Source organism: Myotis myotis, unplaced genomic scaffold (genome assembly GCF_014108235.1).
Source record: "Myotis myotis isolate mMyoMyo1 unplaced genomic scaffold, mMyoMyo1.p scaffold_m19_p_18, whole genome shotgun sequence".
Classification (NCBI taxonomy): domain Eukaryota; kingdom Metazoa; phylum Chordata; class Mammalia; order Chiroptera; family Vespertilionidae; genus Myotis; species Myotis myotis.
In genome coordinates this window covers 1461814-1532374 of record NW_023416322.1, presented here as the reverse complement: position 1 = coordinate 1532374, position 70561 = coordinate 1461814, and the positions used below count along the sequence as shown (strand labels likewise).

The following is a 70561-nucleotide window of genomic DNA, read 5'->3' as shown; positions in this document are numbered from 1 at the left end:
TGCATTCCTCGTGTTCTAAGTTTACTGATTCAACGATGCAGTTGCCCGTAGGCTGGAAGCTTTCCAAATGCTTTGTGAGCTTCGACCTCTTGTTCTCACTCTGTTGGAAGAAGAAGCCACAGTCTGCTCATACCTATACCCTTGAAAACTGACCAATTATGATGAATTAAATGTGCTTATTTTCTATTATCTAAAGATTGCATAATTTCTTTTCCTTTAACCTTAACCCCCTACCTCACACCATACACAAAAATTAATTTTAGATGGATCATATAAAACTCTAAGAAGAAAACATAAGTAAATGTATTTGCAACCTAGAACCAGACAAAGATTTCTTAGACAGGACATAAAAATCAAAAGCCACAACAACATGCCCTAACTGGTTTGGCTCAGTGGATAGAGCATCAGCCTGCGGACTCAAGGGTCCCAGGTTCGATTACGGTCAAAGGCATGTACCTTGGTTGTGGGCACATCCCCAGTAGGGAGGGTGCAGGAGGCAGCTGATCAATGTTTCTCTCTTATTGATGTTTCTAACTCTCTATCCCTCTCCCTTCCTCTCTGTAAAAAATCAATAAAATATATATATTTTTAAAGCCACAACAACAAAAAAACACATAAATTGGAATTTACCAAAATTAAAAAATTCTGTTCATCAAAGGACATAATTAAGAAAATGAATAAGCCAGCCACAGACTGGGAAAAATAAGTTCAATAGATGTATGTGGCAATGGGCACATATCTAAAATATATAAAAATTCCTACAACTCAACAATAAAAAGACAAACAAGACAGACAACCTATTAAAGATTAGGAAAAAATCTTGAACATGAATGTAATGAAAGAAGACAGAGGTATGGCCAATAAACACCGTGAGTGGGTCCTCAACATCATCCTATCTAATAAAGAGGGAATATGCAAATTGACCATCACTCCATCACAAAGATGGTGGTGTCCAGTCCCCTCAGCCCTGCCGGAGTCCCCCAGTCCTTTCAGCCCAGCCAAGGTGGGAGGGTGGGCAGCAGGCATGCAGTGTGGCCAGACCCACCCTCAGCCCCCCAGCCATCCAGGGCTGCCCAAGGCACAGGCAAGCCTCAGATGGTGACTGCCCAGCTGCCCAGGGCCACCCAAGGCTCAGGTATCCAGGGCTAGCCGAGGCTTGTGCTGCAGGCAGTGGCAGCAGCAGAGGTGTGATGGGGGCATCACTTTCCCCTGATTGCCAGGTTGCTTCCTGACCCTGAGGATTCCCGGACTGTGAGATGGGGCAGGCCAGGCTAAGGGACCCCCACTTCAAGTGCATGAATTTTCATGCACTGGGCCTGTAGTTATTCATAAAGAAAATGCAAATTAAAACTTTAATGGGGTATAATTTCACATTCATTATAATGACAAAAATTGGAAAGATTGACAAATCCAAATGTTGGCAAGGAGGCAGAACAACTGAAACCTCACATACTGTTGATGGAATTTTTGAATAGCTTTCCCTTTGGAAATTCTTTGGCATTTTCTTATACAGTTGAACATACCTTTAGTCTAAGACACATAAGCTTTATTGCCTAAAGGAATATATGTACACAAAGAGGCTTAAGCACAAACGTTCATATCAGATTTATCCATTGTAGTAAAAAGTGAAGCAACATATGTATCCACCAACTGCTGGCTGTTGAACGAATCTTGGTGTCTTTCTACAATGGAATGTTACCCGGCGGTTAAGACTTGAACTTTGGAAAAACACAATGGCATGAATGAGTGGCAAACTCACCCCGGGAAGTGATGAAGCCAGGCACCGAAGGACACACTTCTTGCTTTCATTTGCGCTAAGTCATGGCATAGGCGAAAGCAGGCTGGGAGAGGGAAATCAGGGCAGTGACGGCAGTGGACTCCCAGGGTGATGACGGTGGCCTTCGTTTTATTGGGGAGGTAATTACAATTGAGAATAAATCTAGGGCCACCCATCACCATCCATAGCTACAAAATCATTTTCTTATGATGAGAACTTTTAAAATTTACTCTCTTTGCAACTTGCGAATATGCAAATATGCTTATTTTCTAGTCTGCTGATATAATTTTCCATGTAATCCTTGGTTTCCCTGTTTTTTATTTAGAAACTTATTTCTGAAGAGAGTAAGAGGTTATATTCGCCCTCTCGATGGCAGGGACTGGCCGTGTTTATCCCGACAATGACCCACGGAGCGGTCCTCAGTGTGGGGGGTGCGGTGTGAGTGCACGTATGGAGAAATGAATGTTTTTAAAGGTCAGTCCTGTGTTACTGAAAACAACACTGCCACAGTCTGCCCTCAGGGCTAAGGTGGTAGTGTCTCTATTTTACAGGGGAGTTTCTCTGTGACCCCCTAGAGAATCACCATGAGGTTTGTGAACAGGGCCTCTACCAGGAGGAGGTGGGGTAACTCAGAATTACCCTCAGCCTTAGCTTGGTGGGGCAAATGCATTTACGTTCCTGTCTGGAGCGTGATGAGGTTAAAAATACATGTTGGCAAAGCACTGAAATATGCTAGAGAATTGGTCATCGCTGCTGTGGAATTGGGGGCAAAAGGTCATGCAAAAGGCGGCCTTTTTAACTGAAAGGCATTTAGAGAAAAGCTATTAAGCGTGCCTTCCAGTTTATATTTGGGGCTCACGTGCCTCCATCTCTTCACTATTTCTGTTTCCTTGTTTTATTTTTCCCTCCAGAAAGCCAGGGACATGAGTGAGGCAGTCCGGCGCAGTTCTGTGCGCGAGCCTTGCTTCCCATGCGTGGAGACTGCCGTCACTGTGGACTGTGCTTGACGAGAACAAGGCCTCGCGATCCAGGGCACAGACGGCACGGGGAGGCACTTCCTGCCGCATCTTGATGATTTCATTATTGACTCAATTAAGCTCTCTCTGGGCTAAGAACCAAACTCCCCACAGCTCTGCAAAGCTGCCTCGCTGGATCTATTTGCTATTAAGTTTAAATCCTCATTTCTCCCCATGACACGCTTATTGGCGGGGGATGGCTTCCCCCTGGTCCTACAGAGACACCAGCAGAAGCTGGATTAAGTGTCTAACCCTCCACCCGCTCCACCCCCAAGTACACTTTGCCGAACGTCTTCACTCACATATTCTTGCCTTTCTCTCTTCCCGGGTCTCCCTCTTTTCTGCGACGTCGTCACTTTCCCCTGGGGCCTGAAGGCCATTATTAGTTCTGAAACACAACCAAATGCTTCTTGCAAGGTGAGTCCGGCCATCAGAAGTAAAGTAATGAGGTGATGATTAAAACTACACCTTGATACTGGAGTATCCATCACGCTGCCTTAGAAATCTCATCTCTGAGCCAGTCTCATCAATCTGACCTTCCGATGCCTCTCGCACCTCACCACTCCGGACACGTCTCTGCTTGGTCCCCACACTTGCTGCCATCAGATCTCTCTTGTGGAGATCGTGCCAACTTGTTAGGTCCAAACCTGGCCACGCTTACTTGGGCCTGTGCCTGACACAGACTCGCTGCTGTAGTGTAGTCTCCAGGGTCGGGGCTAACACAGTGCGCCCATGTGCTACCCAGTGGCCACAGAGGCATCCTGGCTGCCAGGGGCCCTTCTCCCCATGAGCTTCCGGGACTCAGGTGCCCTGTCTGCCAGCCCAGGGCCTGGGAGGCTCTGAGAGCTCAATCAAAACTGAAAGACGTCGGTTCTTGCAAATAGAAAGTGACTGAGAGAGACGGCTAACTACGTTTCTGAAGAGGAATTAGGACAAGGATTCGGTGAAGTGGCTGGTGCTTGCTTTCAGGAGACACAGAACTCAATAGTTTTAACTTGTTCATCTCTTCCTCTAAATCGCATATGCCCTTGCATTGGTGACAGGTGGATACTTAGATGATTTTTAAATGATCTGTTATATAGACAAATCATAGTTTTTTAGAAAATGCTAGTTTTTCGTAGTTATTTGTGCCTAAAAAATGTACCATTGACACAGGTTCTAGCAATACATACAGTTGGTTTAAAAAGAACCTCCTACCAAAAGAATAAAAATACAAAAGAAACAGCCCCCCATTGTAGTTTGCAAATCTAAGCTATGAAGTTACAGAAAATGTCCTTATTAAGTTCATTTTCTGTGTCCCGTCATTTCATGGGAATTTTTGTATTTCATCAAATTCCATCATGTTATCATTCCAGAGCCCTCACCAAGGACGGTGTTTCTTACATGTTGTCCATCACTGGCTGATGGAGAGGAGCTCCCTGCAAGTCAGCATGGAGGCGCCTGGCCCAGAGGCCGACCCCTGTGCAGGCTGTCCTCTGTCCTCAGGATCGAGCCCCGGGTCAGAGGGAGGCAAGGCAGGCAGCGTTTGCGAGGTGCCATCAACGGGGCCGCCCGAGGCATTGTGGGCATGGCTGCGAATTACCGCGAAGATGGTGGGCATTGAAAAATAAACTATTTGAATGTCAGGCTCAGTAATTTATTTAAATGTTATTGCCACTCTGCGACTCCCAGTGCAGTTTCCCTCTCCCTTTTTTAATATCAAATAACTTTGAACAGCCCATATATGAATTTCATAAGTGAAATAGCTCGTTTCCCAGAGCAGCCTGAGTCTCCAGTGGCTCCCCACAGCCGTGGCTTCAGGACAGGAGCCTCAGTCCTCACCCAGCAGGTTGCTCGCTTGGTGCCGGTGGGTGGGTTCAAGGTTGGCCCTCAGAGTCCCGCTATCCTCAATGTCAGGCCAAGAACAAGAGGGGCGGGGCCTCTCGGTGACGTCATCCGCGCCCAGGGAGACCGGAAACGCCTGGTGGGCCAGGGCTCCCCGAGTTGCCCCACACGTGATGAAACAGCGCCATGCACATATGGACCGAGGAAGAGCGGCGGGTGCCCGTCCATTCGTTAGCCAGTGTTTTGTTCCGAGGGCTCCTCTCCTGTTAAGGAATTCCTGCCTCCGGCCACCCTGTGGCCAGCCTCTGGCAGCACTGGCTGTGGGCAGTGAGGGTGCTTTTGTTAAACCCGTGGCCTCCTGTTCCAAGTTGCGGAGCCCTTGAAGGTGCTGATGGAAGCCGCCTCCTCTCGTCCCCAGGCTGCTGTGCGGAGTCCCGGCCCAGCGTCCACGAAGCCCCATGCACAGGCCGGCGAGGCGGAGAACTGACCGCATCCTCCCAGCCGGCGTGGCCTCGCAGACGTGATCATTTCCCACGCGCTTCACTTCACGGGGTGAGGAACCCCGGCCTCGGCCTTCGTGGCCGCGCACTTCCCGGCTCGGTCCAGGGCGAAGGAGGCTGCCCTGGCAGGACGGGGGCTGGAGGTGCGGAGCCTGTTTGCCAAGTGTCTTCCCGGCACCCCCAACCGAGCTGGGCAACATACATCCTGCGTGCAGGCGGTCCCTGCAAACTCTAGGGCTCATATATGATTATTTCTTTTAACCTAGAAAATCCATGTTCTAGAGGTTTCTCTATTGTTGCTCAAATTCACCAACTGGCCGAGGAAAGAGAGTGTGTTCAAACCCAACTTTGCCAAATCCTCCCAGCCGTGCCCAGACCGTGGACAGCGGCGTTGAGAGTTTCTTGGACGGCAAGGTCCCTCCGCGGCTTCTCCATCTGACCTCACCTGGGGGTGGCGGGCTCCGTCCTCTTCAGCGGCCCAAAGGCCCAAACACCAAGGCCATCTGGTCACAAGGGACAGAAGTGGAAAGAGAATCTAGATTTCAATATTTCATATTAAAAAAAACACCAATTATTATAAAATGGACTTTCTAAGCCACAAAAAATTAAAGCTGATTTTTCACACACAAAATATTCTAAAATTACTTATCAGTATTTATTTTAAAAGATTCAATTTTTAAAAACCTGTATTTGTAAACCCAGGAATATATTTCATAGCAGGAGTACCGCGTTTGCCTTTCTGCCTGGGGAAGGGTGTGCCGTGTCCCTGCACGTGGCGCAGGTGACTCGCAGACAGAGCCCGCCCGAGGGGAGCCTGTTAGAGCAGCGGGAGCCGGAGCAGGGCCTCCCGTCGGGGAAGCCGGCCTCCAACCTGCCTTTGGCCGAGCAGAGGCAGCTCAGAGGTAAATCAGGCTGAAATCTAAACTGACAAAGCGAACACACCAGGAAAATGCAGGTGTCTCAGGCAAAGCCAGACCAGACTGCGCGCCTTTCAGCCTCCTAGGAGCCCCTGAGGCAGCCACACTGGCCAGTGTCCGTCAGGGACCGCGAGCTCCCTCCGGAGAGACCGAGGCTCAGCCACCATGATTGCTCAGGTGCTGGCATTCACCGCTGGAGTCACGGACGAGGGACAGTCACCTCGGAGACGGCTTTGCTCGCGACATCTCTGGGGAAACACCCTGTTCCTCTTTGTTCCAGAAAAGTCATGGGGAACAGACCACAGGTGGCCTGGCGGTCTTCTCTGAGATTGAAAACCATCTTCATTTTTTCCCCATATGCCAGTCTGTGCACACACATGCACACGCACACACGCACACGCACACACACGCACATTCACGCACACATACACACACGTGCGCGCACACACTGACAGTCACGAAGAGCAGACCTCCGCACATCCCTGACTATTTCAGGGTGGCTGCTGCGAAGCTCTGACTTGGCAGGAGATGAGTGAGGTCGCACAATCCCTCCCTGTCCTCCCCAGGGGGAGGCGGTGCGGCCGCAGTGGGGGCTCTATGACAATGGCCCTGTAATCCCTCGTTAATTTATTTTATCAAATTAAAGCAAATGTTGCTCTTTGACCCAAGGGACCTCCCATCCTTTCCCTGGGTCCCCACCGTGAGCTCAAATCTGTTTAGTAGAAGAGTTTGCCAAGAATATAAATTAATAAAACAGGATTAAAGGCGGACAGGGTTATAACCGATTCCTTAATCCCAGAAAATAATTAACTATAGCGATTCATGATTCTGTTTAATTCTTTTTATTTGTGAATAATAACTTGCTGCAAAGTCATCTTTCCATGGAAACAGCTGGGGTCCAGGCCGGCTCCTGATCTCTCCTCGCTGGAGGCCCGTCCCTGAGGCAGACCCCGGGGCTTCCTCACTCCACCTGCTTTTTAATTCAGATTTCAGGGGAAGGTTAATGCCACTCCCCACGAACATCTTCCACATTTAATTTCTAAAAATATATTTAAAGCGTTTGCTTTATCGTAAGGCAGTCTGCCCAATAGACGTAGGTTGTAGGCCTACAAAAGCAACTGCCGATAGCAACATAACAGCGACTGACCGACCAACCGACCGACCGGGAAGCAGGGTTCCAGGGTGGCGCCCTCCTACGTCCACTCTGGACAGGGAGTGTTCGCCATGCCTGCTGTGCTCCCGTAGCCAGGGGAGCACTGTGTGCACACCCACTGGGGGCCCTTCTCTGAGAGGGTTCCACGGGGGCCACGTGGGGCTGTTTGTTTGTCTGGAGGTCTTTCTCCAACACAATGCACCGTGGGACTTGTGCTTAAAATGGTGCAGGTGGACGCAGTGACATGGAAGTTTTCCCTGGCAGCTGTGCCATTCTGTCCATTACTGACTAAACGCCGTGGTACCCAGCGCCTGGGCGGGTCCCGGTGAGTGAGCACAAGCTGGGCCCCGTCCTCCGTCCGTCCGTCTGCTTGGTCCCGAATGTCCCCTTGCTGTGAGGCCTGAATTTGCTTTTGCTCATCCCCTAGGATATTCGCTGTGCATGACACCAAAGGGATGGAAAGCAGTTTGGCTGAGGCTGGCTGATTCTTGAGCACCCCATTCTCCCATTGCACCCCAAACTACCCTAGTGCCTTCAATCTTCCTATCCTACACCCTAGTTCTACAGAGAGCAGTGTATTTAATGCCCTATTCTATGGTTCTCAAAACCCTGGTTTTATCCCAAAGTAAAGTTCATTAATGAAGAACCTACGAACAAACACAATTTGATTTTTTAATTATATTGTTGACAGTATTACAGACGTCTCCCATCCCCCCTTACCTCCCGCCCCCATCCACCCTCTCCGGGTCTTCACCACCCTCTTGCTCGTGCCCGTGGGCTATGCATATAAGTAAGTAAGGTTTTGGCTTATTTTTCCTTGCCTACCCTCCTCCACATGGAGGTATATCAGCCTGTTCTTTGCTTCCATGATTCAGGTCTTATTTTGTTGTTCAATTCATTCTGGTCATTAGATTCCACAAATAAATGAGATCATGTGATACTTGTCTTTCTCTGACAGGCTTATTTCACTTGGCAGAATAGTCTCCAGGTCCCTCCGTGCTGTCTCAAAGGGTGCGAGAGCCCTCCTTTTTTACGACTGCATAGTATTTCATTGTATAAATGCCCCACAGCTTTTTTATCCATTCATCCACTGATGGGCACTTGGGCTGTTTCCAAATCTTAGCTATTGTAAATGACGCTGCTATGAACATAGGGGGGCATACATTCTTTCTGATTGGTGTTTTGGGGTTTTTAGGATATATTCCCAGGAGTGGGCTCACTGGGTCACATGGCAGTTCCATATTTAATTTTTTAGGAAACTCCATACTGTTTTCCACAGTGGCTGCACCAGTCTGCATTCCCACCAGCAGTGCACTCGGGTTCCCTTTTCTCCACATCCTCACCAGCATTTTTTTGTTTGTTGATTTATTGATAGTGCCAATTCTGATAGCTGTGAGGTGACACCTCATTGTCCTTTTAATTTGCATCTCTCTGATGACCAGTGACTTTGAGCATTTTTTCATGTCTCTTGGCCATCTGTATGTCCTCTTTGGAGAAATATCTATTCAGATCCTCTGCCCATTTTTTAATCGGATTGTTTGTCTTCATTTTGTTGAGTTGTATGACTATTTTATATATTTCGGAGATTAACCCCTTAACAGATATATCATTGGGGAATATATTCTCCCATACAGTGGATTCCCTTTTCATTTTGATGATGGTTTCTTTTGCTGTGCAGAAGCTTTTTAATTTGATGTAGTCCCATTTGTTTATTGTTTCCTTTGTTTCTCTTGCCCTAGGACAGTGGTCAGCAAACTCATTAGTCAACAGAGCCAAATATCAGCAGTACTTCTTCAAAATAGACTCGCCCAGGCCGAAAACCGACTCCTGTGCATGGGCCACGAAGTTTCAATTGCACTGTATGCGCGCCTGCATGTGGTATTTTGTGGAAGAGCCACTCTCGAGGGGCCAAAGAGCCGCATGTGGCTCGCGAGCCGCAGTTTGCCGACCACGGCCCTAGGAGATGTATCGGCAAAAATTCTGCTACATGAGATGTCTGAGATTTTACTGCCTGTGGTTTCTTCTAGGATTTGTATGGTTTCATGGCTTACATTTAAGTCATTTATCCATTTTGAGTTTAATCTTTGTATGGTGTAAGTTGGTGGTCTAGTTTTATGTTTTCAACATGTCTATCCAGTTTTCCCAACACCATTTGTTGAAGAAACTGTCTTTACTCCAATGTATGTTCTTGCCTCCTTTGTCAAATATTAATTAACCATAATGGTGTGGGCCAATTCCTGGGGTCTCTGTTCTGTTCCATTGGTCTATATGCCTGTTCTTGTGCCAGTCCCAGCCTGTTTTGATTATAGTGACTTTGTAGCATAGTTTGATATTTGTTATCCCTTCAGCTTTGTTTTTCTTTCTCAGGATTGCTGCAACTCTTCGAGGTCTTTTATGGTTCCATACAAATTTGCGGAGTATTTGTTCTAGTTCTGTGAAGTATGAATTGGTATTTTAATAGGGATTGCATTGAATCTATAGATTGCATTGGGTAGCATGGACATTTTAATGATGCTAATTCTTCCAATCCATGAACATGATATACTCTTCCATTGTTTGTATCTTCTATTTCTTTTTTCAGTGTCCTACAGTTTTCCAAGCACAGGTCTTTTACCTCCTTGGTTAAGTTTATTCCTAGGTATTTTGTTGTTGTTGTTGCAATAATAAATGGGATTTTTTTTTTTTAGTTTCTCTTTCTGAGAGTTCATTATTGGTGTATAAAAATGCCATCAATTTCTGGATGTTGATTTTGTATCCTGCTCCTTGCCAAATTCAGTCTAGTAGTTTCCAGGTGGAGTCTTTGTGTTTTCTATGTACAGTATCATGTCATCTGTGAATAATGACAATTGTACTTCCTCCTTTCTGATTTGGATGCCTTCTGTCTCCTCTTCTTGTCTGATTGCTGTGGCTGGGACTGCCAGTGCTATGTTGAATAAGGGTGGTGAAAGCAGATATCCCTGTCTTGTTCCTGTTCTTAGGGAAACTCTTTCAGTTCTTGCCCATTGAGTATGATGTTGGCTGTAGGTTTGTCATATATGGCCTTTATTATGTTGAAGTACGACCCCTCTATTCCCACTTTGCTGAGAGTTTTTATCAAAAAATTGTGTTGGATTTTGTTGAATGCTTTTTCTGCATCTATTGATATGATCATGTGATTTTTATCTTTCATTTTGTTTATGTGATGTGTCACGTTTATTGATTTGTGAATACTGTACCAGCCTTGCATCCCAGAATAAATCCCACTTGATCATGGTGTATGATTTTTTTAAATACATTGCTGGTTGTGATTTGCTAATATTTTGTTGAGGATTTTAGTCTCTGTGTTCATCAGGGATATTGGCCTGTAATTTTCTTTCTTTGTGGTGTCTTCATCTGGTTTTCAAATTAAGATAATGCTGGCTTCCTAAAAAGAGCTTGTAAGTGCTCCTTCATCTTAAATTTTTTGGAATAGGTTGAGGAGGATAGGTGTCAGTTTTTCTTTAAATGTTTGGTAAAATTCTTCTATAAATCCATCCAGTCCAGGACTTTTGTTTGCTGGGAGTTTTTGAATTACTGCTTTAATTTTATCAGTTGTTATTGTCCTATTCAGGTTTTCTGATTCTTCCTGATTGAGTTTTGGAAGATGGTATGTTTCTAGGAATTTATCCATTTCGCCCATGTTGTCTAGTTTGCTGGCCTATGGTTGTTCATAGTATTTGCTTAAAATCTTTTGTATTTCTGTGGTGTCTGTTGTTATATCACCTCTTTCATGTCTGATTTTAATTATTTGGGTCCTCTCTGTTTCTTGATGAGTCTGGCTAAGGGCTCATCAATCTTGTTTATCTTTTCAAAGAACCAGATCTTGGATTCATTGATCTTTATACTGGGTTGTTGTTGTTTTTTAAATCTCTATGTCATTTATTTCCACTCTGATCTTTATTATTTCCTTCCTTCTACTTCCTCTGGGTTTCCCTAGCTGTTCCCTTTCTAATTCATTTCGTTATAGGGTTAGTTAGTTTATTAATGCTTTTTCCTGTTTCTTGAGTTAGGCCTGTTGTGCTATGAACTTCCCACTCAGGATCTTCTGCTGTTCCCATAGGTTTTGGGTGGTTGTGTTCCGTTTCCATTTGTTTCCATTTAAGGCCTCTGTTTCCTTGTTAATTTTTTGTCTGTAATATCTATCCAGTGATGTCAGTGGTGTGTTGAAGTCCCCTACTATGACTATATTGCTGTCAATCTCTCCCTTAAAGTCCATGAAGAGGTTTATTTTATGTACTTGGGTGCTCCTATCGTGGTTGCATATATGTTTACAGGGTTATATTTTCTTGTTGAATCATTCCCTTTAGTATTGTGAAGTCGCCTTCTTTGTCTCTTGTTATGGCCTTTGTTTTTAAATCTATGTTGTCTGATATGAGTATTGCTGCCCCAGCTTATTTTTCTTTTCATTTGCATGGAATATATTTTTCCATCCCTTCACTCTCAGTCCTGTAGTCAGCATATATATGAGTCATGTTTTCTTATTCCTTCAGTCACTTTATGTCTTTTGACTGGAGCATTTAATCCATTTACATTTAAGGTTATTATTGATAGGTATTTATTTATTGCCCTTTTAATTTTCTTTATGCCTGTGATCCTCTCTCTCTCTCTTTTTCTTCTTCTTAAAGCAGCCCCTTGAACATTTCTTGCATTGCTGGTTCCATAGTAATATACTCCTTTAACCTTTTTTTGTATGGAAAGCTTTTAATTTCACCTTCAATTTTAAATGATAGCCTTGTTGGATAAGTAGTCTTGGATTCAAGCCTTTGCTTTTCATTACTTTGAAAGTTCATAAATAAAGAACCTACTGACAAATATGATTTGATTTTTTAAAATAATAGTTAAGGCATCAGATGTCTCTCCTGGGGGAGATTTACTGGGAACGTGGCAGCTACAGACCCACTGGGAACGTGTGCGTCGTGCTGGACACTAGACACCACAGCCGCTTTTCCTGTGATTATGCAATTTTCCAGAATGGTTACCAGGTTACATAAAATTTCCAACCACATGAACTAAATGCTTTCTTCAACTGACAGGGAAGTTGCAATCTTGGAAAAGTCAGTGTATGCTAAAATCATGTAAAAACATGTAATACTGCCTGGCTGGTGTGGCTCAGTGGTTGAGCATTGACCTATGAACCAGGAGGTCATGATTCAATTCCTGGTCAAGGGCACATGACAGGGTTGCAGGCTCAATCCCCCCATATGGGGCCTACAGGAGGCAGCCGATCAATAATGCTCTCATCACTGATGTTTCTATCCCTCTCTCCCTCTCCTGCCTTTCTGAAAGCAATAAAATATATTTTTTAAAAAAAAATTTTAAATTTAACACTTATGTGGCACGTGGATTTAGGTTTAAAACTTGTATCATTGAAAGAATTTTTGGTTGCAGGATTATCTTCTTTCTTGTACTAGATTGTGTCGCGGATGGCAGGCCTCTGCCCCCTGGATGCCCACCGTTCTCCACACCCACTGTGCCACCCAGAAGCTCCCACACATCTGGAAACGCCCTTGAGGAAGTGGTGTCGCCCCTGCTGAAGCCCACTGCTGGGCAATTTGCAGCTCATCTACTGGAAATTTTTAAAAAACCACAACAAAATTTTCTTTGAAAAATTTGACCAGAGATTTAAAGTTTGCAATTGGAGAATCAAATATGATATCTGCTATCAAAGACGATGTTATTTCCAAGTTCTGGCCCAATGCCGTGGCCAGAGGTGGGGTGAGATGGGTAGGAAGCAGGTGTGCGGCCAGTTCCGGTTAGTTGCCACCTTAGCCCGTTTTCTGAATGCCGTGCATCTGGGTTGCAGAACGGGAGCACTGCTCCCTCTGCGACTTTCGGGGCAGGAACCCCCCATGAATTCATTCGCCAACTTCGCATGATTCCTGCTGCGTGTGTGATGCTGAGGGATGAGAGGAGCCTCACGAGCTTAGGGGACCATAAACCACGCACACACGTTACAAACTCTCGTGCCTACAAACAGTCCACACATCTTAACAGAAATGCAAGTCAAGCAGCAGCGGCTCGCACAGTTCGCCAGCTGACCAGGTGGGTGAGCAGGAATTTTGTATCTAAATCTCCACATCGGCCACTTTTCCTTCTCACAGACACGATTTATAGGAAGCTCAGGATCGCGTCCAGGACGGGGAGGGGGGTAGGGGGGGTGGCGGGGAGGGGGTAGGCACATGTTTGTGAGCCTCATCTATGTAATTTTATTTAAAAATGTCTCACAACGGGAATACTGGGTGCTCTAGGCTTAAAGGAAGTGTATGCGCTTGTGTGAGGTATAGTGATTTATTAACGAGGTTAAGGAGAATGAGTAGAGAAGAGGTCCTTAGAGTGTTGTCCAGGCACCATGTCTTCCTGTTCACATCGGGAGTCCTTGCCTTGTGTTCTTTGTTGTCTAATGTGCCCTCCCGACTGTTCTCATATCTCCCGCAGGAAGGAGCGGAGAGAGAGGAACCTGTGAAGCCTGTTGTTATGGAAATAACACGTGTCTTCTCAGCGGTGCGTTTCCCAGCCACCGTGGTTCCACAGCGGTCCCTCCCGCCCAGGGCGCACAGTGGCTGCGCACGGCCCCTCACAGGCAGGACACACATGCAGATCGTAGGACACGGAGGAGGATGAGCACGATCATTTCATCTGCCCTCAGAATTTCACACACGACAGCCGATCTGGCGGCCGCGCGGTCTCTCGAAGGCTGTGGGCGGGCTCACGGCATTCTCAGGACGCGTCTCTCCCAGGTCGTTGGGCCTCTGTGTCCCACCACCACCGGCGGGGAGGGTGGGCTGGGGACAGACCGTGTCACACATGCTCACAGGCGGCCGGCCCTGTCGGGGGAGCAGGCTGAGCGAGGGCCTGCGGAGACCAGCATTGGACCCTGGACCCTGTGAGTGTGAATTCGCCTTCAGTGGCAAGTGAAACTGCCGGTGGGACTGAGCTTTGGATCTTGAGATGAGGATGGTCCCTAACCCTCAGGTGGGCCCTGACGCATCAGATGAAGGAGGAGAGGGAGGCCTGACTGGTGGTGTGGTGAGGAGAAGGCCCTGCGGAGGCAGAGGCGGTGACGCAGTCACAGGCCCAGGGAGGATCAAGGGACAGACCCTCCCCTAGAGTTTCCGTCAGCAGCTGGGCCGCTGACACCTGGACGCAGGCCAGTGAACCCGATGTTGGACGTCTGGCCTCCGGAATGATGAGAGCATATATTTCTGTTGTTTCTTGCCACCGAGTCCGTGGTCACTTGTCACAGCAGCCTCGGCCGCTCCGTCCAGCATTGCTGAAGACTGACCCAGGAGCGGGATGGTAGCGCGTCGGTTTGAGCCGAGGGAGGGTACTGATTGGAGGGAACCTGGTCATTCTGCAGCCGCTGCTTTGACGCCATCAGGGACAGTGGGGACCACCTCCGAGTGTCGCCTGGCGCAGCAGATATGCTGTGGCCTTGGTGCCTCTGGGTCTGGAGACCAGGGTCAGTATCTGCCCGAGAACTCAGGGCCAGGACTGGTGCTAATGCCCAGGGGTCGGCAGTAAGCCCAGGGGTCAGAGGTGAACAATTGTAGCTCAGATCCTTGAACTCGTGTTCCCACGTGAGTGCCCGAGGTGGGGGTGCAGCCCTGTCCTGGCAGCAGATCTGGGAGAGAGACGCCTGTCTGCCAGGAGAGCAGCCTACCTGCCCGCACCCTCCAGGATCCCGTCCCAGATGGGGACATGGCACAAACCCACAGACCTGACCCCGGGCTCCTTGGGACACCTGGGCGACTCCACAGGGACCACAGTCAGAGGGCGCCCCAAATTAGAGAAGGAGGCCAGGGCGCACTGAGGTTCTAGTCTGGGCTCGGGCTGCCTTGTAGGATGCTTCTCACTTGCCCAAGGCCCTGGAAGGGACTTAGAGACGTTCAAGGAGCGCACCCAGAGCTCCGAGGCTGGGCTAGTGCCCTGCGCCGGGAGCGCTGCCGTCGGGGTCGGGCACTGGGAGGGCTCGTCAGCACCCTCAGAAGAAACGCTGCTGTTGGGGGCAGGGGAGCACTCCCAACTTCTGGTGGGATTTTCGGCTTTCGGCTTGGATGATGGGAGACCAGTGTGGCCACAGCAGGCTCCTTCAGAATCGCCCAGTTGAGATTGGGGCGTCGTCTGTGGACAGTTAGTGACCTCGGGATGGACGGATGGAGTAGAGCGCTTCTAGAAGGTTTACGCATTGCGGCAGGAAGCTAACTGCAAGGCCTAGTTACCTACTCAGTGTCAGCTGAGCCTGCGTGCGCCTCCAGCGGGTGCTGATCCCTGGGATTGGAACCAGGAAAATGCTGAACCCAAACTTGGCTTTCAAGGAGCTTACCATCAAAGTGGAAACCGTGGGAGGGCACAGACTAACGAAGTAATTGGGAGTCCAGCCTTGACTGCCAGAAAGATTGTTTAGACAATTAATTCCCATGTGTGAACAGTTTACCGCTCCAGTCGGTCCGTCAAAAGGTGAGGTGAGAAGCCATGTCCTAGCAGGGCTTGTCCATGAGCTCACGTTTGCTTTGAATCAGCTGGAGCTCGGGCTGGCCTTGGGGTGAAATAGAGGTGTATTTAATCAACAGTTCCATCAATTAGAAAAGCAAAAAGTGGCACTTAAGCCCACTTAGCCATCGTGCCCGGAAGAGCTGTGTTAGCCGTGAAAACTCGCTGCTGCCACCCCCGCCCCACCCCCCCACCGTCCCAGAAACATCTTGTTTATCTTAAAACTACCAAACACAGGGAGCAGCCACGCAGTGGGGTTATTTTATAGCCTCCAAACAAAATGGACGCAGGCACCTTCCCTCATCTGGAGACGACGCGCTGGTGGCGGGCCTTCCATGGGAGGGAGCCAGGTAGTAATGGCTGTCCCAGGCCCTGCAAGGGTTTCCTCTGGGCCAGGAGCTCTTTGCAGGGCTCTGTTCCTATCGCTTTGCCAACCGTCTCCTTTCTGAAGTGGCCGTTAGTGCAAAGGCGGCTGGCAGAGGGGCACACCCACCCAGAGCCAGTCCCTGAGCTCTGTCTGCATCTCCGTCTCCATCTGGGGGGGTGACTCGCCTGGGCTCACGGGCAGGAGGGAGGGGAACAGGTCTGGCGCGGAGCTGCAGGGGGTCGACCCACTCAGTCATTCATGGAGCCCCACTCGGTCCTGGGGCTGGGAGCCTGCCACCCGGCTGGTCCACATGCCGGGACACTGCCCTTCAGTGGGAGAACCTGCAATAAGCAAACAAAACAAACAGTATACACCAGGGAGTGACTGAGTGCCCCGGGGAAGGCGACCTGAGGCGGGTGACTTGGGGGCTAAACAGACTCCGGGGGACTCGGCGCTGGAAGGAAGATGGCGTGTGGCTTTCTCTCAGGAGTCTGCAGGAGTGGTCCAGGGCCACTATGCCTCAGGGGCCTCCCTGTGTCCCCTCGTGATTCCCTGGGCCACGGTGCTGTCGGTGTGGCTATGACCGATGGCGCTGAGCATGAGGCAGCAGGGAGAGGAGCAAGCGAGATGCGGGCGTGGAGGAGCTGAGGCAGGGATCTCACTCCATGGGAAGCAGGGATCTCACTCCATGGGAAGGACTTGGTGAGCTGGAGGCCACTCACAGCAGGGCAGCCAGTGGCCCAGCGCAGATGCTGGGAGGAAGGACGGGCTTGCACAGCAGGCCTCACCCAGAGCGAAGGGGAGGCCGCTGGTGAGACAGGCTGCCTGGGAGTCAGCCGTGAGCGCCTGCCTTTCTCCTTAATCTTTCCAGTGCTTCCACTTAATGAGACGGTGCTTCAGTCCTCCTGTGAGATGACTTTTACTGTGAGGTCCAAATGCACCGAAGAGGGAGCCACCAGGATGTTTGAGGGCGGAGGGTCCCGGGCGGGGCGAGCCCATCCAGGAGAGGCTGGGAGAACATGGCTTGCCTGAGGGAGGAGCTGCCGGGAGTTAGAAACAGAACCAGGAGGAGGGAGTCCTGTGACCAGGGCCTGCGGGCCTTGCGGGTGATGGCAAGGCTTTGGAGTCAGGGAAGAGGAGGAAGGCCTGGAAGCACGTTGGCCGAGGGTGAGGGTGGAGTGTGGAGCCACCTTCCCCGGGGGCAGACCAGGGGCCTGCGGGCACCGATGGGAAGACAGCCCGGCCTAAGACCCTGCCTTCCCACTGCGCTGCACGCGGTGCCGAGAAAAGAGGTCTGACTTGGGTGGATTGCGTCATTCATTCGACATGAGCTTTCAACTGCCACCATCGTTCAGGAGCAAGATTACGGGAAGTGCTTTAGCCTGCAGTATTTACAGCCATTCCTCACCCTACTTAGCGCTTATTTATACTAATGAAAAAGCACTTAAATTCATTTGTATAGGCTGCTCTGCCTAAGAGATTGAGAATTACGAATGTGTGCTATAAATATATGAAAATGACTCATTTCATTATTCTTCTAATCGCTGCTCAGGCACTAGGGGCTGCGAATGCAGGCTGCAGTTATGCTTGAATGTACCCCAAAGTCAGCTCACAGCGATTCCCGCGAATGAATGCCTGTGCCCATGATCTGTGAAGCAGTTTGCAAGTGATGAAAAAGCAGAGTCTTGGTGTTTCTCTTCATTATCAGCCATAACATTAGATAAGGGCCGTCCCCACTTCTACTCTAACGCACCCTCAAAGCCAGTGCTTTGGGAATAACGGCTCCTGCTGCATGTCCTCGCATGCACCTTGGTGAGACCCAGCTCTAACCTAGAGCTGCTGGTTGAGGCTGCGCCCATGACACGGAGCGCTACCGAAACAAAGCAACCGCAACACCGTGAGCCGTGCTTGCAGCCCGACCGCCACGCTGAGTAGCGCCTTCATCGCGGTCCTCGCTGGGCAGGCTGCTTCTGCCTCCCTCACTCTCAGCTGCTCGGCCTCCCCCCCCCCCCCCCATGCCCTACTCTCCACAGAGACCTGCCTTCTCCCCGCATACGGGACCCTGTATTTCCTGACACCAAATGTACTGATCTACACCCCCCACCCCAGCCTTTTATTCTCTTCTCCACCTGGGAGGAGGAAGAGGCGCCCCTTTGGCAAAAGACAAAGACCTGAGGCCTGGGTCCTCTCTGGCCGCCCTGGGAAGGTGTTCACTGATCAGCCTTGCTCTCAACCCCGCGCTCTCTGGCTCGCTCTTATTCTAGTTCATACCAGGGCCTGTCAGGGGTCCCCATCAGGGTCTCCGTCAGGGTCTCTGTCAGGGGTCTCTGTCAGGGGTCTCCGTCAGGGGTCTCCGTCAGGGTCTCTGTCAGGGTCTCCGTCAGGGGTCTCCGTCAGGGGTCTCCGTCAGGGTCTCTGTCAGGGTCTCCGTCAGGGGTCTCCGTCAGGGTCTCCGTCAGGGTCTCTGTCAGGGTCTCCGTCAGGGGTCCCGGTCAGGGGTCCCCGTCAGGGTCTCTGTCAGGGGTCCTGGTCAGGGGTCTCCGTCAGGGTCTCTGTCAGGGGGTCCTGGTCAGGGGTCCCCATCAGGGGTCTCTGTCAGGGTCTCCATCAGGGGTCTCCGTCAGGGGTCTCCGTCAGGGTCTCCGTCAGGGGTCCCGGTCAGGGGTCCCCGTCAGGGTCTCCGTCAGGGTCTCTGTCAGGGGTCTCCGTCAGGGTCTCTGTCAGGGGGTCCTGGTCAGGGGTCCCCATCAGGGGTCTCTGTCAGGGTCTCCGTCAGGGGTCTCCGTCAGGGGTCTCCGTCAGGGGTCTCCGTCAGGGTCTCTGTCAAGGTCTCCGTCAGGGTCTCCGTCAGGGGTCTCCGTCAGGGTCTCTGTCAAGGTCTCCGTCAGGGTCTCCGTCAGGGTCTCCGTCAGGGTCTCTGTCAGGGGCCTCCGTCAGGGTCTGCATCCTCCCCGCAGTCCTTTCGGTCCATGAGGGCACCGAGTCCGTGTCTCTGTGTCTCCCAGCTCCACCCCGGGAGGAGGCACCTTCCTCACCACCAGGGGCACGATGGGGAGCAGCAAGGGGTGCAGATGTCCCCTGCCCTGGAGGAAGATGAGTGAGAAGCGAGGACTGTGTTTCAGGGAACCAGTAAGCTCCTGGTGCTGGAGGGCAGCATTGCCCGGAAAGCCTGACCTCAGGTGACAAAGGGCACTCACCCGGATGAGTTGGGCACGTGGTAGGGTCCCTGACCCCTCCCGGGGCTCTGTGGGGAGCAGGCACTGGGAGGGGGACAGTGTTGGAAGGTTTCAGAAGAGACTGGGTACTGTAGTGAAAAGGGAAAGAGATGAGGAGGGGCGTTCAGGGAGCTCAGGGACAGGGAAAGCCCTTTGTGCCTCTCTCTGCGAGGCCTCAGAGAACTGGGAGTACACTTTACTGTGCTGATTTGAAGATGAACCAGCACCACCACCGAGGGGGGCACAGCTGTCACCACCAGCAGGAGGCCAGCAGAGAACTTCAGAGAAGGCCTCACTCCCTCGCTCCTTCGCTCACTCACTCCTGCTGTCTTCTCCAGCCGGAGGCTCTGAGCTGGGGAGGCTGGAGTCTGAGGCTCTGAGCTGGGGAGGCTGGAGTCTGAGGCTCTGAGCTGGGGAGGCTGGAGTCTGAGGCTCTGAGCTGGGGAGGCTGGAGTCTGAGGCTCTGAGATGGGGAGGCCGGAGGCTGAGGCTGAGGCTGAGGCTGGAGGCTGGGGGCTGGGGAGGCTGGAGGCTGAGGCTGGAGGCTGGGGACTAGGGACCAAGACTCTAACTTCCCCTTACTCAGAGCAGTAAAGACAGAGTCCTGTCAGCAGCCACATCATTCGCTGTTCATTTGGCTCCTTTTCTAGACAAAGAAAACCCCAATAGTAAAATGGACTGTTCTTATTTTTGTCTTTCTTTATCTTCATCCTATTAATTCCCTATTTTAATTGGTAAATAACACTTCATCATATTATCATGGGTTCTCATATTAGGCTTTCCAGATATTACATGAACACACTTATACTAAAAATATTTAGCATGTTGTTCATCTGAAATTCAAGTGTAAATGTATATCCTATGCTCTCTCATATCCATGTTCTCACTTGAGGTCCAGAACAATTTTGAGCTAGTTCTGAATTAGCATCATTTTCAAATGAATAGATGATGCCTTGGTTGTCACTCTCACCTAAGTCAGGCCCAGTCTCAACATGTTTCTTGGGGATTGTCAGCCCTGGCTACTGCCGTGCCACAGGTTTCTTGTTGCTGCATTATCAGTTCTCCGTCTCAGAGCGGTGACAGCACTCGCCGCTGGGGAACCGGGAAAGGTCGCTTAAAAGGCTGGAACCTCAGTTTATTCATTTGGAAATGATGATGATTCAGAACTACGTCAACACATGGTTCTGGACTCACAGAGCTGCAGCGATGCCGGAGCCGTTCATTTTTCCTTTCTGATTCCAAAGAGTCCTTGTTCCTTTTAGTGAGAGTGGTGTTTTAAGACCATAGTCTGTGCCTCAGGAATGCTCATTTACTTTTGATCATAGGGAGCTGATCTGCTTTTATGCATTCACAAATCATTTATTCATTTGACAACTTTGGGGAATTTCTTATAAGCAAGATATTTTGAAGGGTCTATGAGAATTCAAAGATGGCACCACATAGATCTCTACCTCAAGGAACTGACGGTACAGTGAACGGACAACTAACATGCCTGGTCGGTAATAACAGTGATTTTTGTTGTTGTTCTCAAGCTTCGGGTGTCACATCTAAGCATCCTTTGCCAAAACTAAGGTCATGGAGATTTACTCTTGTGTTTTCTTCTAAGAATTCTATAGATTTAGCTCTTACACTGGGGCCCTTGATCCATTCTGGATACATTTTTGTACATGCTGTAAGAACCCGCATCATTTGTGGACAGGAGGCTCTTTCCATTGGATGGCCTAGGACACCTGTCGAAACTCTGTGGACCACAGACGCAGGCTGTATTTCTGGGCTCTCAGTGCCATGTTGTGGACACGCCTGTCTGTCCTCTGTCAATACTGCACTGTCTGGATTTTATTTGCTTTGCAGTGAGTTTTGAACTGGAGACATGTAGGTTCTCCTGCTTTATTTTTGTCTTTCGATATTGTCTTTGGCTCTTCGGGATCCCTTCCGATGCCACACAAATTTTAAGATCAGCTTGATTTCTATGAAGAAGTCAGCTGGAATTCTGATAGGTATTGTATTCAATTTGTGGTGCAGTTTGGGGAGTAGTGCCACGATAATAATGTTGTCTTCCAACACAAACATGGGATGTTTCCAATTATTTAGATCTTTATAATTTCGTTCAACAATGTTTTGTAGTTTTCAGGAGTATAAGTTTTACACTTCTTTTATTCAATTTACTCTTAAGTAATATTGTAAATTCCATTTTTCTTTATTTTCTTTTCAGATTATACACTGCAAGTACATAGAAAATAAATTGATTTTGTATATTGATCTTGTATCCTGCAACCTTGCTGAACTCATTTATTAGTTCTAAGATTTTTTTAGTGTATTACCTAGAATTTTTATGTACTATCATATCATCAGGGACTAGAAATAGTTTTACTTCTTCCTTTCCAAACTGGATGCCTTTTATTTGTTTTCCTTGCCTCTTGCCCTGGCTAGAACATCCAGTACTATGCTGAATCGCAGGAATGAGAACAGACATCCGGTTTTGTTCCTGATATTGGGGAAAGCATCTAGCATTTCACCATCAGGTATGCTCACAAAAATCAGTATTAATTCTTCAGTGTTACATACTTGGAGTGTTGCCCCATAGATGATAGTCATACCTGAGAGGCACACACACCTTTCTCTTTCTCTGTCGTGTTTCCTTCTGTCCTGCCGTGGTTTTGGAAATGGGACTAAGTGGTCCTAGAAGTGATGATCCATCACAGTGATGGGCTGTGTTACCTGGGAGAAGGTGAGTGACAGTCAGAGGAGTGGGTCTGGAAGTCCCGCCCTCCGGGAGGGTGGAGTACCTGGGCAGGTATGTTTCTCCGGGCCCTCATTAGCTTTACCCACTGCTCCCACTGAAGGAGGCAGACCCGCTCTCCGGAAATACGGAAATAGGATGCTCTCTCTGCCTGAGGGGCTCCTGAAAGGAGAAATTGACTGAAGTCCTCTCTGATGTGATGTGTGATGGGTGGCTCCGACACATACTGCTAATCCAGTCAGTCCCCATCCCCCAGCCTCCAATGTTCTGGTCCAACTGATTAAAGCCAAATTAAAGGGGCCACCACCACAAATACAGCTTTAATTCTTTATTAACTTTAATCATACTCGACCTTTCCAATGGCTCCATGAATGCGCTCACAGAAAGGGGAGGATACGGTGGTGATGACATTTCTCGGACCTTTTTTTTCTTGTGGCTTAGCATCAACTTGTTCAAACACAAACGAGTGGAGACTGATTAAATGTCAGGGCTGGACTGTAATGAAAGGAAAGTCCACCGCAAATACGTGGTGATTGTTTTAATCAGATGCGTGGGAGGCAGAACGCCAGGCGGTAGCGGGCAGCTGCCCTCCGGATCGGACCCCTGGGGCTGCTGCGGGGCTGCCCCCGTGGGCCCGAGAGAAGCTGGGCTTCGCCCGGTTGCTGCTGGGGACGTTGTCTGGGCCCGGGAAGGGCCGGGGCCTCTCAGGCCTCTGTAAGCGCAGGGGCCGTTTGCAATGGGCTGAGAGGAAAACCTCTGCGTACTCAGTGGCGCCAGAGTTTCAGTCCCAGGACAGTGAGGTCAAGGGCCAGCGCTTCATGTGGGGGTTCCCACCTCCAGTTCACCGGGACGAGCCAGACACCTGGAACGGCACCTCACTATGCCCACACACACCAGCCTGCGTTTGTATCTGACTTCGTGCTACAGACCTGGCAGGGGTGCGGCGCAGGGACACGCCAGGCAGGTGCGCCCGTGGGGCCCGCCCGGGCCTTTGGCTCGGGCTTCGCCGTGTCTGTCCCCTTCCCCGGCACCTCTCTGCCCAGCCTTTCTTCTCTGCCGACTTCTGTGTTTGAGGGATCCCGACAGGAAATCCTCTTCCCAAACTTCCCTTTGCAGAACAGCAGGGGTCAAACTCAAGGTCATAATGAAAATTCGCGATCATTTCTCTCATTATCCCAGCCAGCTTCCCACTTGATTTTTCTCATGTTGGCTCTCCAGTTGTGAGCGCTGCTCAAGCCAGCTGTTTAACAAACTCTCTCCTTGGAGATTTGATGACTTCAATCTGTTTGACTCCTCAGCTCCACTGGGGTTTGGGCGCGAGCAGCAGCCAGCACAGGAGAGCCAGCAAAGGCTGCGGGCCCTGCATTATGCAGCCGCTGCCTGGCCGGCTCCGGCCGCGTGTGCCGTCTTCCCGGGGCAGCATTTACTTTGAGCTGCTGCTGTTTGAACACCCCGCCTCCAGGCCCTGAGGCTCTAACTCACGCGGCCACCGTGTACAGCTGCTCACGCTCTGGACTCGAGGGAAAGTCAAGGAGACACAGTTCCTGGGTTTGATCTTTAAATGACCAATGGTCTCCACCCTCTTGTCAGGCAGAGCAGCCTTCCCTCCGTCCCCATCCTCCACCACAGCAGCTCTCCACAGGAGAACGGGCCGTGTGGGAGGCCGCAGCCTGGACCGGACGGGGGTACAGGGAGTGAGTGGAGGCGGAGGGCAGGTCTGGGGCTGCCTCCGCAGCTGCGCGGTCCTGGGTCTGCCATTTCCCTGTCTATTCCCAGCTTCCCCCGTGGTCAGATGAGACACTGGTACCAGCGATTCAAAAGGCCTGTCCTGTCTCTAAAATCCTGTAAAATGATGACAGCAGAGCCGTCTCATTGCACACGCACTGTCCTTTGTGTTCTACAACACAGCTTTGGGTCTAGGTTTTTACTTAATGGATTGACTTTTTTACGGTTGTTGTTAAGCCTCACCCAAAGATGTTTTTTTCCTCATTGTTTGTTAGAGGGAGTGCAAGGGAGGGAGGGAGGGGAGAGGAGAGAGAGAGAGAGAGAGAGAGAGAAACATCAATGTCAGAGAGACACATTGATTGCTTGCTTCCCACACTCACCCCAACTGGGACCAGGGAGGAACCTGCAACCCAGGTGCATGCCCTTGACCAGGAATTGAACCTGAGACCCTCTGGTGCACGGGCCGATGCTCTAACCACTGAGCTACCAGCTAGGACTTAATGTATTGACTTGTAATTACGTCTCCTAAACAGAGCCTAGATGTAAAGAAATACTTTTTCAGGTAAAAATTTAATACTTTGGGGTAATACAAATTCAAAATCCGGTTTCAGCTATTTGCTTTGAAACATTTGGTTCAAATTAGATATGACTGTTATTAATGTGTGCGCCTTTGGACTTTCTAGAGAAATCAGGAAGTCTCTCTGATAAGATGGAGAAGTCCCTGGAGATTCCAGTTCATGGGGCCATTGGAGGCCCTGACTCGGTCTGTGTTGGGATGCCGGTGGACGGCACACTCGGGATAATCAGGTTTAGCCTAACATCCTCCCACTGTTCCCTACAAACGGTAAATACACAGCGCGTGCAACTGCCGCCATAAGATAAAACAGACCAGCATAATGAACTGCTTTCTTCGTACACACCTCTCTCCTCCTGTGACCGCCTGTGTGGAGGCTCAGGGGATGCTCTGCAGAGCAGAACTGTTTTTCACAAATAACCTGAGAAATGTTGTTAGACATAGAGACCAGCTTCCGTTCATTGAACTGTGGGCGCATCACTCGCTGCGGAAGCAGACAGCCGCCGAGCTTCTCCCTGACTGTCAGCGGCCGAGCAAGCACCTCAGCTCCGTGCTGTCCTCCGTGACCTGTCCACACCGACATTCCAGTCGCTTTTCCTAAATTACAGTAACTTCCAGCCCAATGCCACCACGTCATTTATTCAACACATCGTTCACTTCCCCACTGATGCTCCCGCCCATTCCCTGCTCACCACAATCTTCAGTGTGAGCCACAGGCGACTTCCTTCTCCACGCTACCGCAGACCCTCCCAGGAGGACAAATCCCTCCTCCCCACCCCTTCCCTGTGTCCTCGCATTTCCTGGGAACCTCGTCTATGGCATTGAACACACCTGACCTGTAGAATGGCTGATGTCAGTGGCTGATGAAGACAATTGTCACCTGCTGAGAGGGAAGCAGCAAGTGGGAAACCAGGGCTTACAACACAGACACCCCAGGAAATGATTACTCCCTTGGCAGGAAGAGTCTTGGTTTCACAAATTAATTTAAAATCTTGAAATCACAAATACTTTTAATTCATTGACTAGCATTTCTCATATCACAGTTACATTTAATGCATCTCTGTATAGGGGATATACCTATTGCATAAATTGAGACCATAAAAAATAAATGAAATTTATTTTAGTTCATAAAAGCCTAAAACTAGGAACAGAACAGTAGTGTTGATGAGGAAAATAAGACTTTTTTTTTTGAGGGGAGGGGGGTTGCAGCCTGACTCTGTACCTAGTTAATCAGTATCCCTAATGCACATTCTTGTTAGCCTATAATCAAATCACTACCCCTTCCTTAATTATCTGGTCTTGCAAGACCTGTTTACCTAAATGCTCCCATTTTACAGAGGCCATAAACCATGAACCATACCAACCCCCGGAGGGGTTATCAGCCCTGGCGCCAGGCCAGGCCTTTGGGTGTGATCTCACGTCCCCCATTCCAACACACAGGGCTTTTTGCAGAGCCCACGAAAGGTCCAGAAGTCTGATCCATATTTGGGGAACAAAGAAACCAAGAGAGAGAGAGAGCTTCCTCCATGTTGGCTTGCTCAGGATTTGGAAACAGGCTCCCCTGAGTCACGGTACTAGTGCATCTGGAAATAAGTGGGTTTTTCCTGTATCTCCGGGGACACCTGTGTATTTTTCAGTCTCCTGGTAAATTCCGCAACAGGGTGGCCACCGGGCCCGCATTTTAAATGGGCCACGAGTTTGGAGACTCCATTACTCCGGAGCCCAGAGCCTCTACATGGAGGAGCCCCCGGCCCTGCCCATGGCTTGGCTCCTTCCAGAGGCTCGAGCGGGACCCTGGAGACGCGAGTCGTCTGCGGGCACTGCCAGCTGCTGTGCTCAGGCAGGGGCGCTGGGAGTACTGAGAATGTGGCGGAATTGCCCTCTGCAGAGCTGCTTCTTCTCCATTTCTCTGGGCCCAGCCAGCATCTCCGGGATCTGGGCCTGGCCCCGCGGTGGGTGGGTGAGCTCTGCGCAGCGAGGCTGCTTCTGGAAGCGTGCTGTGGTCTGTCCACCATCTGTTTGTGTAAATAAAGTTTTATTGGTTCCCATCTGGTTCAGGGCCCAGTGTCAGGAGCAGAGGAGGGAGATGGGGCAGAACCCAGGGCAGGACCAGAGCAGAGGCTCCCAGAAGACCAGGGTCAGCTGTTTAAGGTGGGACGCTTTCCCATCTTCCCAGGACTGGGACTGGGACTGTTTTCTGTTTTGTTGAGATGTGATTGACATGTAGCATTGCATTGGTTTAAAGTGTGCGCCATGATGCTCGGTATCTGTGTATATTGTGAAATGATCACCACAGTAAGTTTAGTTCTGTCCTTACCTCACACAGTCACAGTTTGTTTTTTGATGAGAACTTTTAAGATCTTTTAACAACGTTCACGTATACTATACAGTCCTGCTAACTATGGTCACCATACAACACATGACATCCCCAGGACATACTGGTCTTGTCTTGAGACTGGAGGTTTGTACCTTTGACCCTCTCTACCCATTCCCTCCTCCTCTCAACCCCCCACCCCAGCCCTTGGCAACCCCCAGTCTGCTCTCTGTTGCTTATTTAGATTCCACAGATACTTGCCTATAGCCTTTCTCTCAAGAATGTCCATTCTATGAAAACAGGCCAGCCCCACCCATCTTTGGACTGTTTGGGGCAGTCATTGGCAGGCCGGTTGGGGAGTCATTGGCAGGCCGGTTGGGGAGTCATTGGTAGGCCAGTTGGGGAGTCACTGACAGGCTGGTTGGGAATCATTGGAAGGTGGTTGGGGGAGTCATTGGTAGGCTGGTTGGGGGAGTCATTGGCAGGTTGGTTGCGGGAGTCATTGGCAGGCTGGTTGGGGGAGTCATTAGAAGGTGGTTGGGGGAGTCATTGGTAGGCTGGTTGGGCGAGTCATTGGCAGGTTGTTTGCGGGAGTCATTGGCAGGCTGGTTGGGGGAGTCATTGGAAGGTGGTTGGGGGAGTCATTGGTAGGCTGGTTGGGGGAGTCATTGGTAGGCTGGTTGGGGGAGTCATTGGAAGGTGGTTGGGGAGTCATTGGAAGGTGGTTGGGGGAGTCATTGATAGGCTGGTTGGGGAGTCATTGGAAGGCAGGTTGGGGGAGTCATTGGCAGGCTGGTTGGGGAGTCATTGGCAGGCTGGTTGGGGAGTCATTGGCAGGCTGGTTGGGGAGTCATTGGTAGGCTGGTTGGGGGAGTCATTGGCAGGCTGGCTGGGGAGTCATTGGAAGGTGGTTGGGGGAGTCATTGGTAGGCTGGTTGGGCGAGTCATTGGCAGGTTGTTTGTGGGAGTCATTGGCAGGCTGGTTGGGGGAGTCATTGGAAGGTGGTTGGGGGAGTCATTGGTAGGCTGGTTGGGGGAGTCATTGGTAGGCTGGTTGGGGGAGTCATTGATAGGCTGGTTGGGGAGTCATTGGTAGGCAGGTTGGGGGAGTCATTGGCAGGCTGGTTGGGGGAGTCATTGGCAGGCTGGTTGGGGGAGTCATTGGTAGGCTGGTTGGGGAGTCATTGGTAGGCAGGTTGGGGGAGTCATTGGCAGGCTGGTTGGGGAGTCATTGGCAGGCTGGTTGGGGAGTCATTGGCAGGCTGGTTGGGGAGTCATTGGTAGGCTGGTTGGGGGAGTCATTGGTAGGCTGGTTGGGGAGTCATTGGTAGGCTGGTTGGGGGAGTCATTGGCAGGCTGGTTGGGGAGTCATTGGCAGGCTGGTTGGGGAGTCATTGATAGGCTGGTTGGGGAGTCATTGGCAGGCTGGTTGGGGAGTCATTGGCAGGCTGGTTGGGGGAGTCATTGGCAGGTTGGTTGCGGGAGTCATTGGCAGGCTGGTTGGGGGAGTCATTAGAAGGTGGTTGGGGGAGTCATTGGTAGGCTGGTTGGGCGAGTCATTGGCAGGTTGTTTGCGGGAGTCATTGGCAGGCTGGTTGGGGGAGTCATTGGAAGGTGGTTGGGGGAGTCATTGGTAGGCTGGTTGGGGGAGTCATTGGTAGGCTGGTTGGGGGAGTCATTGGAAGGTGGTTGGGGAGTCATTGGAAGGTGGTTGGGGGAGTCATTGATAGGCTGGTTGGGGAGTCATTGGAAGGCAGGTTGGGGGAGTCATTGGCAGGCTGGTTGGGGAGTCATTGGCAGGCTGGTTGGGGAGTCATTGGCAGGCTGGTTGGGGAGTCATTGGTAGGCTGGTTGGGGGAGTCATTGGCAGGCTGGCTGGGGAGTCATTGGAAGGTGGTTGGGGGAGTCATTGGTAGGCTGGTTGGGCGAGTCATTGGCAGGTTGTTTGTGGGAGTCATTGGCAGGCTGGTTGGGGGAGTCATTGGAAGGTGGTTGGGGGAGTCATTGGTAGGCTGGTTGGGGGAGTCATTGGTAGGCTGGTTGGGGGAGTCATTGATAGGCTGGTTGGGGAGTCATTGGTAGGCAGGTTGGGGGAGTCATTGGCAGGCTGGTTGGGGGAGTCATTGGCAGGCTGGTTGGGGGAGTCATTGGTAGGCTGGTTGGGGAGTCATTGGTAGGCAGGTTGGGGGAGTCATTGGTAGGCTGGTTGGGGAGTCATTGGCAGGCTGGTTGGGGAGTCATTGGCAGGCTGGTTGGGGAGTCATTGGTAGGCTGGTTGGGGGAGTCATTGGTAGGCTGGTTGGGGAGTCATTGGTAGGCTGGTTGGGGGAGTCATTGGCAGGCTGGTTGGGGAGTCATTGGCAGGCTGGTTGGGGAGTCATTGATAGGCTGGTTGGGGAGTCATTGGCAGGCTGGTTGGGGAGTCATTGGCAGGCTGGTTGGGGAGTCATTGGCAGGCTGGTTGGGGAGTCATTGGTAGGCTGGTTAGGCATTTGTTGGCAGCGCTCATCCCAGCCCTGAGGATGGAGCCTTGAGTTATGTCTGCACTAAGTGCTATTGATCAAGCGGCCTCCTGCCCTCTCTCCAGGTCTTTCCCCTGATTACGTCCCTGTTCATTTTTCTAAGTGAACTTCAATGTCACGAGGGGATCTCCCACAGAAAAGCAGAGCCCCGCACTATCTCCATTAAAACAAATGGATTTTTCATTGAAATCAACATATCTTTCTGAATCGAATAGGTTTTCATGGGGCCAATAAATTTCTTCAAAACAATGCATTTTTTATTACAACATATTTTTGTTCAAACCAATACTTTTTGACAACCAGATATTAATGGCCTGGCCAAAACTATAAATTTACCCCAAACTGCATGTTTTCTCAGCAGAAAATAATTTTTCTTATACAAACACATTTTTATTTGAATCAATCCTTTTCTGAAATCAGATATATTTCTGCAGGAGACACTGGGAACCTCTTTACTAAGAAATGTCATTTTGTTTAAAGGAACATGGCCTGGGTTTCAAGCTTCCCTAGTGACCTACCTTAAGCATCTTTATTCAAAAGTGAGGGAGATGAAGGCTATTAAAGGAAATCTCCTTTTTTTTTTTTTTTTTTTTTGTCATCCATGAATGCACAAAGGTGTCAACAGGCACTTCTTATAGAGCCTCCCTCTGTGGGCGGCCCCAGGCAGCATCCCCTCCTTCCCTGAGTGAGGCAGACACGGGCCAGGGCCCTCCCCACAAATGCCCTGGAAATACCGGCCGCAGTGCCTAGAGCACGGGGCTTGGGCCTTCTCCGGACAGTGGGCAGCAAGGCCTGCAAGGCTCCTGTGGGAACGTTCCCTTGCAACTTTGGATTTTCTCTGGATTTCTCCGAAGCAAGAGGAGCCTGCCCTAAGGGAGACATCTTATACCCCCAGGTTCCCTGCTCACCCGCCTTCCCAGGAAGCAGGTCCCCTCTTCTCAGACATGGAGCTCTGACCTTCTCATGTGGGAACCAGGTGTGAGAAATCGGACCTGTGACTTACAGGCTATCAGGGGTTTCCTGTCTCTGAGAGTGTGCAGTACAGAAGCAATCCCAGACCCACCGCGCCCCTCGGTGTCCTGGGGAGAGGTGCACTGCGGCTTATTCTCCTTCGCAAGCGCACGCCCAGGTGATCAGCCCGAGGCCTCCCCGGAGCCCATCAATTCTCCAGCGCCCGGGACCGCGGCTTTGTCTCCACGCAGGAAATTTATGGGGCCCATGTCTCTCACTACTAGTGTGCGCACATCCATTTCTTCTGTTTCCCACTCATTTTCATAAAATAACAAAAGAAAAGCACCAAGGGGGTGTTCAAATCTGTACACGATGTCTTCCCAGACAAAGGAGCCGGCGCCACGGCCGCTCTCGGCGGGCAGCTGGCCAGGCGGTCCCGGGTCAGGCCGCAGGGCGGGGCACATCGCCGTGGCCCCGCAGACGCTGCCAGCCCTGAGGGGAAGGACGATTGGAGAACAGTAGCCGCCCGTGGATACAAAGCTGAAACAGTGAGAGAAGCTCTTAGGAAAAGGTTATATACTAGTATTTTGAAACATCGTGGTCATCCTAAGACATGAGCAGAACTTTATTTTGTGTCAAAGCAAGGATGTGGGAGTTCTTACAACCTCAGGTCTCGGGTCCCATGCGAGAACCCCGCCTGTACTTGCGTGCAGAAAAGTGGGCCCCGTGAGGCCACCTGGAGTGTACAGGGCGTCGAACCAACGTGGCCCAAGCACGTTCAATGCAACATAAACACCTGAGAAAGAGTAATGTCCATCCCAGAGCAGTCCACCTGCCCGGGGACCACTGCGCCACCAGCCACTGAGCCCTCCTGTGCATCACGTCCCCTCGCACCAGGCATCGGGGCTCAGCCCAGGGGGAACTGGTCCCCACGTGGGTGTGTGGCCCCGGGGCTGCCCGGGGGTCGGGGGGGGGGGGGGGAACTGGGCTTTTCTGATTCTGCCTCTGAGACGCTGGACCATCTCAGCCTCTCCCATGCTGACGGCCAGTGCCCAGCCTCTGTGTTCGTGCGGTGAGGACAACTGTTCCTCTAGAGTTAGACTCTCCCAGAGCAAATCTCACACAGATGGAGAAGGAAACGCACCCAGGAGCCTGAAGCGGGAGAGGCAGAGCTCACAGGGCCTTCAGGGGCCTTTTCACAGAGAGACAGGCCTCACCGCCGCAGGACACAGGGCACAGGGCGCAGGGCGCAGGGCGCAGGGCACAGGGCACAGGGTGCAGGGCGCAGGGCACAGGGCACAGGGCACAGGGTGCAGGGCGCAGGGTGCAGGGCACAAGGGTTGAGGCTGAGCGGGCAGTCGCTCCCTGTTCCTGGGAAGGAGCTTCATGGACAGCGAGGCCCCTTCTCCGTAAGGGAATTACATGCATGGTGGCTGTTTGCTGAACGAGACAGCGTGACCATTATTGCTTCTTCTGTAAAAGCCAGGCCCTGAGATCTCAGGGCACCGGGCTCGCTGGCACTGAGGTCCCCCGAAAAGCATCTCCCTCCCCGACGGCCTGGCCGGGCGCCCTGCAGAGCAGAGGGCTGGGCGCCGTGCATTTGTTTCCCATTGAAGCGGATCAGGGCTCCTGACACGCGTGATTAATCACCACATTGCAGACGGCTGACGAGCACAGGAAGAGTCCACGTGGAGGGACGGTGCCACAATCTACTCCAAACAGCTGCCGGTGTTCCTGCCCCCCCCCCGCCGCACCCCCACCCCCTGCTCCTGCCTTCTCTCCTCCCGTCTCCCCTTTCCCTTCCTGTTCTTTCTTTCACACTCGCCCAGCCCATCTGTGGCCATGCTGACTCCCTGGTCCTCTCTCCCTTCCCGTCCTCAACCCCTTTGTCTCACTTGTACCTGCCGGCAGCTGGTCTGGAGCCCGAGCCAGGGCCCAGGAGGCCGGACCTGAGGGCCTCCCCACACCCCCGCACCCCCCGAACCCCCCAGACCCCACAGGAGGAAGAGCATGGACGGGGCTCATCTCCAACAAGTGAACGACTGCAGGCCCAGGAGCCCCAGGCCGGCCTTCGTCTGCGGGAGTGAGCCCCGGATTTGAGGTGTTTGAAGGGTTTGAAGGAAAGGGCTTTGTGTTCCCGGCTTGGTCTCCCGCTTTCAGTGGGAGTGGACCTGGGAGCCTGTTTCCTCTGCATTGCCTCTGCTCCTCGTCCATCTCCCGCTTCACTAGAGAACCGTGTTCCCCTCGCGCCCCCCGCTGTGCAGAGCCGGCGGAACCCCTTGGAAGGCGGCCAAGCACGCCCTGCGGAGGGGATTGCCTGGCGGGGATCCTGGGTCACACGTGGGCCCTGCGCCTCCGCCTGCGGCCTCTGCCCTCAGCGCCAGGTTTGGCGGGAAGAGGACAGGATAAGATGGTGCTCCCGCCCCGGGTCCGCCTGGTGCGTCTAGGCCGCCCGGGGCCCAGCTCTGCGGCTCCGGGGCCCACATCCCCGCTGCCTCCCTGCCCCCCCTTCGCTGGCCTGTGCTGCACGAGGGCCTGCGGCTGAGCACCTGCCTCTGGGGAACGTGGGATAACTTAGAGGAAGGAAGTGCCCCTGAGCGTCAGACACAGTGTGCGACCCAGAGAGTCCCAGAGAGCGGCGCACCCCAGCTCACTGTCCCCTCGGCGCCCTGAGCCTTCCCCGGCACCCAGGCCAGAGGCCGCATCCCTGACCCCTGGCGAGCAGCGCGCCCTGGACCCTCCGCTCCAGCCTCCACCGCAACTCCTCTGCCCGGCAGGCTGGTCCACGCGCAAGCCCACCTCCTACCTCAGATTCCACAGGGGCTGCCGGCGGTTCTAACGGTGACCACTACACACATACTCGTTTAAACTTAACTGGCCAGGCCAGGCACCAGCAGGCTGGCAGGGCCTCCACCCACCTGCCCACACTGTGCCGACTGCCTGCCCCTGCCCTGCTGTGCCCTACCCCTGCCCTTCCCCCCGCCCCTGCCCCTGCCCCTGCCCTTGCCCTCGCACCCCGCCCCTGCCCTGCTCTGCCCCTACCCCTGCTCCAGCCCCTGCCCTGCCACTGCACCCCCACACCTAACCCCCCCAGTCCCTGTCCCTCGCCTTTCCCCCCTCCTTACCCCCGTCTCCCCACCCCGCCTGCTGTGATCTGCAGCCTGTGGTCAGTTAGTGATTGCAAGTGCATCTGGTTGTCATTAGTTACGTAACTTTGGGCTGTTCACGTTTGATTTCCCTGAAATTACAGCTTGGAAGCGGGGCCTTAGGAAGGACGGCTGACACAGGGACAGGGGAGCAAGCCCCAGTGCGTGAGCCTGGACACAAGTCACAGGCCAGGCCTCCACGCCTGCTGCTGCTCTCACCTGCTCAGACAGGGTCTGTGCTGGGAACAACTGCAGACACTTTGAAAGACCTGATTCCAAATAAATGCAGGTTATTGGATTAATAAATACTCCCCCGTCACTGCCTCCCTCCCTCCCTCACTCCTTCCTTCCTCCCTGCTTCCCTCCCTCCATCTCTCCTTTCTTCCTTCCCTCCCTCCCCCTCACTCTCTCCTCCCCCCTCCTTTCCTTCCCTCCATCTCTCCTTTCTTCGCCCTCCCCCTCCCTCCATCCCTTCCCCCCTCCCTTCCTCCCTCTCTCATCTGTGTGCCTTGGTCTCCAACTAGCACGTGGAGTGTTTTGCAGCTGTCTGCTGACTCTGGGTTGTCCCTTTGCACAGATGACAGGGCAGTGAAGGTCTGACTGGATGTGAGTGGAACTGATGGCCACCCTTGCAGGAGGGCCTGGGGCAGGAGAGCCTGGGGCAGGAGGGCCTGGGGCAGGGGGGCCTGGGGCAGGAGGACCTGGGGCAGGAGAGCCTGGGGCAGGGGGGCCTGGGGCAGGAGGGCCTGGGGCAGGAGGACCTGGGGCAGGAGGACCTGGGGCAGGAGGGCCTGGGGCAGGAGGACCTGGGGCAGGAGGGCCTGGATCAGGAGGACCTGGGGCAGGAGGACCTGGGGCAGGAGGACCTGGGGCAGGAGGGCCTGGGGCAGGGGGCCTGGGCTGGGAAACATGGTGCTTTCCAAATCCAGATCTGTGTCTCAGTTTTGCTCCACTTCCTCAGAGAATTCTGGTTTCCCCCTCACAGCCCTTAAAAATGAAGCAGTCTTGGCATCTATAAACATTTTATTACTGTTGTTTGATTTTACTGCCCCTTTAAAGTAACAGGTCTTTGGGCGTTGCGTTTGGGAGGCACGGGAAATACCGGGAAGTGTGGAGTGGAGACCTGGAGGAGGAAATGCACAATTTGCCACAACCTTCAGGGCAGAAACGTCGCAGGAGGAAGTGCTGCTCAGAGGCCAGAGCGGGTCCGCAGGAGGGACCGGTTTGTTCCTCGTGGTCTCATCGGCTCCATGCGCCTCCTGTGGGCCTCGGACAGGGTGGGCGACGGGGCCACATGCTGCCTGACCCGCCCAGGGGAGGCCTGCGTGGCGGCCTTGCAAACGCAGAGACGCAGTCACCGCAAGGATGGTCTGAAATGAAACTTTAAGTAAAGCAGTGATGGTGGGTCGTCACGTCCTAGGCCGGTATCTTCCCTGACAAGGTCAACCTTACCTTCACTGAGCCTGTGTGCCTTTTTCCCTTGAAATGTCTGGGTCACTTGTAACTTCCCTTTTTCCGGACCCCTTGGGGCACAACCCAATGAGCTGGGCGCCAGGACAGAGACCACAGGTTCCTTCATTGTTGCTGTTACCACGTTAATTGTTGGCTGTTAACTTTCCTGCACCCACCAATCCCAGGGGTTCCCAGCTTTGCTTTCTCCCGCCTCCCTAACCTGTCACCAATGGAGTTCCCGTAACCCACCCCTCCCGCCTGTGACTGCAATGTATAAAACAGAGGAAAGACCCCTGTTCTCCAGAGCACTGTCTCAACCCTTTGAGGTTCTGCTTCCCGGCAATTGTCGCCAGTTTGGCTCAAATAAACTCACAAAAATTCTTTACAGGTTGAACGGGTTTATGTTAACAACAGAATTCTTGAAATAGCCAGAGTGGGGCCTCCCGGGGCTCAGCGCCCAGGTCTCTCCTGGGGCCGGGCGGGCTGGGGTGTTCCTCGCAGCAGAAACTCAGAGGGACAGACAGAGCCCTGCGTGTCCTGCAGCCACGGCCTCTCCAGCCGGGAGTCAAGCCCCCCAGTCCTGATGCTAGTAACTCGTTCAATGAACGGCCCTGTGGCCTGAGCAAGAGGTGCTCCCTGGACACAGTGAGCAGGGCCCACGAGTGACGGCTCTGTCCTGCTCCCCGGCCATGAGAGCGGGAAAGGGCCCAACGTCGGAGTACAGGCCACACTTTACACCAAGAGGCGATGGAGACACCGAGCTGGTGCCTGGTGGCGAGCAGGCCCTTTCCTGTGGGCCGGGCTGAGCGGTGGACAGCAGCTCCCACGACGCCGGCGTGATGGCTGTGCTGTGGGGCCCCAAAGAAGTGAAGCATCACCTGGGGGCTGGGGACCATTGGGTTGGGAGCAAGGCCAGGTCAGCAGAGAGGGTCTCTGGGGCCACTGCTTCAGCCTCTAAGCCGTGCACAGCCCCTGCAGCAGGCTCTCCAGTGGCCAAGGTCAAGTGGTTCCAGGGAGACCATGAGAACAATGGAAGGAAGCAAGCCTTCCCAGATCACTGCTGCGCACACGCACACACACACATGCCCACATGCACATGTACACGCATGCACATGCACACACATGTGCTCACACATGCACACACACATGGGTGTGAACACGAGTGGGAACTCAAGCAGCACAGGGTTCACTGGTAAACCAACAACTGGTCTCTAATACAACCCAAGGGAGGGGCGCTGGGGTGATGGACAAACTGGACAAATGAAAGATGATTTAAGAGGTTCTGGCTTCACAGAGGGTTGCGTCACACTCCGTCCCTGAGTTGCTTTCCTAGTTTGACAGGTTTAGGGGCCGGTGGGCTGTCGGAGGGGAGCTGGGCTTGAGAGCCCGGCATCTGGGCAGCTGCCACAGCGTGAGAATTAATTGGACACGGAAGTGGAGTCTGAGTTGGTGCAGGGAACTGCAGGACTGAGCTGTTTATTTCTGCCTGGCTCTTCAAATCCATGATTTTTTGGTAATTGGCAAACTACACCCACAAAACCCCATAAAATCGATATTCACTTCCCAAAGGCTCCGATGAGCAGCAGGAGTGCCTGTGGGAGGAGGCGGGCACACACACACACACACACACACACACACACAAGGTTCCCTCGTGGTCTTCAGTGTTGCGTGGTGGGCCGTGCGCGGGTGCCTGGCACGGTGAGAAACGGGCACAGGGGCTGTGAGCTCGGGTCCCACAAACGCTGCCATGTGCCCAGCCTCTCGTGACCCAGACGTAACCAAGTGCTGGAGCCGGACGGGGCCTGGAACCTGTGGTCAGAGCCTTTGCTTTGCACGGAGTGAAGCTTCGTCTTGTCCAGGGGGCCCAGGGTGTTGTTGGGGACAGCTCTCCAGTCCTGGCTCCCACAGGCTGCCTGGCACCCTCTCCTGGCTGAGAGGCCAGCATCGGGCTCAGCTGGGCAGGACTCAGGGGCTCCTCAGCAAGGACCGCTTGGCACTGAAAAGGCTCCCCTGCCCAGAAGGGTTAGCGGGTGCCACGCAGAGCAGGCCCCGGGGAGGCTGAGTGCCATGGGCCTGCAGACCCCGCCCCGCGGGTGACACCAGGACTGAATTTCAGGGGCCAGGTGGCATGGCCGTGTCGCTGAGACACATCTGTAGGAAGCCGGCTGCCACATGTCACTTCTCTGGGGCCCAGAGTTCGCATCTGCTGTCTGAGCCCCGGAGGGGAGCCCAGCTGGACCATTTGTCCTCGGGACATCGGACGTGGTCGCCGTCCACCAGCGCAATTTCCCAGAGGCCTCGGGACCGCGGGGGGAGGGGCGTGAACCTGGAGCACCCTGCTGGTCCCCGTTACATGGGGCGATGTCACCATGCGATGTGCCCATTGCCTGGTGGGACAGGCTGTAGGCCAGTGATGGTGAACCTATGACATGCGTGTCAGAGGTGACACGTGAACTCATTTTTTTGGTAGATCTTTCTTTGTTAAATGGCATTTAAATATATAAAATAAATATCAAAAATATAAGTCTTTGTTTTACTATGGTTGCAAATATCAAAAAATTTCTATATGTGACACAGCACCAGAGTTAAGTGAGGGTTTTTCAAAATGCTGACACGCCGAGCTCAAAAGGTTCGCCATCACTGGTCTAGAAGCATGTCCCATGTGCCGCGCTCCCAGGCCTCAGACACACTGCGGCTCAGACCAGCACCGTCCTGGGTGGGTCTGTGGGGAGGCCTGGCTGCCTGTCCATCCGCATCTCCTGGGGCCCCCCTGGAGGGCGCAGGCCGTGCGAGGGCCCCGACACGGTTAGATGGGGAATCTTCCCGCATCTCCCATCCTTAGTCCATCTGTTAGCCCTCTGCCTTCAGAGAACATGTCCTCTCTGCAGGCTGCACCTGTCAGCAGCAGGCTACTGCGGATCCGCGGTCTGCGTGGGCACGGGGGCGGGGGTGGGGGCAGGTGCACGCCTGGTCTGGAGATGACAGGGCTGGTGTGGTTCACTGGGTGCCCCTCGGGCCTCTGCTCAGCGCCCAGGGCAGCTGCGGGCCTGCCGCCCCCTCCGTCCCAGCTTCAAGCCGGAAGTGGGCTTGATGGGGAGAGAAGCCCCATCCCCTAAAAAAGATGAAAGATCCTGGAAAAAGAAAAATATGTAATGGAGAATCGTGGGTGAGGGGAGAGAGAAGAGTCTTGACCGCTGGCCGACACCCCAATGCGGACATGGAGCAGTTTCTGGGAAGCTCGGCGCCCACGGTCAGTGTGCGGTGCGTGCCCTCCCACGGCTTCCAGCTCCCGTGCAGGATAACACACGGCAGGGCCGCCCCGCACCGCCCGTCCTCTGCAGCGGCCTCTGTGACACTTGGCCAGACGCGCATTACCCGCTAGAAACGCTCTCCCCCAGGAATTTCCACAGTGTTCTATGCACCGTCCGCACACGGACCCTCAGCAGGCGACCTGGCTGCCTGTTCCCGGGGCCATGGCCTGGGCGGTTGTACAGAAATGAGTATTTCTGCCCCCTCCTGGCGCTCACAGAGTGCGCCTGTCTGGGCCCTAAATTGTGGTCACTCTTACACAAAGGCGTGCGGGTGGCCACTCGGCGTCCAATCCTGTGGGCAATGCCCTCCTTTCCCGCGGGGACCCTGCCTGCGTCCTCACCTGGGAAGTAAGGGGCACAGGTGGGGGAAGCACCAAGGTCTGCATTTGGAGACGGTTTCTTCTTTGAACCCGGCAGTCCCTCATTTCCTTAAAAATATTCGATGAGGACACACTGTGTCCCAGGCCTGGCGGGCACGGGCGTTGCTGGGTAGCAGCAATAAGCAGAGCGAGGGGAGTGGCAGCCAGGAGGACAGGGCTGGTCATACGCAGGCACGCAGCTTTCCGGGCACACGGCCCTGGGCCCTCCGCCGCATTGACACTTTGTAAAGGAGGAGGAGGGTGCAGGCTGAGTCCTCACACTGGTCATGGGACCTGTGGGACACCTGGAAGCGGGCACAGGGGGCTCCCAGGTGTGGGCACAGGGGGCTCCCAGGTGTGGGCACAGGGGGCTCCCAGGTGTGGTCACAGGAGGGCTCCCAGGTGTGGGCACAGGGGGCTCCCAGGTGTGGTCACAGGAGGGCTCCCAGGTGTGGGCACAGGGGGCTCCCAGGTGTGGGCACAGGAGGGCTCCCAGGTGTGGGCACAGGAGGGCTCCCAGGTGTGGTCACAGGGGGGCTCCCAGGTGTGGGCACAGGAGGGCTCCCAGGTGTGGGCACAGGAGGGCACCCAGGTGTGGGCACAGGGGGCTCCCAGGTGTGGGCACAGGGGGGCTCCCAGGTGTGGGCACAGAAGGGCTCCCAGGTGTGGGCACAGGGGGCTCCCAGGTATGGTCACAGGGGGGCTCCCAGGTGTGGGCACAGGAGGGATCCCAGGTGTGGGCACAGGGGAGCTCCCAGGTGTGGGCACAGGGGGGCTCCCAGGTGTGGGCGCAGGGGGGCTCCCAGGTGTGGGTGCAGGGCGGCTCCCAGGTGTGGGCACAGGAGGGATCCCAGGTGTGGGCACAGGGGAGCTCCCAGGTGTGGGTGCAGGGGGGCTCCCAGGTGTGGGCACAGGGGGGCTCCCAGGTGTGGGTGCAGGGGGGCTCCCAGGTGTGGGCACAGGGGGGCTCCCAGGTGTGGGTGCAGGGGGGCTCCCAGGTGTGGGCACAGGGGGGCTCCCGGGTGTGGGTGCAGGGGGGCTCCCAGGTGTGGGTGCAGGGGGGCTCCCAGGTGTGGGCGCAGGGGGGCTCCCAGGTGTGGGTGCAGGGGGGCTCCCAGGTGTGGGCACAGGGGGGCTCCCAGGTGTGGGCGCAGGGAGAGAGCATGAACTTGTGCACCCAGCATGTGAAGACTTGGGAGTTTCATCTCCCGACTTGTCCATTAAATTTCTCTGTGTCCTTAATTTTCCAGGTTCCCTCTTATTCCCTGGTTCTTAGTTGTTGATGACATCCGGTAGGAAATGCATTGATGAAGATGGTCCTTTTCTCTCTGAAGCTGTTCATTGCGAAGGTGGTTGAAGCTTTTTCTTCTCTGCATTCGCCTTGATTTTTATGAAGTCCTTTGTTTTCTATACTTAATTCTGGCCCGTCTTTAATACAAATGCTTTTTATGAGGCTCTGGGTGACCTTTGGTCGTTCGTTTACGAGAGGGAGGCACTGGAAAGACAGCCGGAAGCTCCGTGGGCCTGGGCGGCTGTGGACGGGGTGACGGCGGATGCGGGCTTTCACAGAAAGGTTTCTGGGCATCAGTTCTCTGAGCTCCTGAGAGTGGAGTTGCCACGTCCTGCCTGAGGCTCTGAGCTGTCCTGTTGACACAGTGACAGGAGTGGGGGGCCTGGAGCGTTTCAGGGTTCAGAGTGAAAACCTTTCTTTGGCCCCCTTTCTTTGAATGGCTCCTCCTCTCCTTTCTCTGATGAGCCTGGCATCCACTTCCCTGGTGTGAATGTCCCATGTCCCGCGTGGTTCAGGGTTCAGGATCTGGAAAAGGGTCCGCAAGCAAATGAAAGAGACAAGAAATAATAATTTGGAAATACTGGGGGCCAGACGGGCAAGCCCAATGCAGGAGAAAGGACTTCCACTGGTGCCCAGGCCTCGCCAGCCTTTTATTCAACTTTGGATACACATCTAGCTCTTAGTCAGGCAGGTAACTGCGGTAACAGACAGACTATCTTAAAGGTCAGTAAATATTAGAAGGATTTACTCTGAGATATTTGGTCAGGAAATAGCTTGAGCCCCCATGGTCTGGGGCAGATACCCTTTGAGCCATGGCGCTGCCCCAGGTGCAGCCGGCAGGGGAAGGCCCGTGGGAGGTTGGCTCCAGGGCGTGTCCAGCCTGTCTCGCCCAGTCCCGCCCCACTGGCCACCTTCTAATTAATTTCCTTGCAATGCGCATGAATCCGCGCACCAGGCCACTAGTATATTAGTATATATAAAAATCCCATGTAACTCTAGGGGAGTTTTGGGGGGAGCAGAGATAAAAACCTGCAATCATCTCCCAGCTTTCACTGGAGACTCCCCCAAGTTAACCCTTTCTGGTAACTCTCAGTCCTGAGCAGGTACCGGCCCCTCCAGGCTGGTGTCCACCCACAGCACAGCCCAGGGCTCTCGCTGCCTCCAGCTCCCACCACTACAATGGATTAAATATAAGACCCACAGGAGTTCGGGCTGTTTGCTGCCCTGTGCTGAGGTGACAATACAGAAACCACAGCCATGAGGACCGTGGCCCTGGTGTAGATGGTGACCTTCGGTTCCAGTTTAGGTCTCAACACGTTGGAGATTGTCGGGAATCCTTGAGAATGAAGACTGGCGCCTTATTCTCCTACAGTGAGGCCTCAGCTCGCCCAGCGTCCAGCCTTCTAGGCAGAGAGTCCAACCTCCTCCCACCCAGCAGACACTCACTGTGTCTCAGGGGTAACATGGTCTCTGGGGGTCAAGGGGGGACACCGGTCTCTAGGGTGAGGGAGTAACACTGGTCTCTGGGGTGAGCGGGACACTGGTCTTGGGGTGAGGGAGTAACACTGGTCTCTGGGGCCAGGGGGACACTGGTCTCTGGGGTGAGGGGGACACTGGTCTCTGGGATGAGGGGGACATTGGTCTCTGGGGTTTTGGGGATACTGGTCTCTGGAGGGAGGGGGACACTGGTCTCTGGGGTGAGGGAGACACTGGATGCTGATGGCGTTGGTTTCAGGTGGACACGGCCGCCTTATTACACATCCTGCGTGGCATGGATTCCGCAAATTAAGACACAAAGCGCCGCACTGCCAAGCCACTGAGCAGCCCGAGCCCAGGCTGAGCCCAGGCCTTGCTGACAGGAAGCTGTCCACAGGCAGAGGACCCTGTTAAGGGCTTTAAATGCAAATTTTGAATTTAAAATGCAAATGTCTTGAAGCCTCCTTTCCTTTCACCTTGGAAAGGAGAATTAAGTGGGTAGAGAGTGTTTCCTTCCTTGTTTACTAATCAGGGATCTTTGCCTCCAGGGGAAGCACATCCCAGCTGCGTGAGGAAAGGCAGGAGGAGCCAGCCCACCGCACCGCTCCTCCCGGATGGAAGCAGGAGGCAAACCGCCCATCAGCGTTGGCAAGTCAACACAGGTTTGAAACAGAGAGGTTTCCCACTGAAACAGGCAGCACTGGCACCTCAGGCCGCACAGCCAGAAAGGCCTACACGGACCCCACAGGGCAGGGCGGGCGGAGTGCTGGGGGGCCAGAGGCTGTAAGATAGGGGTGTGGGGGGGGGCGCGCCAGGGGCTGCACCAGGGCAGAGCTGAGGTCCGGGGCTGAGTTTCAGGGCCTCGGTGAGCCAACGCCACAGGAAAATGGCACAGAGGGTAGAGATTGGGGCGCTCTGCTCCACGGTCCTGGGTCCCCTCCCAGCCCCATGACCATCAAGTCTGTGTAAGTGGGACAGTAGCCAGGACGAGGCTGAGAGGGGGTCCCCTGGCCCGCAGCAGCCATAGCAGCTTCTCTCCATCTGACTAGGGTCGCCTTCCCCCCCGCGCCTGTCTGAGCGGATTTGCACTCACCCAGCACATCCCAGCCTTCCTGGTCTCCAGCAGAGCGCGGCTGTGAGCAGCCAGCGGAGTAGGCACAGGCCTGCACCTCCCTCCCTGCCTCCAGGCTGCAAGCACTCCGCCAGAGGGGCCCAGGGGACCAGCACCAGGTGGGGGGGGGGGCGGGAGGGCGGGGCGGGGGGCGTGTCTGTGAAACCCACCAGACAAAATATCGGACTGGGGTTTTACAAGTAGGATCTGACCTGCTGGGCCTGAAGTGCAGGTGAGATACCCGCTGGGGCGCTTGGGAATGATGCTTAATAGTCAGTCGCTGGAAGACGTGAGAGGGGTCGGAGAGCACAGGTCCTGTCCACCGGTTCAACCAAAGAGCCCGGCTGGCCCTTCCTTGTGGTCTAGCTGAGCCCGAGCCATTGCCCGGCCTGTCCAGGCTGAATGGCAGCACTGAGCACTCTGAAGTTTCCATTACTCTTTTCCTAATAAATAAAACAGACGGAGGAAGCAGGAACGGGATGGAATAACTAATCCAGAAGATTGGATAGAGCTGCTTCTATAAACCTTGCCACCGGATCATTGAAATGGTTTAAATCTTGCGACCTCGTCAGAAGGGACTCCACAGCCTTGGTCAGAGCTGCATGCCAACAGTCAACCAATTTATTTTGTTTCCATTAAAGTCAGTCCCCACCACATGTGCGATAATCTGTTACATACATGAGAGCACGCGGACACATATGCACACTCACGCACACAGGCATGCACACTGTCCTGCTCGTCAGGAAGTTTATATGGAAGAAAGGGTTTGTGAACAAGAAAAAACTCCAGAGCAGAGCAATAATACATTCGTGACAAAATACTAGATTGAAAAGTATTTCAAAATACTCTTCAGTGGCAAGATCTGTAGTGAAAGACAAGTTCTGTGGGTGGCAGGGACGGAAGAAATCAAAGCTGGAAAAGCTTAATGGAAATTGGCTCGAGTTAATAATTTGTAAATGGATGCACCCCCCACCTAAAGCAGGCTTGGTAATTTGATCAGGGTCGGTAATTTGAGATGAAAAGTGACATGGATCCATCAGAAAGTGTAGTTTTGAAAAACTTGTCAAATTATGTTTTATTTGAAGTTCTCATCTTTAAAAAAATACCTTTCACATATGGAACGATTTAATTTTCTTAAAATTATGCTGAGAAAACTGTGATTTTTTTCAAATTTATCCTGATTTTTAAGGGTAAGTTAAATATAATTTCCTAAATAACATAATTGTAGGAAAATTGATTGAATGGCACTTAATGGATTTTGCTAACTGAGATAATTAAATGGTAATTGCTTAATAATGTCAAATTATTGTCTGCTGTATACAATTATTAATTACATACAAAGAAGAATGGAATAGTTTATCCTTTATTGGCAACTACAATGATTGAATAAATCATTTAATAGCGTCCAATTAATTGTGTTCTATTCAATGATAAGATGATAACTGACTGACAAGAAATAGCTGAATTTGGTCTTCGCCCTCAGTAAGCAGTACAGCATGGAACAGAAATGTATATGAAACCCCGAAAAGGCATGCATGCCAAATGCATCCTCACATATCAGTAAGCTGCTAAAGTTAATTTATTGTCTGTGTTTCATAAGCCCAGCCTGGCCCTCCTGTGCAGCGAAGCGGACCCTCCCCTCACGTGGGTGCAGTCCCCCCGAGTTCCAGGGCTCAGAGCCCATCACTGCTGAGGAGCCTTCAGCTCTGGGCAGAGCGGCGTCTCCCGCAGGCTCTCTGCCTTCCACGCCCGCCCTCCCTTCACTAAAGCCCACCCTGGTAACAGCGCTCAGAGACCCCGGAGGGGGGATGGGTCTGAAAACACGTCCCGTAGGGGCGCTGTCCCAGGGGCAGGGACACATCTCCCCCTGGCGGGGGGGCGGTCAGCACATCGTGGGGGGCCTCGGCCAGAGGGCAGGGATCCATGCACTCCACGGGCAGCAAGAACTGCTCCGTGTAGTAGCTGATGGGGTCCTGGGGGACAGGACAGAAAAAGATGAGGAAAAAGCAGCAGAGTTAACAGGGAGGAGAAGAGAAACCCAAACCCTGTGTTGTTGGAGCACATTCCAGTCGGATGGTGAACATCAACTCTATGTGTCCATAGATGAGGTTGAGATAGATGGTAGGTAGGTAGGCAGGTCGGTAGGTAGATGATAGATAGATAGATAGATAGATAGATAGATAGATAGATAGATAGATAGATAGATAGATAGATAGATAGATAGATAGATAGATAGATAGATAGATATGGTGGGTGGATGGATGGATGAATTTTTTAGGATTCTTTGATTGGACACATAAGAAAACACCCTCTCTAACCAATACTACGGTGGCAAAATGCAGGCAAAGAAAATACCACATTTTGCGGGCCTAAAATAAATTTTGCATTTGGACTTCAGAATGTTTAATGAATATCTTCACTTTAAAGTTAAATATGGTTATGGGAAGAAGTCAGAATTGAAATAATCTTCCATAACCAGCCAATGCGTCTCTACCAAGTCCTGTAACGCGGAGGCGGACTCAAAACTTTTCATCTGGAATTTTCTTTGGGAGGGAGGGGCGATGAGGAGGCCGTAATAGCAGTTGTAAAAGTTTACACAGAAGAATCATCAGAAAATAATATCATGCAGTTTTCTTTTTATTGTAAAATACAGCTTGCCTGCGAACTAATTCTTCACAGACGAATGATTTTCTGTTGAGTGCACCATGTAGTTAGCTCACCTGCACGTGATGGGGGCACGCACGCTGTGGCCTGCGGGACAGTGGCTGCTTGAGTCTTGAAGAACTTCGGACACTGCGTGAGAGCCAGTCTGTCCAGAGAACAGTCCCGGTACGAGTCTGAGAACAAGGCACCGTGGTCTTTGCTTAGCGGTCAGTGCAGGCAGCGGCACAGGTGGGCGCAGGTGACCGTGACTGCAGCATTTAAGGTTGGTAATTGGGGGGAAAGTTCAAAAGCGGTGCGTCTACTTCTCGTCTATAAACAAGGTCGCAGTTACTCGGTGACCTTGTCGGGCCTCCTCTTCGTCCCTCCTGGAAAGTCTCATAAATCCATCTTGGCCCTGCGTGCCCAGGTGCACCTCCACCGTCACACGTCCATTGAAGGCCACCATGGGATGAACTCACGTGACGCTCGGTGGACAGTGACGTTGGCACCATTCTCTGGCGCTCACTGTGCACATCACGTGGGGGTGAGATACGAATAACCGCTCTTTGCCCTGGCTGGCTTGGCTCGGTGGTTAGAACCTTGGCCATGCACCTACGGGTCTTGGGTTCGATTCCCAGTCAAGGGCATGTACCTAGGTTGCAGATTTGATCCCCAGCCCCAGTCGGGGTGCATGTGGGAGGCAACTGATCAATGTGTCTCTCTCACATCGATGTTTACTCCACCCCTCTCTTCCCTCCCTCCCTTCTCTAAAAAACTTAATGGAAAAAATATCCCGTGGTAAGGATTAAAATTAATAATAATAATAATAATAATAATAACTGCTTACTTCTTGGCTGCATGCTTTGAGATTAAGGCTGCACACATAATTCTTTGTGTCTTCTTACTTACCTTGGAATTTCACGGACTCTAACTCAGGCATTGACTGTATTTTTTAACGCTTACCGTGGGCCCAACACGGTTCTACAAGCCTGAACGAGGCGGGAGGGAGCCTGTGCCGCCGCGTCACGTAACCAGCTTACAGCAAGGGCAGCAAGGGCCACTCCTCTCTGCTGCACACGAAGCCCGGTTCCTGTGGTTGCCCTGTGGGCACGTCCTCCCCTCGGGCGGAGGCTCGGGGAGCTCAGGGAGGACCAAGTGGAGGGACCACCACTGAGGACATGGAGCTGTATTCGTCAGGGCAAAGCGTTCACGTGCGGGGACCAGCCAGGGACTCGGGCCAGGAACGGACTGGGTGAGACGGGCAGGCATCTTCCTGGAAGGCAGAGCGAGAAGACGGGGCTCTGAAATGAGGAGGCCATGACGGTGGATGGAGAAGTCACAGTGGAGATACTTCAGAGGAAGAACTGGAAAGACATGCCCACGATGGAACGTCAGTGGAGTGGGCGGGAAGGGCGGACGCATTGTTTTAAAAGCCGGTTCTTTCCTTCCCACCGGGACTGGGGGAAGGGCGTTCTTCACCCATGAATGTGTCACTGTCACCAGACAGCTTGGTGCTAGCGTGGCCCGTAAAGCGCCCGGCGTCCATTAAACAAAGTGCTCCTGGTAAATGCCTTCCTGTGAGCCCTGCGCCCTACCCAGCCATTAGTGGGACAGGGCGCTAATGAGGGGGACGCGCGTCGGGAGCGGCTGACCTCCCGCAGCAGCAGGCCCATTACGCCGCGATGATAAATCATGCTCTCCTCCCGCTGCCAGCGGCGTCCTTGCTGAATGCATAAACGCTGAGGGAGAGGGAGCACGCCGACGGCCTGAGAGGCGGAGGGAGAGCGGCAGACCCCCCCGGGGGACTTACAACCACGAATGCACCCTAAGTCTGTGCCCACACATTTGCATCTTGTGAATCTGTAGCGTCACCCCAGGGGGAGACGTGGCCACGAGAAGACGTGCTCTCGGGGGCAAGACCCACTGAAGGTTAGGACACAGGACACCTGGGCGGGTGTCGCATTTACCACGGAGGTGCTCTCTCCTGCTGCTGCACTTTCAAAGGCAAACTAATCGATAAACGGATAACTGAGCTGATCATCTACTTTGCTCAGCAGCCTCCCGGCTGCCCCGGCCAGCCCTTCCCACCTCACAGGCATTGACTTTCAGGGGAAAACGTTTGCTGGGCTCCCCACCTGGACACGTGGCCCAGGGACCCCCCTGCAGCTGCAGGCAGTCCTGCTGGCGGGAGAGCGACCCCTCGGTGGCTGTTGCCAAGCACGGCCCTCGCATCAGCCACGGCACCACCCTCCCGGGACCTTGGCCTCTGTGACTAGGACACAGGAGTCCGGCTTTGAGGTGACATTCCGAGCTCTGGGCAGCGGCCCCGTCCGTGGAACAGGCTCAGTGTGGAAGCCGACAGGAGCCCCGGGACTGGGTCAAGGGCGCGACCCCGACAGGGAGCCTCCGGTTGCCGTGAAGCAGTGGGCTCCCAGGAGGACCTGCACTCCGTCTGCACCGGCTCAGAGCAGCGGACTCCGCCTTCGACCTCCACCTGCTCGCCTGCATCCTCCGTGCTGAGGCCTCACCCCCACCAGTGACCATCGGCATGGCTCCTCGGAAGTGTTCTTGCACTTCCTCCTCCTTCTAGTTGTGCTGCTATAAACCCTATGGTCTCTGGTCCCCCAGCCACTGTCCACGAGGGGACACCGGAGGGTGGGAGGGGCGCTGGGCTCTGAGGATGCTGGCCCAGGGGCAGCCCCTTTTCGTAGCTCTTTGTGTCTCGCCCTGTTTAAACTTCTAGTGGGAACTTGGACGCTGTCTGCAAGTGTCCCCTCGCCCCATCTGGGGTGCTGGGACGAAGCTGCCACCTCTCTCCTGCGGGTGTGACTGTGGCAGCCGCTGGCTATTGGAGCTGTGGCAGCCGCTGGAGCCACAGGGAGCCAGGCTCACCGCCCACCGCGGGGCATGTGGACCATGTCAAGCTTGCCTAGAGCCAGCCCCTTCTGGACATGTCAGTCACATGAGGCATCATGTTCAATTTGAGACCATTTTGAGTCAGATTTTCTGTTGTTCATAAATGCACGCATGTCGTCTGGTGAAGGCGGTGTGTGCTGCTGGCCTCACTGTGGTTTTGGTCGAGAACTTGCGCACGCCTGGCGTATGATTGTAAATACTAAGTGCGTTGGCAACATGCTCTACCTACAAGAGAACAGGAACTGAATTTTGAAGTGCATATTCCAAAATTATTGGTCCATTTATTTTTTCTCCATCAGGCACCGAGCTAACTGAAATCACTTCCCACATATGCCGCGTACAACATCCGCCTTTACTATCCCCAAGGAGATTGTTTTCCGCGTTCCTCCCCTGCTCGCTCTTCTCCGTGATTGCTTCGGGGCTGGTCCCACGCGCTGCCTGAGGCGGGTACGGACACGCCCTGTGTTCCGGAGAGAGCCAGTGAGCCGCGTGGCGGGAGGGACAGAGCCTGTCTGGCTGCAGCTGAGGAATTCCTCCCAGATGCTGATTTATGCCTCATGGTTTTCAAATCTCTCCGATAGTGCTTTCCATCAAGAGCCACTCTATATGGACAAAGTATTCGTTTTTTCCTAATCACCGGCCGCTGTGGACCACACGTCAGTTCAGTAGCTCATCACTCGGAGCCATGATCTCCGTCCTCTCTGATGGTTAGTGGACGCCCTCTCTCCACTCGGCCTTTCTTCCGGAAGGTACTTGGGCCAGACTCCCCGACCCACTGTCCCACACGTGCTGATGGCGCGGCCTTCGCAGTGGCTGCCGTTCTGTGAATCCAAGATGAGCTTTGCCTTCAAAGGCTGCCCTTTCAGTTCATCTCAGTAAAATGTCTCCAGCTGTGTTTATGCGTCAGCACCATTTGCAACCATCATCTCCACTTTGGCCCCAAGCTTTTTTTATTCACAGACCTCTGGATTGTTTAGTACTTGGCTCTGAACCTAGAACGGCACCTTTTTCCACCACCTCCCGTCGCTGCTCCCCTGTCGGGCCTGGCCGATAGCCTGCGTCCTGAGGGCCAGCTGTGGCCTCCAGGCAGCAGCTCCATGCACCTTCTGCCCCAGCCCAGGCAGCGGCACCAGCTTCCGGAGCTCTGTGCCCGTGGGCAGCCAGTGGGCGGGGAGTCTCGCATCACCAGAGGCCCTGTAACCGCACGAAAGGCCACGTGTGGGCTAAGGACATTGGCCCACAAGAGCCACAAAGGAAAGGTAACCAAACTAAATTTAAAATAGTTTTCAATGTGGCCATGATGCAGGTGAGCAGAGCCCCTTCGTGGGTCCATGGCTGTCCCTTCGTCTGTCTCCTCTCCATTCTTTTGCTCTGTCTTCCACTTTATTTCCCTCTTCTGACCTGATGCCATCATGCGGGGGTGGTCCCTCAGCTTCACAGACGATGCAGGGTTCCCACGCGCACCCCTCTCGCCCGCGGCCGCGGCACCCACTGCAGCGAGAGGGGTTGTCCATCTGGTCATTCTCTCCAGCTTCTGTGCAGCGTCCCCTGCAGGCCCGCAGGCTTTCAGACAGCAGCGGGCAGTCTGCAGCGGGGCCTGGGGAGCAGGGGAGACGGGGAGCGAAGACTGGGAGTGTGTGACAGGGGCCCGTCGGCCAGGTTCCCCACACGGCGTGGCCCAGAGGAGGGAAGACAGGCTGATCCTCAGATCAAGAGGAATTTGAGGGTCAAACCAGGGAGACAAAATACCAGCACTGAGTCAGAGAGAGGAAGTCTTCATCTCAGAAGCAGAGACATGAGAAAGAAGCCAAATGAAAAGGGCCCAGGATTACTGTGGGGTCAGAGGGAAGGGCTGTCCTTAGGGTGGTACATGGATGGTGTCTGTGACACTATCATTAAACACCTTTAGGAACGGGAGGGTCAGAGCTATTGGTCAACAGGAAGGAAGAAGCTCGTGCCCAGGGGGGAGGGGGGAGGGCGGGGTCGGGGGGAGGTGGGCAAGGCCCGGAGGCACTTCCGCAGGGCGTCCGGAAGCCGGATGTGGCCGTGGCTCCATGACCTTCCTTGATCTGGGGTTGACACCATCTAAACTTGTGGAACTATTTCCTGAAATATGGATCACCCTTCCTGGCCCAGTGTCCTGATCTCTGTTGCCCGCTTGCTGCCTGTGTAGCAGATTTTAGCGACTAATTTACCTTCATTGTCATCATTGATTAGAATGGGCAGAGCTTACCTTTTCCTGCAAAGGACAGAGGAATAGCCCCACTGTGTTTAAATTCGATCTTTAGCTGTAATGACATGATTTCGCACAGTGACCTTTCAACCTGAGCAAGATTTCTCGCCCATGTGAGCTCGGGAGCCTGCTCAGCGCCACTAGTTCTCCGATGACGCAATGTCCCGCCGCATGCTGCCTTCCGCACTTCCCTCCATGAACAGGCCTGTGGCCGTGCCACACTGGCGCTGACCCGTGAGCCTGTCTGCAGACAGCGGGGAGAGAGGAACTAGTCACCTGCGTACTCTCCCTTAGTTGGAAAGAAAGAACTTCTTGTTGACGTTGACAGGGATTGCTCATAGTTTAGAGCTCCTGGGATGTCAAAAATCTGAATTTATTCCTTAAAAATAGTCATAAATTAAAAGCAACTGGTGTCCTATTCGCAATAAGATACAGTGGACTGGGTTCTGGAAGGAAAAGAAACAAACAACAGAAGCCGGTGATGCCTGACTAGGGCCTGCAGCTCCGTTCATAGCCGCCACCCTGTTACGGGGCTGAGACCGCCGTGCAGGTGCCGCAGCGCTAAAACATCCGGGAAGCTGGGTGAGCGCCATGGGAACACCTGTGCTGCCTTCGCGCTTTTTGGTAAATCTAAAACTATTCAAAAATAAACTGACCTTAAAAATCAAGCGGTTGAAGGAGGCAGAGTCTCGGGCAGCACTCGCCCCGTTGTTTAAATGGTTTAACTTGATCTCTCTGTCCCAAAGGCAGGCAGTCATGAGGGAAAGATTAGGCCATTGTGTAGGCATCAGTAACCTATGGATGGGAGGAATTTTTATTAAAACAAAAACAAAAGCAGCGAAACCAACTAGAAAACAGAAGTTTAGCTCCGCTTCCTCCTTTTTGTCTAAAGGGATGAAGACTGAGCCCTGGCTGGTTTTGCTCAGTGGATAGAGCATCAGCCTGTGGACTGAAGGGTCCTGGGTTCGATTCTGGTCAAGAGCACATGCCCGGGTTGTGAGCTCGATCCCCAGTGGGGGGTGTGCAGGAGGCAGCCAATCAATGATTCTCTCTCATCATGAATGTTTCTATCTCTCCCTCTCCCTTCCTCTCTGAAATCAATAAAAATATATTTAAAAAATGAAGGGATGAAGACGGAGGTTCTCGAGGAGGGTCAGGGTTCAAGAAACCCGTGGTCAGGATCCCCTGGTGTGTGGCTGGAGTCCTCCACGCGCTTTCCTCAGGGGACCAGCCGCAGGCGCGGTCCGGGCTGTGGGCTGCCCAGCAGGTGCCTGACCGCTGCAGCCAGGTGGTTGGAACGGGCTGTGGGGGATTCTGGTCTCACCCCTCCCGAAGGCCTGGCAGCACCGGCTGCCCAGGAGCTGCTGCTGAATGAACAACGTGGGCCGAGCGCTGAGCTGCCTCTCGCTGGGCGTGTCCTGCGCATCCTCTGCCGTCCCTGCTGGCTCCTCCGGGCAGCAGCTGAGTTGGCTTTGCCCATGAACTTCCCAAGAGGCATTTTGTCCAGAGGGAATAATCACACTCTGGGAATTTCTCAGTGAGCTTGGTACTTGTCTTGAGAAAGCCAACTGGCTGTTGAAAGTTCGCTTTGTCAGGAACTGCGCAGCTTCCGACGTGCGTGGGCCTAGTCAGGGTAGTGACAAAGGACCATAATGCCAGGAGGAAATGTCTGGGGAACTCCCTGTCGTCCATGAGCTGCGTGGGCCCAATCCCCGACACCTTTGCAGTTAACCAATGTCACCCCAATAATCCCATTTTTAAAAAGCAAATCAACATAAAAGTATTTACTAATAGAAAGGGGGAGAGGCATGGGGAAGGTGCCTGTGGCCGCTCTGCTCACTTGTCTCTGCGCGCCCTGCGCTCGGCGCTGTCTCCTTTCCCACGGCCAGGAGGGGGGCTCGCGCTCTTGGTGCAAGAAAAGGAGACGGCTGAGTGGTTGCGAGCATGGAATGTCGGGCAGGTTCCAGATTAAGGAATCAGCAGGGCCCTTTCTAGGAGTCTCTATTTTTCCCTGTGGCCTGTGAAGGTGATAGTAGTTGCTACACAAAAAAGGTCTCAGTTTTGCAAAGCGTTGTGGCTCTCCACCCACTGATAAAGACAGGGTCTGTCGTTTGGAAAGATTTCGAAGGTTGTGCAGACGCATCACCCCCCCACCCCCCGCCATACATCTAATTTTATCATTAGAAACCCATTTACGTAAGTGAAAACGCAGTTGCCCACGGAGAGGTAACAGGGACCCTTAGAAGCCATTGTTGTGGATCAGTCTTGTGATCCTTCTCAGAGGTTTGGGGACAAGAGAAAAAGACCCCGACAAAGAAGAGACCAGGAGGGAGCATTTCTGAAACGCATTCCACTGGTGTTCAGCTCTCATCCTCATGTGGCCGTGGCAGGAACTCAGAAACGTTAGGCAGAGTGGCTGCGACCTGAAGGGTGTGGGTTTCCCTCTGGGCCCCCGACACCCAGCCCCCCAGCCCCGGTCCTGCAGTTGGAGGAGGCCAGAGGTGCCGCTGAGAAGGCAGCGGGGGGCGGTAGAAAACTGCCGTGGTGAACTGTGGCTGCGGGTCCCACACCCCTGCCGCGTTCGTCCAGCAAAACCTTTCTGTGACTTTTTCTTTTAACTTTTTCTCGACGCTATAATGAGACAGATGAGGGCAGAGACTTAGCCCAAGGCCTCTGGAGCCGGGGCTCCCACAGTCCCTGCTGGCTACGTGTGGGGCTCAGAAAACAGACGTTCTTTTCCTGTACCCACATTTGTTAACATGCAAGTATTAAAAGAAGCTCCTTGTGGACGCATGTGATGACTACATGGAATTCTGCACGTGGAGGGCCTCCCTGGACCGGCGGAGGGGAGCAGCAGCCGGCTGCTATCTTTCTGCTGGAGGACGGGCAGGCCTAGGGGAGGCCTCACGGCTCAAGAGGGGACCTGACGGTGCGAGGCCTGGGTGTGCGGTGATGTGTGAAACTCCCCGTAGGTGGGTGTTTTTCCTCCCAGCGGGCTTCTCACTGTGTGCACAGGGCAGGCACCCATTCTTCCCGGAGAAGCGAGAGGAGCTGGGTGCGTGTCCGCAAGCCTTTGCCTCCAGGGCGCTCAGCGACTTGCAGTCACGTGGCGTGGGGGAGGGGCCTCCCTGGCATTCCTGAGACCCATCTGGTCACAGCAGGGCCACTGCTCAGTTAGAAATGCTGTTCGAGAGGCTGCGAGTGTCGAGTGTGGATGGAGGGGCCTGGGCGGGGCGGGGTGGGTGGGAGTGGGGGCTGTGAGGCAGAAGGTTGCCTCTGAGGTGGATTAGGTGAGGGGTGGCCTGGAACACAAAGTAAAACAGAGAGCCGCCCAGCAGAGCCCAGCCTGAGCTGCCAGTGCGTCAGGTTTTGCTGACGGGCTTTCAAGTACTCAGCAGGCGGTCAGCGCTAGGGATTTGTCATGAGACTGGAGGCTCACAAAGCCTTCATCAGGCCAGGCTCCCTCTGAAATGAACTCTGCTCCAGAGCCAGAGCCCAGAGCCTGAGACAGGATCTTGGGGCCACCTGGGGGGTGCGCGGTCTCCACTGTGCAGTGCCCGTGGGCCTGGGCCTCATCGTCTGATGAAACACACAGCCCCCGTGTCATCAGAGAGCTGCACACATCCGCAGCCCGGCCTCCTTCCAGCACAGCAGCACGGGCAGGCGCAGGCGCAGGCACAGGCTTATGCGACTCACTATTCCCCACAGATGCCAGCTCAGAGGGAGGTGGAGCCGAGCTGAGCCCTCGCCCTGGAGAGGCACGGAGGGCATCCCCAGCTCCCCCAGCAAAAGCACAGTTAACCTCCAGCCCAGCTTCCCAAACCACACAATTAAGAGCCACGAGATAATCTGTCAAACAAGAGAAGGCGGGAGGACCTCCGCTCCTCTGCGCGAAGGGCGACCTCTAAGGCCGGCGCTCCAGGACTCGGGGCAGAGTCTCCTGAACTCTGATCTAGTGACCTGGTTCTCAGCAAATTCGGTAACTCAGACCGCTGCTGCCTTTCTGCGTCGTGTTTCATATTGTGAAACCCCAGGCGATATAGAATTCTATAGTAGATTGACATTCACATTCGCGGTGAGGCTTTGATGGGGTGCTCGGATCAATACCCCTCACTCCATGTCTGTGGAACTTGTTTACCGTGGCCTCCGCCTTCTGCTCCTCCAGCCCCTCCTTGTCCTACTCACTTTTCTCCTGTCCGTTCACTTCCTCACTGTCTAACGGCCCCTTCCCTCGCCCCTTTGCAGACCAGGGGTGTCGTGCCTAGCACTGTGGCCAGAGGCCTCCACTTTCATATCTAGCCTGTCTTCCTATCTGGCCTGGGCTTAGCTGAGGCTCCGTGTTTTGTAAAATAATAACAACAGCAATAATAAGCTCACCATGATGAAATGTGCCAAGTTTTGCAGGATAAGTATGTTCAAAATAAAGCACACCTGAAGAAACTTCCAATTTGCAAAAATAAAAGCCCTTTTATTTACTTTTAAAGATTATGCTGACATCCTCACAGGAGCTATCGGGTGCAGTCGTGGTGAATGCCGGCCGTACTCTGTGCCCCAGACTAAACAAATCCCTAACTTCCTAGGCCCTGATTGGCTCGAGGGCTCATGGGAAAAATTTAGGTTGGCCTCGGAAGAGGTTGGCATCTGCACAGAGGGCAAGGTCGCATTGCCTTCCCTGCCACACCTGAGGCAAAAGCACGGCTGCCCCTGGAACTTTCTGATGTCGTCATCCATTCATCTGTGTACTTTTGGCCAATTATCTAGTAATGATGAAGTCTACCCAAAATGGCAGGGCTCTGAGCCTGTTTTCCGTGTCAGCTTCAGCACAGATGGAGGCATCAGTATTTCATCTTACATGACATTTATAATACTCTTCACCTGGTCCTTCCTTTGCCCATGCAGTGGAAGGAAACAAATCTTTTTTCCTCTACTCTCTTAGATGCAGAGACTGGGGTCTGTAAATTAAACGGACAGAAGACAGATTAACAAGAGAAAAATAGTGTTTATATACATGTACAATGTGCCCTCATGTGGGAAAACTCAGTGATGAGTAACTCAAAGATGTGGTTAGAACTTGGGGCCATATACGTGGTAAGCGTTGTCCCGTGCAATGATTGTTCTCCTGGAGAAAGGTGTGTCTTGTTTTTAGGCAGATAGATGGAGGGAGAAAGTTCTTTTTACATTTGTTGCTGTTTAAATGCCTTTAGCTCAAATTCATCTTTATGCCAAAGTGGCATATTTTGGGGTGGCATATCTGATCTGTTTCAGGACCTTAAGATCTGACCTATATGACCTGTGCTTAACACAATGTTATTTCTGGAGTTCCACAGTCAACCCAGATTTGCAACAGCCATGATGATCATGGTAATGGTGGTGGTGATAATGGTGATGGTGGTGGTGAGGATGATGGTGATGGTGATGGTAATAATGATGGTGGGGATGATGATGGTGATGGCAGTAGTGATGGTGGTGATGGTGATGATGGTGATGGTGGTGGTGATAGTGGTGGTGATGATGGTGATGATGATCTATTCCTCTCTCTTATATATTTTTAACTTCTGACTTGAACATGACAGAGGCTAATGAGCCAAAATTTCAACTGTTTCTATTAGCAGAGATTAAGGGACTCGGCCCCTTGGGGTACCATTATCCATCTTCTAGAGGATAACTCTGATTTATGATGTCAGCTCAGAGCATTTCCCTGAATTAGGCACTGGGATCAGTCTGGCCTGGAAATAACAACATCTGAGGTACACAGTTCTCCAAACTGTGACATGACAAGTCATAAAATAGACGTTATGCTTTGTTTCAGGAATGTCTGAGTTGAGTAGACAAAGGCCTAATCTTACTTCTGAATGTATAATTTGGGGCATTGCCAAGGATCTATAGATAACAGCATGTTTGGTGAAAGGAAGAGCCTAACTGTCTCTCTTAGCTTGTGTAAATACCAGTTTCTGTTCTCTGTTTTTTTCCCTGAGACCAGAGGACCAATATTTACATTTAAAGAAGAGGATCAAACCCTGACCCTTCCTTCCACTTCCTCTGAACTGGGATGGCCATGCGTCCTCACTGCAAATACATAGCTGCTCTTCAGGCTTCAACCTGGACCTGAGCCAGTGGCCCTGTGAGGCTTCGCCTCCTCTGCTTGAGGCCACACCATGGCCAAAGCCTACCTGAGACTATTGGTCCACATGTTAGTTCGTTTCCACCTTTCAATCAATAGGTGAACCCCTCCCCTTTATGTAACTGGCCTAATGGCCTGAGTTATTCTGTTCCTGTTGGTGGCAAATCTAATGGGGTCTCTATCCTGAAAACAGCCTCTGGTTTGGCACTTATTTCAACAGAGACGGGATGTGGTGTGGAGGTTAAGCAAAGCATGACAAACTGAGGGCTTACGGATCATACCTTCAGCTCTGTTACCGTAATTGCTCTGAGCATCACTGTGCAGGGAGGCCAATCCGCAACGACTAAGCACTTAATAGGAAAAAGTGAGGCCGAGGGCATGGCAGGCAAGATCAGGGAGCTCTGAGGGTGCCTTTCTGAGGTCAAGTCAGTGTGGACGTCAGCAATGGGGCAAGTAAAGGTCGTGTGACGTCAGGGAAGCCAGGCCTCTCCAGGTCGCTCTGAGTCTAAGACAAGGCGTGAGTGGACCAATGCCAATGGCTGGCGGAGCCGTTAGGGCTGATGGACAAGGGTCACAGGCCGCTTTGGACTCCAGCCTGGTGACAAAGCAAAAGCGCCCAAGGCAGCACAGAGGGAAGGAAAGAAACTAAGAAATGATTATGCAGTTAACCAAAATTCAGAGTTTTAAACCAAAAAGGGTGATTCCTATAAGTTGGTAAATTTCAGTTCTCTGCCACTAGCAGGGAGTTTTAGAGCTGCACCGGATCCGTGGCGGGAAGCGCCCCGAGAGTGTGAGGAAGGGCTGAGGGCGCTGACAACGGAGGAACAGGACCCGCAGGGTGAGGACGGAGAAGGGTCCTGAGAGCGCAGCGGCGTGGCCCCAGGGCTTTGTTGGCCCCCGTCAGTGTGTGGGTGGGAGTCGAGGGCCTGTTGGGGAGAGAATGGGACACGCGCCCGGAGACAGTGGCCACGGCTGACTCGGGTCATGAGTGGGAGGAACGAAGACAGGATGGAGAATGGATGAAACAGGACTTGCGGTTGTCACTGCGTGGCAATGTAGGTTATAATCCCCCTCCTGTGCGACTTCCACGCTCAGACTACTTCCGGGCCATCTGTGGTCACGGCAGGACTGTGACTCGGGAAGAGGGAGGGTGTCCACCTGTGGACAGACAGGCGAGGTGTCGTTGGAGAGCAGGCCCTGCCTCCGGCTGGAATGCGAGGCCATCACTTCCTCCCAGCTGGGTGACCGGGGCGAACGGCTTAACCTCTGGCCAGAACCCCAGTGTCCTTCTCTGCTGGTTGGGGATAACGACCCCTATTCTTTAGGGTTTTGTGAGATTTGAATTTAATGTCCTATGCAAAGCACTTAGCACAGTGCCTAGTATTTAAAAATTCTCAAATGTTAAGTGTTCAAATCACCACTTATGGTTATGAGAGGAGTTTACTACTAACTAAGTCCCACTGGAACGAAGAACCCTGCTCACCATGGAAGGGCAATCTCTCCCCCTCCCCTCCTCAGACCCCTCCGCTCATCGGCACACATTGCACTTGTCATGTTGGGGTGAACTCAGGGGCGTCTTGAGGGCATTTTTTCGGCCACAAAATAAAATTCCAGTGAGCCGTTCTTGGGCGCGGTTTCAAAGGCTGTGCTTTTCTTGGAGGGGTTCCGGGAGCCCAGGCAGGCTGTCCTGCCCGCAGGAGCCGACAGCATGGAGGAGCAGCAGCTCCGTGAGCAGCTCAGAGACAAGGCGGCCGTGTAACCACCGGACACGGCTGAGACGACAGCAGCAGGGACTTGGAGGAGAGACTCGCCTGGGGCAATGCGGCCGGTTTCACTAAAGAGCAGGTTACTCTAAGCTGAAGAAACAGAGCATAGAAGCATAAAGACATAGAACGTTCTAGAAATGTTATCTTGTCACTTTAATCAGTGACTCTCATGCCTGTGGCTTGTTCCCTTCTGCAGGTTCCATGTCTGGTCTGGACCCTCCAGGTGACAGGCGCGAGGTGGTGCGGTGCCCTCCTGATCCCCTGCAGAGGGAGCCATCTCTGGGGCAGAGCTGACACGTGTCCTGGACTCTGGCAGGGCCTGGAGGAGGATGGCTTCATGTCAGCAGACCTCTTAGCCTATCATCTGGGGGACCAATAGCATTTAAATTTAAAAAAGAAGAAGAAGAAAGAAAAAATAAAACAGAAAGATGAAAGGAAAGAAACAAAAACCCAACCCAGTGAAATGCCCCCCCAACTCCCCCACAAGTCCATGGGCAGGCTGCTGCTGGCAGTGCCCGGGGCCGGGCAGAGGGCCGGGGCCAGGCTGTCCTTCAGGTGGGTGCTGGGTGGGCTCCCCCACACCCCAACCTCCCATGCCCAGCCCTCCCCGTGCGCCACGGAACCTGGGAAAGAAGAAAGCGCCAGGGGATGTTCAAGCCAGGGAAGGGCTAAGACCAGCCCCTCTGAGGGGGCACCGTCAGGCGAGAGCAGGGCGGGCGCGGGAGCCAGGCGCGGCACCAGGGCATGGACGTGAGCTGCCGGGCGCCCGGTGATGAGCAAGCAAAGGTCGGCGCTATTTTGGGCTGAATATGAGGAGGCTTCAGGCATCTCAGGACAAAGAAACTGTTCAAGGAGAGAGGCGGGGGGGGGGGGCGCAGCATCTGCTGGAGACTGGCTGGCGCTTTGAGAGAAGAGGGAAGGCGTGAGATGGGAGACCGGAGCGCCTGCCAGTTGTCTATTAATAGCACTTGGTGGTGACAAACCCTCAACACGGTGTCCACGCCTTATCTCTCGTGGTCTTTCTCTCCCTGTAAGGGGTGTTCCTTCACCAGAGTAGGCCTGACACCTGCCCGGGGCCACCTGTGCCGGGGTCGCCTCAGTCCCTGGCGAGCAGTGGGTGCAGGGCCACGGCTCAGTGCTCAACGGGCACCGTGGACTTGGACAGGGACTGTTCTGAGCCATCGGAGGGCAGGAGGCGTTTAGCTGGTTTTGCAGAATGAACAGGTTTTCACGAGGGGACAGGGGAGGGCGTTCCCAGCAGCGGGGCCGCTTGGTGAAATGCTCAGCCCGGGAGCTCGGCCCTGAGGCAGAAGTCGAGGACACAGGCGGCCAGGAGGGAGCCTGTGCGCAGACAGCACGCCACTTCCCAGGCAGGAAACAGAGCTGAGCAGCCGGCCTCTGAGCTGAGGTTGCTCATTAACCAATCAGCAAGGATGTGCAGAAGTCACACCTCGTCCCAGGCGCTCAGCGGGGGAGTCAGGTTCCAAAAAGCTCTCAGGCAACATCATGGCCATAGATCAACCACATAAATTATTAAAATTTTACAAATGAGTAGAAGCCAGCCACAGGTATGACAATATGCCCACAGTGGGACGGGGGACAGAGGGTACCTTCCCGTTCCAAATACCTTTTGGGGTAAAAGAAACTTGCCCAAATTTTGGCGGTTTAGAAAAACACTTGTTAACCTAGAAGTAAGACATTTCACTGTGAGAGGCGGCAGCACTGATTGGAGACGGGGGATAGCGACCTGGGAAGAGGTGGATGAGGCAGAGGCCCAGGGCGTGGGACAGGCCAGGCGGCGGGCCTGTGAGGACGGGCGGGGAAGGACCAGCTCAGGAGGAAGGCGCTGCCATCCTGCAGAGAGCATGACGCTGTGGTGCTAACTCTCACCCCTGGGCTCTCAGCGCCCGGTCACGCCTGCTCTCCTGGCACCTGCAGACGGGCCCAGCTGCGTCAGGCCGTGCAGGGCGCCTGACGCTTTGACATCCAAGGTTGGAGCCCAGACGCGGCAGCTCCTCTGGGCGGCAGCTCCGGCGCCGTGTAAAGTGGCTCCGTTTGTATTTGGACACTTTATTGTGGTTTGAGGGGCTCAGCTGGGCGGCTCTTTCTGGGGTCCCCCACACTTGCTGAGAGATGGCGGCTGGGGCTGGTGTCACCTCCATTCCTGTGTGTGGAGCCTCTCTCGGGACCGGGATGGTGCACAAATGGGCCGCCTTGCAGTCCTCGGGCACAGGCGGTCTCAGACGCCTCCTGTGACACTGGCTGCCCTCGGAGTGACTGTTCCCAGAGGCGGAGGGAGGCGCTGTGGGGCTACTGACGACTCGCCTTGGAGGTCAGGCAGGGTCACCCCATTACACACGGAGTCAGGGGAAGTCACAGGACCCAACATCAAGAGGCACAGTCACACCCTGGCCGGTGGCACAGTGGTTAGTGTTGGCCCAGCACCAAAGGGTCGAGGGTTCCATGTACCTGGGCTGCTGGTTTGCTTCCCGTCCCCAGTTGGGGCTCTTGCAGGAGGCAACCAATCAATGTGTCTCTCTCACATCCATGTTTCTCTCTCTCTACCCCGCCCTCCCTTACCTCCCTTCCACTCTCTCTAAAATCAATAGAAAAAATGTCCTCTCAGGTGAGGATTGAAGGAAAAAAGAAGCCTGTGCCTGCGGGCCACCTCAGAGAAAGCTCCATGGTTCCCAGGGGCCATAGGGAGGGCCACGGGGAGGGTCATGGGGAGGGCAACGGGGAGGGACCATGGGGAGGGCCATGGGGAGGACCATGGGGAGGGCCATGGGGAGGGACCATGTGGAGGGCCATGGGGAGGACCATGGGGAGGGCCACGGGGAGGGACCATGTGGAGGGCCATGGGGAGGACCATGGGGAGGGCCACGGGGAGGGACCATGTGGAGGGCCATGGGGAGGACCATGGGGAGGGCCACGGGGAGGGACCATGTGGAGGACCATGGGGAGAGCCATGGGGAGGGACCATGTGGAGGGCCATGGGGAGGGACCATGGGGAGGGCCATGGGGAGGGATCATGGGGAGGGATCATGGGGAGGGCCATGGGGAGGGACCATGGGAAGGGCCATGGGGAGGGACCATGGGGAGGGCCATGGGGAGGGATCATGGGAGGGCCATGGGGAGGACCATGGGGAGGACCATGGGGAGGGCCACGGGGAGGGCCATGGGGAGGGCCATGGGGAGGGATCATGGGGAGGGCCATGGGGAGGGTCACGGGGAGGGACCATGTGGAGGACCATGGGGAGGGCCATGGGGAGGGCCATGGGGAGGGATCATGGGGAGAGCCATGGGGAGGGTCACGGGGAGGGCCATGGGGAGGACCATGGGGAGGGACCATGGGGAGGACCATGGGGAGGGACCATGGGGAGGGATCATGGGGAGGGCCATGGGGAGGGCCATGGGGAGGGATCATGGGGAGGGTCATGGGGAGGGACCATGGGGAGGGCCATGGGGAAGGATCATGGGGAGGGCCATGGGGAGGGATCATGGGGAGGGCCATGGGGAGGGCCATGGGGAGGGATCATGGGGAGGGCCATGGGGAGGGACCATGGGGAGGGCCATGGGGAGGGATCATGGGAAGGGATCATGGGGAGGGCCATGGGGAGGGACCATGGGGAGGGCCATTGGGAGGGACCATGGGGAGGGCCATGGGGAGGGAACATGGGGAGGGCCATGGGGAGGGACCATGGGGAGGGCCATGGGGAGGGATCATGGGGAGGGCCATGGGGAGGGCCATGGGGAGGGATCATGGGGAGGGCCATGGGGAGGGCCATGGGGAGGGATCATGGGGAGAGCCATGGGGAGGGACCATGGGGAGGGCCATGGGGAGGGATCATGGGAAGGGATCATGGGGAGGGCCATGGGGAGGGACCATGGGGAGGGCTATGGGGAGGGATCATGGGGAGGGTCATGGGGAGGGACCATGGGGAGGGCCATGGGGAAGTATCATGGGGAGGGCCATGGGGAGGGATCATGGGGAGGGCCATGGGGAGGGCCATGGGGAGGGATCATGGGGAGGGCCATGGGGAGGGACCATGGGGAGGGACATGGGGAGGGATCATGGGAAGGGATCATGGGGAGGGCCATGGGGAGGGACCATGGGGAGGGCCATGGGGAGGGACCATGGGGAGGGCCATGGGGAGGGATCATGGGGAGGGCCATGGGGAGGGACCATGGGGAGGGCCATGGGGAGGGTAATGGGGAGGGCCATGGGGAGGGCCATGGGGAGGGATCATGGGGAGAGCCATGGGGAGGGCCATGGGGAGGGTCACGGGGAGGGACCATGTGGAGGACCATGGGGAGGGCCATGGGGAGGGCCATGGGGAGGGATCATGGGGAGGGCCATGGGGAGGGATCATGGGGAGGGCCATGGGGAGGGCCAAGGGGAGGGAGCATGGGGAGGGCCATGGGGCGGGACCATGGGGAGGGCCATGGGGAGGGATCATGGGAAGGGATCATGGGGAGGGCCATGGGGAGGGACCATGGGGAGGGCCATGGGGAGGGACCATGGGGAGGACCATGGGCAGGGATCATGGGGAGGGTCATGGGGAGGGACCATGGGGAGGGCCATGGGGAGGGAACATGGGGAGGGCCATGGGGAGGGCCATGGGGAGGGATCATGGGGAGGGCCATGGGGAGGGCCATGGGGAGGGTCAGGGGGAGGGACCATGTGGAGGACCATGGGGAGGGCCATGGGGAGGGCCATGGGGAGGGATCATGGGGAGGGCCACGGGGAGGGTCACGGGGAGGGCCACGGGGAGGACCATGGGGAGGGCCATGGGGAGGGACCATGGGGAGGGCCATGGGGAGGGATCATGGGGAGGGCCATGGGGAGGGATCATGGGGAGGGTCATGGGGAGGGACCATGGGGAGGGCCATGGGGAAGGATCATGGGGAGGGCCATGGGGAGGGCTATGGGGAGGGACCATGGGGAGGGCCATGGGGAGGGATCATGGGGAGGGCCATGGGGAGGGATCATGGGGAGGGCCATGGGGAGGGACCATGGGGAGGGCCATGGGGAGGGATCATGGGGAGGGCCATGGGGAGGGATCATGGGGAGGGCCATGGGGAGGGCCATGGGGAGGGATCATGGGGAGGGCCATGGGGAGGGACCATGGGGAGGGCCATGGGGAGGGATCATGGGGAGGGATCATGGGGAGGGCCATGGGGAGGGACCATGGGGAGGGCCACGAGGAGGGTCTTGTGCAGGCTGTCAGGAGGACACTGCACTGGGGTGGGCCTCTGTCCCCTGCGAGGCCTGCGGGCTCCAGTGAGTGAGCACCTGGGGCAGCAGGCTATATTCTCCAGGGCGTCTGGGTTTAAATCTCCTCAGCCACCTACTTCCTACCTGTTTCTCTGGGGCATCGCCTCCCAGCGTGGCCGAGAGGAGAGAGACGCCATCGGACGCCTGGAGCCTGGCCAGGACTCACAGCAGAGCGGTTGCTGTTCATCACAAAGCTGGTATCTGGAGCTGCTTGAACGTCATGGACACGAGATGCTGAGGACACAGTGGCGACTGCGGCGTGTTAGTGACACCCAGAGTGGATTAGAGGCGACTGGTGGCAGGGCCTGGGCTCCAGGGTCTGCCTTTGGCACAAGTCGTGCTTCCTGAAGTGCATATGTGGGCACCGACCTGGCCAGACACCACCAGTGCGACCGGAGAGCCAGACGCTGTCTTATCCCAAAATGCCGGAGTCCATAACGCCCTCTGCTCCATCACCTGCGCGTTCTCCCAGGTAAGAGACCTGGTCCCCTGGGATCTCCGTCCCACGGGAACGCTGTGGAGGAGGCAGTGCATGAAGACAAACCCAGTCGCTAATCTGTCTCTCACTCCTGACATTGCCTTTCATGATCGTCTCAATATTCCGGGTCACCCAGTGCTTAACCATCCCCACAGGCCGAGTCCCTTAGCAGAACAGGCCCTTCTCGCTGGGCACATCGCTGGCACGGAATCGCTGGCACATTGGGCGCGCTCCAGGGCAGCTGGCCTCCATGTGCGCTCCGCCCGGCTGCTTTCCACACCCTCGTGTCCCACACTCACATGCAGGAGAGAAAACTGTGCCAGGGTGATTAAAAGTCCCTCCGAGAATGTGGCACAGGCCACTCCTAGTCACAACCCATTGGCCACGCGAGTCCCCGGCCACACCCAGCTTCAGGGGGGCAGGCACTGCAGACTTGCCAGGGGAGGAGCCCCTGTTGGTTAGGGGAATGCACACGCTGACCCAGGAGACGCTCTGGGGAAGGAATAAGGTTGCAAGTGAGGAGTGCTGGGTAGGGAGAGGAGGACAGGGAGGTGTGAGGCGGCCATCTGACAGGTCATCGGGTCGTCGCTGTTGGACTCAGGCCCGTAGACACACAGGTGGCCCTGGTGCCAGGGAGGGGCAGCCCTGTCAGCACGGAAGAGAGTTTCTCAAAGGCAGGGAGAGGAGCAGTTCCCAGCACCGCCTTTGAGGTTCGCATTGACATCCTTGTTGTGACATGGACCACAGCAGGCCAGCCCGACGGGAACTTTCCCCACAGTGAGAGGGGGACGGCGCTGAAGGAGGCTTCGTGTGGGAGCAGAAAGGGAGGGAGGCACGGGCTGCAGCCGGGAGCACGACAGGGCACGGCCGGTGCCACTCGTGGGGGCTGGGTACCTGGAGAATCATAATGAGGAAAGAAAGCCAGATCAGTGATGTCAGCTCAGGTTCGGGGTGAAGGAGGGCGCATGCGCTTCTCAGGGGAAAATCATCTCAGGGGAGGAAGCAGCGGGAGGAGCCAGTGGCCTTAGGGGGTCCCCACGTGAGTGGAGGGATGCTGAGTGGGGTGACGTGCATGTGTGCACATATGTGCGTGTGTGTGTGTGCACGTGTGTGTGCGTGTGTGTGTGTGTGTGTGTGTGTGTGTGTGTGGAGGGATGTGCTGCTGGAGTTCATAAAAGATCTGTAGGCCCCGCGTACAGCGGTTAGGGAAGACCATTGTTGGGGAGAGTCTGTGGTAGAGGGGGTGTAGGGATAAGAGAAAGGAGGTGTCTCCCAGGCCCCCAGCTGACGCTGCCCTGCCGCCACCCCGCCCACATGGTTCCCCCACCAGCTCGGACTGGCAGGGCGCTTACAGTGGGTGAACTGCTGCCCACTCTTTTGGTTTCAACTTCACAGGAGACTGAAGACAGCACCCAGAATTCTCCTACTTTCCCCTGGCTTCCCTGTTACTTCCCTCATACACTAGTAGGCGCGTTTGCCGCACCTAGTGAACCGATATCGAGACATGATGATGAGTAATGGATGATCATTTTTAAAAGCCAATTCTGTGCATGATTTAGAGATTGGCAATGGGAACAGTATATGTTTATTTCAAAGGGAGATCAACGGGGTCACAAAACAGTAAAACTTTATGTAAAGAACAGAGAATGGCAGCGACCTTCGGCAGGCAAAGGACGACAATAAGGCAAACAAAAGGGGGCCTGGGGGTGAAATGGGCATTATTTTACTTGTGCAGTAAAGTTCAAAGTCAGCGAGATGGAACCAAACTGGCAGGACTAGCAGAAGATGGAGTCCATGATATCGAAAAAGCAACAAGTGAGCCAGCCTGGTCTCAGCAAGGACTACAGGCTCATCTGTCCCCTCCTGTCACCACGCTCCAGAGACCGCCAGACTGTCAGCCCCGCCACCTCCTGAGCCGGCTCAGCCAGGGACCGGGGTCCCGCAGGCAGGTCCACAGGCTCATGATGCTCGGGCGGGCCTTGGTCGCCCCTGCAGAACCTCCAGATGCCGTCTGAGCTGCCACTTCTTCACAAACACCCAGCTCACCACCCCCCCTCCTGCCCTCAGCTCCTGCTGAGCCCAGCCCACTGCTGGTGACTAGCGGCCTTTCTAGGTGGCTCCCCAAGAGCCCATCTCTACCTCTGCGATGGATGGACTGTTTCCAGCCAGAGAGACAGTCCGGTGCCTCCCTGACTGTGAACATGACACCTGACTGTGGAGGATGCCCCCATGTCCCCTCGACTCCTTGGACATTCTCAGCAGCCGGGGCACTGCGTCCACGTGGCCACCACCCTCCAGACGGCTGTTCACTTCTTTGTGCACAAACCGGACCGATGGAAAGGCTGACGTCTCCACACAAGTACCTGGCACACCTGGCTGACCTGACAGAGGTGGAGCCACCGTGGACAGCAGCAGTGGGTGAGCACACATGTGTGTGCGTACATGTGTGCACGTATGTGTGTGTTTGTGTGTGTGTGTGTGTTTGGAGGGATGTGCTGCTGGAGTTCATAAAAGATCTGTAGGCCCCGCATACAGTGGTTAGGGAAGGCCCTTATTGGGGAGAGTCTGTGGTAGAAGGGTGTAGGGATAAGAGAAAGGAGGTGCCTCCAGAAAGAACCAGCTAGGTTATTGCACAGGGACCTGCCCTGCAGAAACAGGAGAGGAGAGACGGCCAAAAGGATCAGCCCAGAACCAGAGGCGAGGGAGCAGCCACCCTCGGAAGTGGGGGCCTGAGTCCCAGCCGCCACCACTGCTCTCCGCAGTGGCCCCGGCCTTTCCCGCCTCACATGGACTAACCCCTGAAACTGCCGCACGCCAAGAAATAGACTTTTTGTCGATCTGACAAAAAGAAAATAGAAAACTTTGATTCATTCACACGGGACAGCTATGCTGTGTTGACCGCTGTCATTTTTTACCAATCTCAGGGAGAAGAGGCCGGTGCCTGACGAGGTAGGCAGGTGCTGTGAGCTTTAAACGTTCCTGCACCCCCGGGGAAAGTCCTGCTCTAAAGCATTGGACTCACCGGCGCGTCGAGACTTGGACACAAACCACACTGGCTTTAAACTCCCTCTGCGATTTCCAGTGTTAGTCACGCTCACGGGTTCTATTTCATTAGCGGGAAAATATGAGAGCCCTCCAGTGGCCAGAACTAAAACCTACAAACTCACTCACCTCCAAGTCAAACCTCTGTGAAGCCTGGGGCCGGGCGTCGCCCCATGTTTCAGGCAGAGCACTCAGGTCTGGTAGGTGGGACTTTCACCATCACTCCGTTGACTCTCCCGTAAGTAACTCGAGGAATTCTCAGCCAGCCGGCAGAGAGGGCACAGCGCGGGGAACAGCATCAGCCGTGACACATTTCAGCCCAGAAGACAGCCCCTCCTGGTATCTCCCTAAAGGGAGGTCTGCCGGCGACACTAAAGCGGCGTCCCAGGCCCAGAGGAGGCGGTACTCAGAGGGTCGAGTTGCGAGCCCAGGTAAGAGGAACTGGGATGCTTTCTCGGAAAATGAGGAGCGCAGCTGGGCACGGTTCCTCGGTCCCCACAGGCAGCGGGCCGGCGGCCGGCCTCCCCCTCTTATCTGTGCGGCACACGCGCTCCCATCGCCGCGGAGGGACCAGCAGTGCGGATAATTGAAAGCGCTGTGCCAACAAACTGCCTGTGGTGCTGCCAGCCCTCTGAGCCCCCAGCAGCCGGGACAGATGCCTGTCATGTACTGCGCCCTCCCTGGGCGCCAGCTCGCCAGCTGTAGTCGGATTATCCCGTGGCAGCCTCACCCTCCACCCCTGCAGCCGGCCTATCTTCTCTCCTTTAGGACCAGGAAACGGAGCCTCCGAGGCAGGTCAGAGACCTCCGGTCGCTCTGCTCACTGCGGAGGCAGGGCTGTTCCTCAACCGAGTGAGAGCCGCAGCCCTGCACGCAGCCCTTTGCAGTCCCACCTCCGAGGCCGCAGGGGCTGGTCAGGCCTGGGGTGCCCTGGGGGGTGGGGGGGATTGGAAGTGGATTCAGAGCATCGGCCCTACTCCAGCCCTCCACTGAGAAGTATTTCCAGGCCGGGCTTGTTGTTCATAGGCTTTCGGGATTTGAGTTCCTCCTAAAATTTCAGGAGGTTTGAGGTTCCGCAGGCGGTGGGTCCCTGCGGTCTGGACCTCACTGAGGCCCTCTGGGGGGTCAGGCTAGTAACAGCTCCCCTGACGGCCTTCTGGTCTCAGCTCTGGGGCCCACTCAGTCCTGAGCTATGTCCAGTCTCTTTCATTGTCTCTTCCTCTGCCCTCCCCCTAAATATTGCTGTTCCCGTGTGTCGCCCTTTGCCCTCTCCTGGGCTTGCTGTTGTTCAGGATGTAACTTCACCCAGAACCCGATGCCAACACTGTGCCAGCCAGTCTCCATGCTCACCTCGCCCTCACCCACACTACCAGCGGCTTATCTCCATTTGAAAGTCATTGGCACCTCAGACAGACCGATTGTGAGTGTCTTGCTTAGATGGCTAAGAAGATTATATTATTACTTAGCAAAGAGCCTTTGTATGTGATCTGTGTTACCACTAGCATCAATAAGTAATTAAGCAATCCGCTATAATAAAAAGCTAATATGCAAATCTATGCAAATCGAACAGATGGTGGAACGACCAGTCACTATGATGCACACTGGCCACCAGGAGGCAGACACTCAACGCAGGAGCTGCCCCCTGGTGGTCAGTGCACTCCCACAGTGGGAGTGCCGCTAGGCTGACTAGGATGAGCGGTGCTCCCACAGCGGCCCAATCCCCACAGGCCACATCCCGCACCAGTGCACGAATCCCGTGCACCAGGCCTCTAGTAAATGTATAAAGTTCAAAATTCTTAGCCAAGACTCTAGTGACTGTCTTACCCGGGCTTTATAGCCACACTTTTATACCTCAATTCCTTCCATTCTAACCCACCCCACCTTCTCTCAGATACCCTCTGTGGTTTCCCATACCTAAGTGTAGACAATATTTTGATTCTATGCCTCTGGTTTTATGTACATTATACTCTTAACTTTCCTCTTTATCTTGTGAACATGTGCTTACCTTGTAAACTTGACTCCAAATGTCTTCTCTTTTTGCCCAGGTCTTCTAGGCAGAGTTCGTACTACTTTTTTCTTTACATGTGAGTAACTCGGATTTTGTATTTTAATGCAAAAATGATCAGAGTGTCAGCTGTGTTCACTGTGAACCATGTGAGCTGAGGGTCTGCGACTTGTGCCTCTTCTCATCTTATGGTCAGACACAGTCCCCTCACACACAGAAGAGGGCTGCCAACAGTAAAGGGTCCTTACCCACATGGTGGACACGTCCTGGCTCACAGTCACTCAGTCAGAATCAACCAAGTTTCTCACCCCGGTGCCCCATCGGGAAGGTGACGCAGCCTGAGGAATGCAATGGTGTAGCGTGCAGAGTGAGTATCACAGGAGCTTCACGAATCAGCCCTCAGAGGAGAGCAAGGAGAAGCAGCTGGTTTAGTGAGTGAGGAGCTAAGACATCAATCAGGACAAATAACTCAAACTTACATGAGATGGAGATTGGCAGGACCTCCTTCCGTGCTAATACAAACCACTCTCCACTTCAGTCCCTGGCCGCAGCATCTAGACACCCTCTCCACCCCTTCCGTTGGCCAAGCTGAAGGCATTTCCACTCCTCCCATTAGTCTCCCTGCTCCCCTGGTTGTGTGCAGACCAGATGCACACCAGTGGCTGCAGGCACAGAGGGACGCGGGGAAGTAGGAAGAGCCGCAGGAGTAGGGACGCATTCGAGTAAAGAAAGCATTCTTCATTCGCATGAGTTAATTCAGTGCATAAGTGCCGAGGTCACAGTATATGCGGTTCATAGGGTTTGTGAGAGTTCAATGACTTGATGTATGGGCATCGTTTAGAATGGTGCCTGGACCATAGTATGGGCTCAGTGTGAAGGTTATTAAATTAAGTGATGAGTTATGATCACTGTGCTCATGGGGGGAACGCGTTCAGCTGCAAAAGTGCCCCCTTGTGACCGAAAGGCAGGGAATGGCTGGGGTGGGGGGCAGGTGTGGAATGAGGACCAGACCTGTGCCCTGTGTGCCTTGTCCCACCACCCTCCTCTGGGGCTTCCAGGTGGGACTTGGGTGCGTTCTGCTTCTCTCGTGCTGCTAGGCCAGCAGAGCAACTTGCCTAAGGTCACATGGGGAGTGCCTAAGGTCATGTGGGGAGTGCCTAAGGTCACATGGGGAGTGCCTAAGGTCACATGGGGAGTGCCTAAGGTCACACAGGGAGTGCCTAAGGTCATATGAGGAGTGCCTAAAGTCATATGAGGAGTGCCTAAGGTCACATGGGGAGTGCCTAAGGTCACATGGGGAATGCCTAAGGTTGCGTGGGGGAGTGCCTAAGGTCATGTGGGGAGTGCCTAAGGTCATGTGGGGGAGTGCCTAAGGTCACATGGGGAGTGCCTAAGGTCATGTGGGGAGTGCCTAAGGTCACATGGGGAGTGCCTAAGGTCACATGGGGAGTGCCTAAGGTCATATGAGGAGTGCCTAAGGTCACATGGGGAGTGCCTAAGAGGAAATATTTTAATATTGCTATTTGCCCTTTCTCTATAATAGAAGTGTGAGAGATGAAAGGAAATAAGTAAAATGTATATGAAAATAATATATAAATTTATTAATAAATAAACAGTAACAAAAGTATATAACAACAGAGGCATGATATAAAAACAACAAAAACATGATATAAAAACAAAAACATGATATAAAAACAACAGTGATGCAAACGATGACTGATAAAGGGATTAAACTTATTCTAACATCTCCCTGTACACCACATTAAGAGTGAAAACACTTTCAGAGTGCTTGACTAATTTCCCTTGTGATGAAGTATTTACAACTTTAACT

General features: G+C 54.0%; 1 protein-coding gene across 1 annotated transcript; it reads left to right on the top strand.

The window, feature by feature from the left end:
• Positions 1 to 37918: 37918 nt before the first annotated feature.
• LOC118673216 (elastin-like) lies at positions 37919 to 39667 on the top strand. Its single transcript, XM_036343805.1, has 5 exons — positions 37919 to 37962; positions 38833 to 38988; positions 39035 to 39155; positions 39255 to 39417; positions 39648 to 39667. The coding sequence occupies exons 1-5, from the start codon at positions 37919 to 37921 to the stop codon at positions 39665 to 39667; spliced, it is 504 nt and encodes a 167-aa protein (XP_036199698.1).
• The last annotated feature ends 30894 nt before the right edge of the window (positions 39668 to 70561 follow it).

Excerpts from the sequence above, each read along its gene's own strand:
- LOC118673216 (XM_036343805.1), top strand. The coding sequence starts at position 37,919 with ATGGAGCAGTTTCTGGGAAGCTCGGCGCCCACGGTCAGTGTGCG. Across the intron at positions 39,156-39,254 it reads GCACAGGGGGGCTCCCAGGT|GGTGCAGGGGGGCTCCCAGG; the intron begins GTGGGCGCAGGG and ends CTCCCAGGTGTG. Across the intron at positions 39,418-39,647 it reads GGGTGCAGGGGGGCTCCCAG|TTGTTGATGACATCCGGTAG; the intron begins GTGTGGGTGCAG and ends CCTGGTTCTTAG.